Here is a 72,089-nt window from a genome sequence, read left to right as displayed (position 1 = left end):
AATTCATTTCAAGTGGATGCGTCTTGCAAAGCACAATTCGTAAATTGCAATATGTGTCATAAAGTAATTAACGAAGAAGTTAATTAGTGAATTTTTGTTAATTAGTTGAATATGTGTTTCGATTTCTCGTGCTACTAATGTCCGACTCTTGGAATAACTCAGCATATAACGATAAGAATTATGCGTTTGCCTGTATTGTGTTTAATAAACATAAACGAAGGCCGATAATTTGTAGCGATATGCGTTATGCTTTATTTTATACTAGTCTTATCATCCACCGCTCACGGCCGGCTGATGCCGTTGATAACGTGAGCGGACCGTCGCTCTGACCACTGACAAGCGCGAAAAGGCATTAGCATCGGAAAGGCATCGCTACAAAATACCGGCCTAGGTTTAATATTAACACTGAAACTCAGTGGTTCATTGATTATATTAGCGTTCACAAATGTGGACATAGTGAACCAAATAACCAAAAGGAACGTGTCAGACGCGAGGAAAGGGTTAATTCCAGCTCTTTGGAATTTTCTTCTCGCAACTCTGTATATATAGTTGAATAAGAGAGAGAGAAAAAATGAACAATTACTTTAGCACTTGTTTTTATATTGTCTTTTTCGGTGGCCTAGACAGTGCACTGGTTCTGCGTGGTTATAATGGTGAATCTTTCTCGTTCGTCTACTTTCTTGTAGCGCATTAGACAGCCACACAGCGCAACCTTTCAAGAACTGATTTGAACACACACACACACACACACACACACACACACACACACACACACACACACACACACACACACACACACACACACACACACACACACACACACACACACACACACACACACACACACACACACACACACACACACACACACACACACACACACACACACACACACACACACACACACACACACACTTTTCATCTAATTATAATATGAGTAAAGTTGATTGATTATTTAATGGTGACTAATTATGTAATTAGGCGGAATGCAAAAATAATCTGAATATCTCCAAGCGACGCATGTCCCGCTACGTGGCATTTGCATATTTTTAAATCTTGGTGCATGATAGTTGGGACACCCTGTATTGTAACTAGAACTAGAACCCTGTAACTAGAAATGGGCTATCTAGCTGCCACATGCAACCTTTAAAAATGTGTGAAAATGTTCGCTGAAACACCCGGTATACACTGTGCGTGTGTGTGTGTATATACCTATATACATAAAAGAAAACTTGAGGCTATAGGGGAAGAAGGTTCTACTCCCCCCCCCCCCCCCCCCCCCCCTTCTTTGCGCCACTGAAACTCACTGTATAGCTTCTAAAGCATGTTTCTCCTACAAAGCACCCATAAGATATTCCCATAAAGTTACTACAGAGTATCTTATGCTAGTTATAAGTATGTATGCGTCACGGCCTAAGAAATTATTATGAACCATTATTGTTTATGTACCACATCTGAAAGGTTATTTGCTTATGCAATGCCAATTTCAATATCTTCATATAGCCGCTAATAAGTTTCTAATGAATGGGTGCTGTAATGTAAAGCTGTTCCAAACTTTTCTATTCCAATTCTGCAATGAGCCCTTCACGATTGGCCAAAAAATTTTCGGGCCACCCCCAACTTCGCCTGTCTGTCACACGATGTCACGAATACCGCGATAGCTCCCCATCTCACATGACGTGTACACACTGATTGCGCATGATTAAACCAAATAAAAGAAAAATAATTATTCCTGATTGGACGCCTTTCGACATTTGGCCTCTGCTATTGGTCAAAAATTTTCGGGTTGCGCCCACTTCGCCTGTCTGTCACGCGACGTCACAAAACCACGTAAACTCACCGCGTTGCAAAGTGACGTGTACGCGTTAAAGATGCATGAATATGCGGAACAAAACTGGGGCCCGAATGCACAAAACCTTCTTACCCAAGAATTGCTCGGAAGAAAGAATTTCAGCCAATCCGGATGCAAGACATATTTATTAGATAAGGCGGCCGGCCAATGGCAAAAGGCGTTTAGGAAAGAGAAGCTTTGTGAATCTGGCCCCTGATCTTTTTTTTTTTTTTTTTTTTTTTCTGAATAGCCAGGGCCGGTATATTTTAGCGATGCCTTTCCGGTAATAATGCCTTTTCGCGCTTATCGCGCTTTGCCAGTGGTCGGAGCGACGGTCCGCTCGCGTTATCAACGGGATCAGCCGGCCGTTGATAATGCCTCGCTACAAAATCGCGGCCCAGGGCCGCGATTTTGTAGCGATGCTTTATGACTTATTTTAGAATAGTCTTATCATCCACCGCTCACGGCCGGCTGATCCCGTTGATAACGCGAGCAGACCGTCGCTCTGACCACTGGCAAAGCGCGATAAGCGCGAAAAGGCATTATTACTTTAAAGGCATCGCTACAAAATACCGGCCCACACCCTGTTGCGAAAGGAATAGAAGATAGCTGCCCGCAGCTCGTTCAGGCACATCGCTACTCGCGCCTGCCGGTGAGCATGGATTTATTTGCGCATAATAAACCATTTTGCGTGGCAGTAAAACTGGTGAAATGTTATCGAGCCCTTTCGGCACGTTTGCGGCATCGCTCTGCCAACTCTTCCTTGCTGAGGATCCGTTTTAGCGGCATTATTAACCTTCCGTTTCACGCCGCCGCGATTTTCGACCAGCCACTGCAAGCTAAGCTAGGGGAAGCGGACCAATCGGATACGCCGACACCACCTTCTTCATCCGGTTATCTATTTTAACTGCGCTGGCTCGGCCCGATCGAAACCATCTCCACTTGAGCGACAGCTGCGAGACATTGCGCCAATTGCGCCATGTCATCCAATTAGATAACAAAAACCGCTTAGTGCAGTCAATGTTATTCGTTTTGAAAAGGAACAAAGGTGACCTCCTACAAACTAGGAGAGCGTTTGATTGCATGGGCTGTTCAGACAACGCGGCGGGTCACCGCCCGTTGCTTGCGTCGGTGGTTACGTAAATTTGACGTCAGGAGATTGAAATAAAAACAGACTGGAATAGCTTTACGTTATAGGGCCCAATATGTGCAATATGGAACTCATAAAGAGTGTACACACCAGCATTTATGTGGCATTCGTGCTGACAGAACTATATAAGCTCCGTCTTTTTTTATTGATTTTCTGATGTATTCACAAGAACTATCTAAGCGACACACTGAATGAAGCGGTGTGCCCGTCCTTCGCTGCTTATTTTCTGTCGCAACGGTTAAGGAGGTTTAAGCACACGTGACACGTTAAGGCCGAGGGTGGTCTATATTTCGTGACGTCACCGCTGCGCACACGTAAAAATAGTAATATTTGGAGGTGCGGGACAGGAGCACGTTATGCATTCCGCATGGTCATTGTGCGCTGTGGCGTAATACTGCGTAGTGTACTTTTCGTGCGTTCCTGAAAAATAAAGAAATTTGGAATAATGTGCGCTGTGCGAGTGAAAGAGTATCTTTTCCTTTTTTATCACTTCCGGATGAACGGTTCCGCTCTTCGCGTGCATATTTCAGGCAGCAATATTTCTCCCCTGAGAAACCGGCCGTGGCAGCACACTGTCGAGTTCACGCGTGTCCTCCGTGTGGTCAAAATAAACAAAACGGCTAGGTATATAGGCATTCCATCGGAGCTGCACGCACGCACGCACACGCGTGTGCGCTTGGACGCATGCTCAGGAAAGTTAAATAGCATGATTAGTGTTTCTTTGGTTTTAATATTAAGGGCGTGACCGGTAAAGAACCACAGGATAACCAGAAAGAACACGGATAGTCCCTTTTGGAATACGTTGTCAGTTTCTGTTCCTTGTTTGCTGGCTCTTGACTAACTTGAAACGGTATATGGTATAAGCACAGGATAGGCGTTTATTCACGTGGGCATGACTCATTAGCTAGATTTGAAAAAAAAAAAAGGGGGGGGGGGCGGGGGCTACAGGATAAGAGAGAGAGAAAAAAAATTAAATTGTTCCTGTGCAATTCGTGTCTCTTTCCTCATGTTCCCGAGCTCTTGTCGATGCCCAGTTCTCGCTTTTTATACCCAACACATGTCCTTGGAGAATTCTCTAGCAGTGACTGAGAGCGACGGAAGATATACGCATAGATATACGCTTATGCATATGTTAGTGAGCCGTTCTTGTGTGTATGGGTGTTTATATATGCATTCCAGCAGTAAATATAAAGCTTAGTACTACAGTTTCATGTTCACACGTTTGGGAATGTGCATATTTATATGCCACAAATATGCTTGTAGTGATAGGTATTATTTTTGTACAATAAAAAATGTGTTATCATTTCTTGTCGATAGCTGAACTGTCTGCCTTTATGGAATGCATTTTTTTTCTTTGGGGGGGGGGGGGGGACTAGTCAAGCTGTCTATTTCAGCTTTTTTCCCCTTACCTCCCCCATCACGTTGATGGAAAAAATAAGGTTATTATTATTATTATTATTATTATTATTATTATTATTATTATTATTATTATTATTATTATTATATACTTCCAATGAATGCAGGATCGTGGCAGGCCATTTCTATACGTCAGCGCTGTGTGCAATAACATGTATTTGGCCAATTCGCCACTGAGTACGACCTCGGTCGTTGACAATCCCCGTAACCTTTGGCCACATGTCACTCGACGAGACAACCAGATGCATATATAGCGCATTTTTTTTTGGTTTTTTGTTCGAATAATATATCTGCAAATATTTTTTTTCGCATAAGCAAGCAGGAAATGACAGGTGGTATCTGGATACCCGACGATCGTTTATAATATTGTCATGCATTAACCTCGCTGAATAGACTAGCTCGACATTTTTATGCGAGGACGTTGCGTAGTTTATCTGAATGGGTCCCTTGCTGCACATATAAAACAGCCTTTAAGCAGGTATATGCTGTGAGTGCGTGTCTTAATCCTTTAATCTTTTGTCTCTGCGGCGTGGCAAGTACAAGTAGTACGCCGGACGACCTCTCATGCCAGATATCTCGGTTTGAACAACAGGCAGGTGAGTGCAAAAGTATTTAAGTACAACTCTGGGCGCGAAGCCCAGTCGAATCTTTTCTACCTCTACTTTTCTGTTCATCGCAAATATTTCTGGACCGAACAGCTGCTCTTCTATACGCAACTAAAGAGACATGCCATAGAACTGACAGTCACGTCTAGAAAAAGTTGCCTTCAAATAAGCACCGGTACCGATGCGACAAAGCAGGCATTCCTGTTGTCGACTGATGTCGCCACACCTAGAAAACATATCAGTTAGGAAAGTTAATACACTTGCATCTAGAAAGAAATAGAAAAAAAAAAGACGCAAGGCAGAAAGGACTGCAGCACATGTCCTGTCTTCCTTTGAGCCTTCTGCGTCGTTTTCCTCGCGCTTTTTCTTTCAAAATTGGGCTTTAGGGGGCAGGCGCGCACTGCTATGCTTTCTTGTTATTTCACCAGTCCCCTAGGCACTTACACATGTTTTCCCGGTTGCCTTAAATAAACCACAAAATTCAAGGTACAATAGAAAAATTCAGATCCCTTCCCCTGTCGAGGAAATGGGGGTAAGTGAAGCTTGTGGCAAGACGACGCTGTCGCAGGCGTTCCGCTTCGTTTGCCCTAAACACAGGGTCGGCGGCTCCTCGCTGACGTTTGGCCTCAACATCGCGCTCCCGAAACTCGAGGTCCGTGGCTCTTCACTGACGTTTCGCCTGTGCTTCGGAAGCTCTGACGCTAGAATCAGCACGTCGACGACGAGCCTTTTCCCGAGCGAGTTCGCAGCGCCGTTGCTCAAACGCAGCCTGCTTCTCGGCGGAACGAACCACGCGAGGCCTTCCCATCCGGACGCCGAAACTGATCTGAGGCAAGGGAAGCCCGTCGGAGCGCGTGCCAACCCCCTTTCCTTCCCTTTCCCTCCCCGCGACACACCAAACGACCTTGATTGGTCACGCACGTCACGTGATCCGGTGCCGGCGCAGTTTTCCCCGCACATGCTCTTTCTGTCTTCCTCCGTTTCTTTCTTTCTTTCTTCTTTCTTTCTTCTTTCTTTCTTTCTTTATATCTTGTCCCTGGCTCATACTCGCATATCCAATGCGGGTATGTGCCACACGTGACTTTTTGCGTGACTACGCCGCCACCGAAATCTGTAACGCAATACAAGCTTCGCTTGAAAAACATAGCTTATACACAACATGTAGCTCAACTTATGCAATGCTGAGGGAATGTCCAACTATCAGGGCTCGCTGACAGTGCGTCATATGTACGAAGTCCTGCTGTACCTTGTAATTTGTAGAGATCGTCATTATTTTTAATCATTGTTTTAATGCTTTATCATGAAAGGAGCATCCGGTATAGACAAAAATGCCAACATCTCCTAAATATGAGTTTAAAAACTCATACTGACCATGAGTGTCGTTCAATTATTATTTTAAATCTTTCGTTGAAGATTTAAGTACGCGTGGAATCCGCAGAGGATTCTAACTCGACAACACCAAAGAACACACTCCACGCGGAAGACAACTATCAACATGGCGGCTCCCAAACGTAGACAGTCCGAGCCACTTCCCACTCTCAGCCTTTCGCACTGGAATTGCAGATCATATAGACCCCGCTCGGCCAACCTGCAAGAATATCTCAAAACAAACAATCCAGACAGAATTGCTTTACCGGAAACTAACACCGAGAAAACCAAGCTGCCCGTCTACGACACTCTGGCACACATCGCCCACACCGCAATTCTAGTCGAGAAGACACTAACCGCACAGACTGATGAAATTGAAGACACCGATTTCGAACACACCATAGTGGAGGTGATTCCGACTCGTAAGACTCAACAGCGCTTATACCTAGAGAACCTCCACAGCCCTCCGCGGGAGCAGCCACTCCACTACGACCACTTCGTCCGTGAGCTTGGCCTTGGTAAAAGCGTTAACGGCAACTGGCTTGTCATAGTGGGGGACTTTAAAGCCCCACACGCGGCCATGGGGCTAGCCCAACACCACCAAGATAGGGGTACGGGTTCACAACGCCGCAAAGCAACACGGCCTGACGCTATGGAATGATCTGCTCCAACCCACCCGAGTGAACAACAGCGCGTCGAGGGACACCAATCCTGATCTCACGTTCACTCAAGACGTGCGAAAGGTCACGTGGACCTGACTTCTGGACACGCTAGGGAGCGATCACCACATAATTCAAGTCGAGGATGAACAGGCTCACCGCTCACCCAAGACAGGAAAGGCGCGACTCACGGACGGGAACGCGTACAGGAAGGAACTTCACAATGATTCGGTCATCGAAGAGATTGAAGCTTGGCTAAACGGTACCGTATGGTACCGTTTAGCCGTCAGTCCTGGTGTGGCTGACGGTCACGCCAGGACGATACAACTAGACGAGGACCATCCGGCGGCCGATATCACCTTCTCCACTTATGGGAGGCTCGGCGGTCGCTCCTCAAACGATGGCGACGGCAAAAGCTCAACCGCAAGCTCAAGCGCCGAATTACCATATTAACCACGCAGGCACAGGAGTACGCTGAACAGCTAGCGAGCCATAACTGGCGGTCCAAGGGACCCTCATCACAAAGAAAACCTGGCACTTACTTCGAGCCCTGGTCGACGTCACCCGCACCAAAACCCAACAAAGACATCCACCGACTCATCCACACCGACTCATCCACAACTATGGCGGCACAGAGGACTAGCTACATCAAGAACTTCAGACAGAGCTACGCGGCTCAGCTAACCCGCACACTACCGCCACCAACCTTTGACTCCCAGAAATTACCAAGGAGCGCCGAACGAAGAGCTAGATCGGCCTTTCACACAAGCAGAGTTAGAGGCGGCCTACTCTAGGTTAACACGCAATACGAGCCTGGGCAAAGACAGAGACACCAACAAGCACCTTCGAAAGCTACCCCCACGGTCATTGACGGCTCTCCTTCGGTACTATAACTACTGCTGGATTAAGGGGGAGCTACCAACAGCCTGGAAGCACTGAGAGGTGACCATGGTACCCAAGCCAAACAAACCCATCTCCATCCCCGCCCCATCTCCCTTACGTCCTGCGCCGGGAAACTATTTGAACACATGTTCAACGAGCGGCTCACAACACATCTCGTGGAAAACGATCACTATCCGAACAATATGTTCGGCTTCCGCCAGATGCTATCCACAGATGACGTCCTCTTCCAGTTAAAGGAAGATATTCTTGAGCATTTCAGCACACACAGCAAGTCATTCATTCTAGCTCTAGACGACGTAAAGGGTGCGTTCGATAACGTGAGCCATGAGACAATTTTCCGTAACCCAGAACATATCGGCTGCGGCGCCAAAACATACACCTACGTGCGCGCTTTCCTCACCAACCGTACTGACACGGTGGCGATTGACAACCTACGGAGCAATACATTGCACTTACCTAACAGGGGTACGCCGCAAGGTTCGGTGGTCTCGCCTCAACTCTTCAACGTGGCCCTGCTCAAGTTCTTCCGCCTCCTAGACACCGTTCCAGGGATATGCCATGCTCTATATGCAGATTATATCAAACTGTGGGACAGAGACGCGAGCATGGGCGAACAGGAAGAACGTCTTCTGGAGGTGGTCCACATCAGGTATGTCCACATCATGTATAAGAAATAAATAAACTGAATTGAATTGAATCGAACGGTACCGCAACATCTGCGTGCTAAACTGTGCCCCGGAAATATCAGAACTCCTAGTACTCGGGGTGCGCACCCGGGGCAGGCCCCCAAGTTACGACGCACCGGACCCACAAGTCCTTCTGCAGGGCGTCTCGATACCGAAGGTCGACTCGCTTCGAATCCTCGGACTCCATATACACAAGGACGTACGGCTCCTGATCCGCCACACTCCTTAGGCTACAGAACACCGTGACACAGCTTGATCATCTCATACGACGGGTGGCCAACCGCCACAGTGGCATCAAAGAGCACGACACCTTGCGAACGGTACAAGCCCCCCCTTACAGCCGCATTGCATACGGAACTCCATACCTCAACCTGAAGACAGCGGAGAAACAGAAGCTAAACCTCTTAATACAAAAGGCCACGAAGCTCGAAGCTCGCCTTAGGACTGCCACCAACCGCGTCCACTGCGTGATTGCATCGTATGGGTGTTCACAGCTCCTGGGAAGAACTCGCGGAAGCACACCTCATCAACCAGGACGAGGGACTCAATTGAGCTCACAACCACAGGCCGAGCAGTCCTCCGACGCAGAGGATACGCAACCAACTTAGAACCCGATGGCGAACGTAAGGGCAAGATTCCATGTCTACAAGTTGACCGGATCCCTCGGAACATGCATCCTGAACAACACCGAGGCAGGCGGCTCGTCAGGGTAAACGCCCTCAGACACAGCCACCGCAACGACCCGCACGTGCGCTACGCGGACGCAGCCAAGCATGCGGATCGAAACGCCTTCGCCATCCGCGTCACAGATCCCAAGAGGACGACACTGGCGTTGGCGACAATTCTCGCCAAACGCGCGGAAACAGCTGAGGAGGCCGTTATAGCACTCGCCACCCATACGAGCGACGATGCCATAGTGGTCTTCACCGATTCGCGAACAGCGGCACGCAACTACATGAAAGGCAAGATCTCCATGAAAGCGATCAACATACTGACACGCGGCTACACTCCCCCCCCCCCCCCCCTCCCCCTCTACAACCTCATCATGTGGGTTCTGGGACACGAGGGACTCGAGGGGAATGAAGTGGCACACACCTCGGCCCGCGAAAGCGTCAACCGGGCCTCCCCGCACGAGATCCTAGACACGTCTCACCCACCCACATCAGCGGAGGAAACAGAAACTTACTCACCAAGCACTACTACCGCACTCTCGGCTTGGACGCCGGGTATACCCTCCACCACAAACTAACAAGTGACTCAGGCACCGACTACAGGCCACTTCCGAGTAATACCTTGACACATATGTGTCACAGCTGTCCCCGATTTGTCGTCGGCGCGAAGTCGATCGACGGGGTAGACAAGCCGGTTGGTCGTTCCGTACTCGAGCGAACACAGTGAAAAGAGTCAGAGTCGGGAGTCAACAAAAAAACAAGATATTTATCGGCTGATAAATATACACAAATTAATAAAATAAGATACACTAGACAAACTAATACAACTGAACTTAATATAACACAATGATGAAGACAAATAAATACGAGCAATCAACAGTAGATATAAAAATGAAACAGTGCGAGGATCAAATACACAAGAATACACTAAACAGTATTTCACTAAAGCAACGTTCAATAGAAGTCAAAGTTCAAAAGAAAACAAATGGTGTCATACGCATGGCCGGGCAGCAGCAGCAAGTCCATAAACCGTGAAGTCGGTGCACAAAGCTTTCACGAAGAATGCTGGCGGTCCGATCTTGTCGAGGTGGATGCGAATTGCTGAGCTGGGTTTCCCGGGAGTCTAGATTTGACGTCTTCTCTCAAGCAGGTTAAGCTAACTTGAGGTGAACTACCCTGAGCTTCGTTGCAGACGCTGGTTTGACGTCTCGTACGTCAACAAGTTCCTCGGAGTTCCGACGTGGCCAGACGGCCCAGGCGATACTGGACGGCACTAGCCCCCCAACGGCTTCTCAGCAACGCATAGGTTCAGCTTCTAGACTAATCAGCAGGGCCCAAAACCTGCGCTTAAATAGCCTCTCCTTTCCCTAGTTCCCTATGTAGGGAAACTGCCGCTATGTAGAGTTCTCCGAATTCACGGCTCGTAGCTCCCAACAGTCTTGGCCGCGTCCCTTTCACCATGGACGAAGAACCGCAGATTCTCCTCTCTCCCAATGTCAAGGGCCAAGGTCGAACCCGGCATACCACGCAGACGTACACGCACACTTCTGGGTCCGTAATCGGCGTGTCGCGTCTGGAATCGAGATGGCACCCCGAGCGGCCACGACGCTTTTGACGCCCGTAATTCGGCGTATCGATGTCGAGTAAATTATACGCTGCACAGTCAGGAGCCCACGTTTTTGACGCTCGTAATTCGGCGTGTCGTTAATCAGCGTCCAAACCATTCGAAAATATGCTGCTCCGTGACAACCTGGCATCTTATTGCATCATATCCAACCGATGCTATATAGCTACACCTGTCCACATTGCAACGTAGCAGGCACCCTGGCGCACCTCCTACTGCAATGCAATCACACCCGAGCAAGCATCACAGCGACACAACCAGCAGCAGCAGACGCAGACCGAAACCTCTTTACTGAAACGTGGGAGGCTGCGATCTCTAAGGCGGATGTGGTCGACTAGCGCCAACTCATCGGCCGGGCCCGGCGAGCGGTCAAGGGCAGAGGGTTCCTGGAATAAGGGGCCCTCCCACCTCGAGTGACAAGTCACTGTTTCAATAAAGGCTTATTCATCATTGTCATTTTGTTAAAGACGGCTCTTCTTTGCGTTCTATGAGCCAGGTAAAACGAGGGCGGAGAGGTAGAAGCGCATCCTTTTTCTTTTGGCTTCTGTAAACCATAGAGCTCCTCCATAAGAATCTTTAAGCATGTACAGTGATGGAGTAGGACTTTATTGGGACACATCTGCATCAACGGTTGAAAAAAGACATCTTTCATGTATTCACATCAATTGGTGCGGGCTGTCTGCGCAACGTCGCCGATAAGAGACAAAACAACCAATAAAAGTCTTCGTCCTCTACGTGCCCGAAAAAACAATCTTGGGAGAGGAATCCTGTGACTCGAAGCGCTGTTCATTCGCTGTAATTCGCCACCACCATCCCAGATTTAACAATTATACCTTTTAAAGTGCCTTAGCGGCTATGGTGTTGTGCTGCTAAGCACGAGGTCGCGGGATAAAATCCCGGCCGCGGCGGCCGAACTTCGATGGGGGCGAAGTGCAAAAACGCCCGTGTCCTGTGCATTGGGGTCCCGTTAAAGATCCCCTGGTGGTCAAAATTAATCCGCTACAGCGTGCCTCATAATAAAATCTTGGTTTTGGCACGTAAAACCCCAGAATTCAATTCTTTTACAGTACCACACCAGAGCTAGCTTTCAGTAATTATGTCACCTAGAGCGGACACTTTCCAGCATCGTGGTTGGTCAAATTGCGCTTGTGTTGGTAATGTGTAAGAAGCAGTAAGCCAAACAGACATTTTACTATGTCTGCTCTGCCGGGATATTAGTATCTGCACATGCAGCAGTGCTGTCCGGCACTCACGGTGATGATGTACTTCCTTCTGCATGCAGCTTCGCTATTTCGAAGTTCCGAAACATGGCTTCAGGCAGTCGTCGATGGGCACGCATCGCAGATGAGAAACTGCCTAGTTCCTGAGTCACTGTGCTGCGTGTGCTTTAATATTCAAAAAATGAAAAAAAAATTAGTTCACGCTTGTGTGAGGTGTATCCCTCGCATGCTTTGACTCTCTCTGCTCTTAACAGAGTGCGTTCAAACGCATGGGGCATCACACATATGTAGATTGAACCCGAAACATCCGGAACAATTTATTTGAGTGCTACAACTCATTAGTGCCAAATACCTATAGCCACACCGGTGGATCAGTGTCCATGGCGTTCAGACGCTGAACACTAGGTCGCAGGTTCGCAACCCGGTGGCGGCAGAAGCATTCAGGTGGGGCCAGAAAGCTAGAACACTCGTGTGCATCGATCTTTGGGGGCACTATAAAGAACCATACGGGGTCACAATTAATGTGGAGACCCCTCTCCCAGCTAAAGTTTCTCTAATAGATAGTGGCTTTTGGACATGAAACCCCCTAATTTCAACCTAACTTTGTCCGAGATTTCCGAGCAAAGCTTGAAATACAAGGGAACGTCGCAGAAAGAGTTCGCCATTCGGATGAATGTATACCGAGTACACGTTCAGCATCCGAACACGCCTACTAAGTTTTGAGGGAAGTGTGGATAAAAGACGGGGAATGGGATGGAGGCGTCGGTGGGCGCAGCGATCCCAAGCACATTTCGTCAGTAGCAGCGCACTGAGGGCTCTATTTGCGCTCAACTGTTTATTTATTTAAAAAAAAAGGAGGGGGGGGGGGTAAAAGGGAAGCACAACATTCGTTCTTCTGCCGAGTCTTCACATGCGAACCGCGCGAGAAGGCGGTGATGCTAGCCGTAACAGAAGAAGGAAAAGATCGCAACACGTCCAGTAGCGCAATCGAAGCGCTGAATTCCATTTGGCGATAAAACTCAACGAGGGGCCAAACAACCTCGCCTGAGATGTGCGGCGAAAAAGAAAGGGGGAAAAAAAAAGGAAAGGAGGTAGAGGGATGGAGTCCTGTGGCGCCGGCGATTTGTAGTGAAAACGCTTGCTGTCCTAATCCGAGGACCCAGAACCGCGCTCGGTGGGGGATAAACAGCGCGAAATGCCGCGGCAAACAAATCAATCATCTAAGAAGCATTGCCAACCTGCGCCGAGTGGGAGGGCGCATTCAATTTTTCACAGCGACTGTTCGTGAAGTAGAGAGACTGGAAACTTAGTTGTCAGCACTCGTGAACAGGGAAAAAAGAACAAAAAAAAAAAGAAAAAAAAAAAACGCCGTCGCGTCTGAAGGAGGGCGGGGACTGTTTGCGTTCCTTGTGCGCTTGTCACTCGCACCGGGTCCGATTCAGTCGTCCTCGACTGATGGATGCTCCCGATGGGATTTGCGGCCGAGGCGGCCTATAAAGGTGGCGACACCAACAGCTCGGGCCTCCCGAAAAGGAACGTCCTCAGGTCGTGAGAGGACGCATGGAACGACGTCGCTACCCAAAGGTAAGTGGCCCGCGGCTATCGTGCAGAGTGGAAAGGAACGAGCGCACGAGGGGCCACATGACGTCATCGGGTGGCCGTGGTGGCAGCTACTTGTTTCGCCGTAACGCTGAGCAGCCACCAATCAACGACAGTGCTAGGCAATGTGTTGTACAAGGCGATCGCGTTTTAAGCCACTAAGTGCAAATTAGTGGTACAGACTGGACGAGTTTGCTGATCGATTAATGATTGGATTGCAATTAATATTTAGCAGATTATTCGGCCCGAGTCAAGTGAACCAAGCGTGGATTCCTATAATTCGGTGTGAGCTTGCATAAAAGCTGTTTCCGTGCTAAAGGTATGCTCACCTCGTATCGTAGTGCGATCTTATTTACGCTACGTTTACTCGCTGACAGCAGTCCTTAAAAAATGCAGCGATGATAAATGCAAGTCTGAAGTGCTAGCAGTGAAAGGCGAGAGGGTTCTCAGGTTCAAACTCTACCTTCCCTAAAGAATCAATTCTAAATGTGTTGTGTTAATGTGGACATAAAGATGGTGATTATGATGATGCAATAACAACGGCTGTGGGATTTAAAAAAGGTATATTTCGTTCTTTTATTTATTTAGGCGTCATGCATGTAGATCAACAAATCTAATTGTTCAACCAGTCATTCGATTAAGGTTATGATATGTCGTATTAAACAATATAAATCGACTATCAAGACTGAGCTTCATGATGATTATTGGATTGTATTGGCGTAAGGGCATCTGAGGCTAAAGAGCGCCAAGGAGACCCACCTCCAGCCGTTAATAGCGAGAGAGAGAGATAAGCTTTAATGATATGCTGGAGATGTTAGCCTGGCTGATCGCCTGACATGCTATTCCAAGTGCTGGATGAAGATTATGATATACACAGTGCTAAACAATAAACAGCACAAACAGTCACACATACAGATATAAACACTATAGGTATATTTACAAAGTATCGTTAAGGCTTGTGGCCCGCAATAACATCAGCAGCGCTTTCGTGGCGCATAACGCACAGGTTGGCTGAGAATGTGCCACAGTTCCAAGCTCGAGTACCAACGCAGGTGTATAGTGCCGCCTTTAAAGACGGTCTCTCTGACGAGTAGTGGCAGTAGTCACAGAGAACATGTTACATGTCTTCAGGGGCGTCACAGGCAGAACACATTGGCAAGTACGTCATTAGAACCTTGCACCTGAAGTAGTTTGTGAAGGCCCCGTTGAGTCTTATGCGGTGAAGGCATGTTTGGCCTTTCCTATTGGGGACCTGTGGCATATAAAACTCCCAAGATGGATGGATTTCATATAGGGGTCCGTACTGTTGACTTGCATCTGTCTAGAGGGATCGCTGTAAACGCTGATCATGTGTAGATACCAGTGTCGCCGCGTCTTTTCTCGAGAAAGGTATATGGACTACTTCTCTCGAAGTATCGTGTCCAGCTTTGGCAGCGCAATCAGCCTGCACGTTGACTCGTAAACCGCAGTGGGTTGGTAACCATTGCAACACAACTCTATGATTCAGTTCGCAGGCTTTTATGCATAGGCGTCTGATGTCCATGACGAGTTGTTCCTGCTTGCGTGGCGACTTGAGGGACCGCAGGGCCGCTCTTGAGTCCGTGAAGATGACGCAAGACTGAGCACTCTGGTCTATGAGGTAAACAAAAGCTGCCCGCAGTGCAGCTAGTTCAGTGGCTGTAGCTGAAGTGCGGTGACAGAGTAGCAGAGAAGGTAATACTCGCAGACGGAATCCACACACCAATGGCAGATGATGCAGGCGTAACGGAGCCATCAGTGTAAATATGACGGTGAGCCCTGTAGCTGGTGTTAATATGCTATAGAGCAAAATATGTCAGCGCTGGCCCTGGAGTATTTCTCTTGCTCTTGAACACAGACACTGAAATGACAATTAACCACGAAGGAAATTTCCACGGGGGCTCCGTCGGGATAGAAGGGCTTTGATAATTTGCCGGGAGCAAGCTCCGCGCCACAGGACCGCTGCCTGAAGCAAGCGAATGACCCGGCACTCTGGCAGCACATTGCATATGAACTCGAAGAAACTGCTGCTGCAGAAGCACTGGAACCGATAGGTGTCTCATTTCTGCAAGAGTTCCTACGCTTGATGTGTTTTTCGGTAGGCCAAGGCACCCTCAAGGCATTGTGCGCTTTTATGTTGCCTTGGAAAATGCCCTGCAACATAGGAAGCTGTATCGCAGTTGACCTTCACAGAGAGCCGTATACATGCGGAGCAGAGCATTCACGGAGTAGCCGCAAGTGTAGCTGGATAGCATACGGAAGATGCTCGCGTACGATCCAATTTTTTCCTTAAATATTCGAACATGTGGTGTCCACGTTATTAGTCGGTAGATTAATAGCGAGATCAGTCGCATTTGCTCAAATGAAATCGGGAGTAAAGCTATGAGTGAGTTACCTGATGCTTTTTCCCCCTCAGTATCATTTTGCACATTTGAAGCTACACTATTTACTGACCGACTGGAATCGAACTGCAAACAGCCGGCGGCGTCAAGGAATCAGTCGTCAACTAGTCGTTCAGCGAAATGTTGTATCGGTTGCGAGGCGTTAGTCATTTTTGTTTCTGCCTTCATTTATTCGACTCTCACAGGCCATGGTCAAGAAATGCGTTACAAGTCCATTCAGACTGTGCGTGGTGGCACATATAGGCGAATTTTGTGCCCAGATCTCAACCCACTAAGTGAAAGTATCGTATCCGCTTATCAGGACGGTCTGCTATAGTTGTTAGCTCTCAACAAGTGCCCACGGCCTCCGCTGGTGTGGATGATGCCCCTAACCGTCCTCAGTGCTCAGCCGTCAACAGCCGATACACAGGGCTCGGAGAACGCCGGAAACTGTCGTTCGGGCTCCTCTATAGTTCTGTCTGAGTTGAGTGGTTCAACAAGACATTTCTGCGTAGTTTCTGAACTGGCTGAGCCGGGAGAAAGGCGGCTACTGCTTAGAGAAGTGACGCTTGCGCGAAACAGCGACCTAATCACCGGCGTATATACGCTACGCTCCTCGCACGCACGCGTGTTGTCGTTCCACATGCGACGTTGGCTTCAAGGATAAACACGTGGCGATAATTTCTCTTTCTCGAAAATGAAACGGAATCTGCCACAACACCATGTGCACGTGCGAAGAGACGCTCGGTGAAGGATGTTGCACTTCAGACGCACAATTTTCTCCTGATGGATATGGCAGATACATGGTGCAACCGAGTCTGCATTTGCTTCGACTGCGATCCGTTGCGCGAATGGCCGGCAAGCGACCGACGTAAATCGACAGCTCTGCGTTCGGCTTCTTTGTGGAACCATTCGTTTTTGATAACTGGGCTTCATTACGACTGAGGAGTGGCGTAGCCGGTCTGCGAGCAACAGTTTGCAACAAGATAAATTGCATTTTTTTGATGTTACGAGTCGTGCTCACAAATTACGCTGCACGGAGTGCGACATATATCAACATCACCTTTGTGCATATATATATATATATATATATATATATATATATATATATATATATATATATGGTACGACTACCAGCCGGAAAAAGAAGGAGGTATTTGTTTTGAAGTCACACTTTCGCTTTTCGCTTCTGTGAATCACCTATACCTGTCTAAGCATCTGCGCGTGATGAGTTACAACCGCCACGTGGTCGAAGCCATCCATAAGTTAGAGGATCTCACTGTTGCCTTAGTGTGACTTATATATAGTCTTCTCTCAAAGACGCTTCTCAGTAATGCGCACTAAACACGGTAACGGTTATAGAGGTTCACATTTTCGCAATCCGACTTGCAGATCTTGAAAAGAGCACACTTTGAGACAAGGACAAAAGAACGGCAGACACAAGATAGCGGCTAACTTGCAACTAAAGTTTAATTGGAACAGACAACATGCAAATAAGAAACAGGGAAGGTGCGCAGATCGCACGGCGCATTGGCGAAAAGAAATAGTCAATGTAACTTTGCAATAGAGCCTCAGAGCAGTGGTTTTAAGGTGAACCTTTCTTTTTTCTTTTTTTTACAAATATTGCGAGTCTCAGATTTGACCTAAGCAGGAGGGACTATATATAACGAAAGTGCAGGTTTGCCTAACACCATGTCAACAAAATAAATTAATAGAGCCTCTCAATTTAAACAAGTCGAACATATTAAGTCTGTCGTGCAAAAACATCAAAGATAAGGTTACGCTGAAAGCAAACAGATATATCAACATCGGCCAACAACTCGGGCATAGTAAGCAGCCACAAAAAATAAAAAAAGGAAAGAAAAATAATTACTTATTGCACATTGGAAAGACCCACAACATGAGTGTTTCTATTTTTGCCATAAAATTTCCTGAATGAAACGCTTTAGCTGGCAACGAATTTCAATTAGCGACAGTTGTAAGGAAAAAAAAACTGTGCTTAAATCCGTTAGTACGTGCAACTATAGGAGCTAATAAGATTTCATGAAATCGCCTCGTTCTTGTTCTAGCGGCAGGTTTAACACAATAAGCAAATGAACGTTTACCTTCCTGGAAATAATTTTGTGCAGAATGGCTAGGCGGCCAACTTTCCGAGGTACCTCCAATGTGGAAATGTGTTGTTGCATCAGAGAACATGGCTAATCATACCTTATCTACTTAACGTAAATAAATCTTATGACATTCCACTGAACGACTTTGCAATATATTTTTTAGTGTGAGTATCCCAAGTTATAGCAGCGTATTCAACCTTGGACCTAACGTAAGCATCGTAAGCTAACATTTTTGTACTCATAGGATCATTTCAGAGCTTTCGTTTAAGAGTCGACAGTTTCCTGAGCGCTGATGCTCAAATGCTTGAGATATGACTTGACCATGTAAGTTAATCTGTTAAAATGACAGCAATATATTTGTAGTTGTCAACTTGGCAGACTGAATTATTACGAAGAGTATAGGAAAAGCAGTAGGTGTCTTCTTTCTTGTTACACGTAAGGATGCAGTTTTTTTTTTTTCATGTTTAAGTTGCATACCCCACCATTCATCTATTGACTGTAAATTTTCTGAAGCAAAAGTTGGTCGGATCTAGACAATATTTAAACCCTACACGATCGTCCGCAAACAATCTGACACCCACTTCCTTTGGAATTGCTTTCACAAAATCATTATTAAAAAAAAAACAATGGCCCTATAACACAGTCTTGTGGAACACCAGATGTAACCCGCAATACATCAGAGGAGCATCCATGCACCTCAACAAATCGTTCTGTTCCGCAGATATTCTTTAATCCAATGAATTATTCCGCATGAGAGTCCTAGACATTACAATATAAACAAAAGTCTACCGTGGGCAACCGTATCAAACGCCTCGTAAAAATTGAAAAAAATATAATACACCAATTTGACCAGATACATCATGAAGACGAAAGAACTCATGAACAGTAGACAGAAGTTGTGTAACAGTCAACACATACTTTCTAAAACCATACTTGTATGACAACATACTTTCACGTATCAAAAACTCGTAAATGTAGTTGGCAACAATTTGTTACAACAATTTACAGCAAGTGCTGGTAATCAAAACAGGGTGGTAATTTCTTATCGACCAACGATCACCTTTTCTTGTGGATCGGGACAACACGTGCCTTACTCCAGTCGAGCGGTACGTCGCCAGTATTAAGTGACATCTGAAAAATGTGCGTGAGGAAGCCGGACATTTGTTCAGAGTAATGCCTCAAGAACGCGCTTGGAAGGGGTCCAGAAGGTTTTTTTAGGGTTAATATTAAGCAGCATTGCCAGAACTTCCTCACATGATAATAGTTCATCTCGCGGCGACGGAGACCGGGAGTTGGGCGTGTATTCATCACATGCGGAAAAAACGGTCTGAATAAACTTATTAAAATGATTGGCGATCTCCGGTTGCATTTGTCACTGTAATGAAATCCACATTTGCCTTTGACATTTCCTTTTTACTACTGCCTTAATAACGGCAAAATTTGACAAGATCTGATAGGATAAATTATTTTATGTTCTCTTTAAAGAAGCTATGTCTGGCTTTGTCTACGTTTGTTTGCAATTTTCGCTTAAATTCGACAAACCGGGGCGTTGAAGATTCATACTGTTTGCACCGTCTCCTAATTTTACGTTTGGTATGTGTAGTGTCACGATTAATACAAGATTTGTTTGTTTGTACATTTCCTTGAGTGGAACAAAATTTTCAACACAGTGCTAAACAGTACTGTGAAAAAAGTTTCCTTAATGATTCGACATTATTATTTGAGATGGCGAAGATGTGCCTTCAAACAGTCAATTACAGCAACGTCATCTGTTTGACTAAAGTTTCTAACGGCGACTGGTGACGACTCTTGCTTCTGAGCATTATTAGCATTATTATTCCAAACGAAGTAAATTAGTTTAAGATCCGGAATCACGGATTCTATTTGAACCAACAATTTATTAAACTTTTCCTACCTGGCAAGGTTTAGAGCGGCTGGATGGCTAGCTGGCTCACCGGATAGGCTCAGCGGGGGTTTAACATAAGCTGCCACCCAATAATAATAAAAAAAAGATGAAAGAAAAGAAAGACACGTATATGCCTGATTGTGGAATTTGAACCAAGGTTCTACTGTGCAGCAGCCCCATTCAAGGACACTGTAATCTATGGTGTTAATGCGCTGTACTAAAATGTTCATTGCGCAATCATCGTAGTTTGTATTGCTCATCTGAAGCTTTACGATAAAGTAGAAAAAAAAAAATTGCCCGCGACACACGCATGACACGAGACAATAGCAACCGTATGACTCGTTCCCTCCAGCGAGCTAGCGATTTGAGAGGCTCGGCGCGTAAGTCGCGCAGCATTTAGCAGCAATTTACTTAAGAAGAGTGACAGCGCAGCATGACAGACGACGTGTCACTGATACAAGCCTTCTCAGTCCTTTCTTGTACAAAATGCTCCCATTAATTCCTGCGCAAGCGTGTCCCCACTCTTGCCCAGCATTCGAGTACAATGAAGCAAAGGAGCACAGGTGCTGCAGGACCGACAGTGTGCCGGTAAATGCGGCACGGCCGTATTAATCGAAAGCTCAAGTTCTCGCGCTCGAACGTCGATGCAACGGCCTGTTTGTCCGATAATAGGCCCCTTCCGCATGTCAGCGCAATTTCGTACACTCCGCCAACGGCGCCTGTGACGTAACGTCTGCTATGCTTCTTCCCACAAAGGGGCTCTTTTGGGGAACCCTGCCCAGCCAGCTTACGTGGCACTGAGAAAACAGTATAGGAACTTTGAAAAAACGAACTTCATTTGTGCACATAGGGCACCACCTAATGCTTCTTTTTTTTCTGCCGAGCATCAGACAGAGGGAAGGCATTTTTAAGGAGGGCCTCAGGAACAGCTGCTCACATAGATAAGGAGAAACCAGCTGACTGAGGGCGCGCATCCTCATTACTAAAGTTAGTTGAACCAAATGAGGAGAAGACTTCAATAGCGCCGGTTACGAGGCACAGAGAAGCTATTGCCCGTTTCACAGTCTTACTATGCGTAAATTTCACAATTATAGGCCACTGCCGCTCTTTTCCATTAAATAATGGTAACAGCCGTGTTGACTGGGATGTCTTGGTTAGATTTTGTTAGATCTTAATGCGACATCGATGTTATTAAAATTCACGAGTGTAATGTACAGGCTGTCCCAGCTATCACGCAGCACGATTTAAAAAAAAGAAAGAGGAACGGTGTTACGCGAAGCGAACCTAGTGCGTATTGTTTCCAGTACAGTGGAGTAGCCGCCAGTAATTTTTTGTTACTGAGATTTAATTAGGTAATAATTGTAATTAATTATCTAACTCGAGAAGTACTGTCCTAATTATCAAAGTGTAAATGAGAAAATTGTAGAGCAACATGAAAGACTCCCGATACAGCTTTCTGTTGCTCAATACTTGCTATATACATAAAAGTGGTTTTCAGAGCGTGAAAGAAGCCCGCGAATACACGCAAAGTGCCTCGAGCGGCCAGTCGTGCGGCAATTCTGAGTGTATTCGCGGGCTTCTTTCACACTCGGAAAAACACATTTATGTAGCACTTATTGAGCAACAGAAAGCTGTATCGGGATTTTTTCATGTTGCACTACAATTTTCTCATTGACACTTTGATAATTAGGACAGTACTGAGATATTTAATTAATTACAATTACCTAATTAAATCTTAGTAACCAAAACGTTACTGGCACTACCCCACTGTACTGGAAACAATGCGCATTAGGTTTGCTTCGCGTAACGCCGTTCTTCTTTTTTAAAATCGTGCTGCGTGATAGCTAGGACACCCTGTATCTTTACCTTCAGCGCCACGCGCCACGTTATACGTGCTCTAACATGACGCCCGGTACCGCAGTTATTTATTGCTTGTTCCAGTATATTTTACTCCGATTGACGTCAACTTAAGGGTCTGGCAAAAATATTCAGAACATTAAACTTCGTGTGCATTTTACCGTTATTTAAGGTAAGAAGCACAGGCTGCCTTTCAATGGGGGAAATGTGCACCGTGTTAAATGTTACCCTGCTTAGAGTACAGGTTGTACTAACAGTCAATTCGACTTGTCCATTTCAGTCCTTATTTTACCGTTTACTATGTTCCTAATTAAACCGTAGCTACTTTACTTTTTTTGCCATTCTGAGAGTTCTGCATTACTGACAGACCAAAACGAAACGATTGGTGCAGTAGCCGCTTCACCGTGTTGGGCAATCCCCGGGATAACTTCTTCGTACGGTATGACATTGCGAAATGTATGCATGGCTCAAGAACTGCTACTCGATGTGTCAGATCGGTGGCGCACGACCCCGGCTTCAAAGGCCACTTCCAGGGAGTTTTCCAGTTCGGAGTGTGTTCGGCTCGACAGTCGTTCAGTAGAAGTAATTTGATAATAACTTTATGTAGTTGACATTAGCTTCCCACGTCCAACAATTTAGCCACTCACGCTGCAAAACATCTGCCCTTGATGTCTCTGTCCCGCGAGGGGAGTGGACGCTTGAGCTTGTTGGTATTGCATTGCTATATAGAGCGCGAAGAACACAGAGAGATGGAGCTGAAAAAAACAGCGCTGCCGTGTTCAGCTCCGTCTCTTTGTCTTCGTCGATGGTTTTCGCGCACTTAGATTTACCAATGTGTGAGCAGCATTCATCATTGTTTCGCGCGCAGATGACACCGCTGGGTCTCCTCCTGCTGGGCTTGGTGGGCGTGACCAGCGCGTGCTTCATCACAAATTGCCCTCCGGGAGGGAAGCGGTCTTCCGAACCGTCGGCCGTCCGAATGGTGAGTTGGGATGGCTACTTGTAACCGACGGTTGCTTCGTATACCTTCCTAAACCGGAAGGTGGGAAGACTTGATGACACACGGCCTCGCACGGTATGCGCATGCGTGGAGTTTCCTTACTCTCGGAAGACTGTTCTGTGCTTGCGCTGTCATCACAGACTACGAAACTGAGAAGTGCTTTCCTGATTACATTACGGACGAATCACTAGGTACATTATTACTTTTAAATGTGGTGCGATGCATCGACTGACTACATCTAAATCAAGAATAACTGGCGCTGCATACCAAAATTTTCGTCGGCGGTCCTTCGAGTTTACCTGGTCGCTTGATCAATAGATTCTAGCTCATTGAACGCGTAGAATAGAGGAGGTACCGCCAGACTAGATCTATGCTAGTGGTGAAATACGACAGCGCAACCTTGCGAATGAAACTTCGAATAGTCGGGTAGGACACCATCGCCGCAGTTACACGAATAATTGAGATGCAAAAATCTATCTATTTTGCTATAGATAGACTTTTTCGGTCATCAGTCAAAGAAAAACTGTCTTTATCTAGCTGCAGTGATATCAGCGGTATAGCCCAAAGTAGAGAGACCAGCGGGCCATTCAAACAAGCGCGTGTCAGGTAAATCGGCCAGTTCGTTAAGATGAATTCTTCGGTGGCCTGGTACCCATAGTAAATCAGCTAAGCGTAAGTAAGGCGGATCTAATGAATAAAATGTGTTCAAAGGGGCCGAATTTGCGGAAGCGGCATGTGCGCTGCATACAGAACAAGAATAACCCATGCCAGAACGCCGGCTACTGACTCTACGGGGTATTCAAATTCGAATTCAAATTCAAACTTATTCAAAATAGTAAGAGTACACAGAAAATATCGTATAAAACATCTGGATCTCTTGCTCAAGGCTATAACTGGGATCCATGCTAGTTAGTATTCACAATCACAGCGGCAATATACTTCAAAGTACTATATATAAATCATATGTACTATCTACACAAAAGTTTACGGACCACGGGATCTCAGGAAACGCTAAATATCCGAGCAGCCTTTAAAAGTAGCCAGTAAAATCGTCATCACAATATTGTTCGCATATACCAGTAGAGGCTGGAAATGGGAATACCAGGCTGCGTTTTAAGGCTGCGGAGAGAGAGAGAGAGAGACAATAAACTTTAATCGAAAGAGCACGCGAGCGTACGTAGCTCCTCCGCTTTGCAGTGGGTGGTCCCCTCAGTCCAGGAGTCCAGCGGCCTTAGCTGCCTTTCTGGCTCGGTTGACCAGGTTGAGCTGGCCCGTCGAGTCGGAGCTGGACAGCGCTGCCTCCCATTGCCGTGTGGTGGGGTGTGTTATGGGTGTGAGCTGTGGTGTGTTTGAGCAAGCCCATACCATGTGGTAAAGCGTTGCACATTGATCGCAGTGTGGGCATTTATAGGAATACAGCGCAGGGTGAATGGCGTGGTAAAGACTCAAATGTGGATATGTGTTTCTTTGGAGGAGGAGGAAACAACTTCATTTTGCTAATTTGGCTTAGTGAGGGGTGGCTAAAAGGTGATGCCTCACAGCCACCTCCTCGGCTCTTTTGATGGCCCGAAGTTGAACCTCCAGGTTCGGGTTCATAAGTATCGCTTCCCACGCTTCAAGTGAGGGAGCGGCCAGGAGATCTGGTGGAGTTTGGAGTTTTCGCCACATTACGGCTTCCTCTCGCGTCAGAGCATTATGCGGTGGGGGTAGTGTTCTTCGTGAGAGGCGATAGTGTTGTAGGATGTACGCGTAGGTTAATGGTATGGGCTCTGGTTGGAACTGCTCGGCGCGGTCATCTCGCGGTCATCTGCGGAGATATTCAGCTTTTTGTCAGATCCCTTGGTCCGTAAACTTTTTGGGCCGATAGTACATATACATATATGCATTTATAAACAAAATACAGGTTGCTTCTACTAATAGCTACGACAAACATACAGAAAGGAATTTGTACTTGGTAACTAAACACTGGAAGTGTTTGTTATTACTTACTTAGTTTTTATACACTAAGATGGCTAAGATAGTTCAGTGTGCTAACTATTTTGTGAACAGTTCCTCCTGTTACACTTTAATTTAAATTAATGTGCGCAGCTTGCACAAAGATATTGGCAGCCTTTGCTCTCTTCTGTCATTGCATTATTTCCCGTTTGATGTTATTAATACCTCAGAAACATGGCTTTGTACAGACGAATTACAGCATATACCCGGATATTCATTGTTTTAAATAAATTGTTTAATAAATTGTAAATAAATTCATTGTTCAAATAGGGGAGATGGCGTTGCACTGTTTGTGAACTCTTCTATATCATGCTCAGTCATACAGGAGTACTCTTACTCAAACGCGAATGAGTTTGATATCATTGTTGTGAATTGTCAATGCTTTTTGCAGCGGTAATTTATCATGCTCCAAACAAGAACAAATCAACTTTCACGCAACACTTGGAACATTTATTAGTTTACTTCCCGAATTTAAGTAAACGAATAATAATATGTGGAGACAGTAATATTGACTCTATAAAGAAACATAGCAGCGAATATTTTACTGTTATAAAATCATAAGGATTCCATGAAGTCATTAGAATCCCAACAAGTATAACTTCATTGATATCCACACTGATTGACCATAGCTTGCGCAACTTTAACACAAATTCAAGCTGGTGCAATGTTTATGATTCGGCAGTAACGGATAATTCTGCTACCGCCATCTTTTTCCTTCGCTCCACTCATTCTCAGGGCCATTCTCATATTTCTCACCGAGTTAACTATCTAGTATTACGTAAGCGTCTCTGTTCTTTTACTCTAGATCAATAAGCAATGTGACTGTTTCAGAAAAGCGTTGTGTGATGCCTTATCGCAATCGTCAAACATCTTAGAGAGACACTTATGGCTGCTTGCGTGTGGGAATGCGAAAGCATTATACCGTTTGTAGGTCTCGGAACGTCATGAACGCGCTCATTCCGGTGACGTGTTTGTTGCCAAGGTTGCTGATAAATAAATAAATAAATAAATAAATAAATAAATAAATAAATAAATAAATAAATAAATAAATAAATAAATAAATAAATAAATAAATAAATAAGGCTTCTCGAGGTACGAAGTGAAACCAAAGAAAAGAACAAGGAAGAAATCGCAAGCGGCGATTCTATCATAGTTGCGTTACCTATCACTGTCATTGTTTCATACTTTGAGTGAAACTGCCCTGATTTTATTTTTTCTTGACGATCGCGTTGTGTAACTGTTTTGTCTGGACATGCGGTGTGCACGTTGCTTTTCTGTGGTTGACTCCTGAGGATTAACTCGCAGACCGCCTCTAATGCATGCATATCACATCCATACGTAGTATGCGTAATGCATTCCTTTTGATACGCTAAGCTCATGTCTGCATAGAACGACGCTCTCTTGGCCAATATAGTCAATGAAATTAAATTGGCTTTCATATAGTTACGCCTAAGCTTAATGAAAAGAAAATGAGAGTACCATGCCATCTACAGCTCCAAGGCAAAGCTGGTGCAACTTACACATCAGTCAGTCAGTAAACAAACTTTATTCAGGTCCTAAGGAACTACTAAGTCGTAGTTGCGAGCCGTTCCCTCCAACGGGCGGAGGACCACGACCCTCCGCCCGTTCGCGGGCCCTTTGGACAGCCCTTAGTTGGTCCTGGGGATCGCCACTTTTAAGGGCTTCCTCCCAGTCCTCTGCTGCACATCTGGCATTGCAATGTTCAAAAGAGCAACAATGCGTCGTGCTGCTTGATAGCCTAGCCAAATATTCCTCGCGCGCTTCACTAAATAATCACGCGAAAGGACGAAATGGCACGCACAGAATGCACGAACACTTAAGCGCACGAAGGACTCGCATTTGCAACGTTGATGGGAAGCTGGCACAGTCCGCGTGTCCCCAACCGGCTGGGAAGACGCCTGCGCATGCACAATCAGCACGTGGGCTTCGGCAACCGCCGAGAGAGGCCACCGACGACGTGGCTTTCATCCAAGGCCAGACGGTGCCTGAAAATAGCCGCCGCTCTTATCCGGCGCTCATTGATTCCCAAGCAAAGTTTTGCGCGTGTGGCGAGTGCGTTGCTCCTGCAGGTAAAAAGACGCGCAGCCTTAGACGGCAACCGAGATGTGCAGCTGAAACCTGACGTGCCCCCAAAAAAGGTTTCCCAGAGTAAACCGGGGCGCCCCGTTGTCGAATGCGTGCGCCTTTCTTATCTCACCGTAGTATACTTTTAAGACTCTTAAGCGGAACTGCTAACGGCAGTGATCTGCCGAGGACGCACGCGCAGGTCTCCGCTGCTTATCACATTCTGCTTGCAGTATATTGCTGAAGTTAGTATGCTGGTGAGCGAGCGGCCGTAGATTCTCCCAAGGCAGCGTGAAAATTAAGGAATTTATAAGCATTTCCGTGACGTCAAATTGGCTCGTGCTCAGGTCGCTGCAGGCCAGAGGCACTTGAAGTCGCTGACACTTCGTGGCTATGTAGTACTGCGCGTGGACCTCTCTCGACGTATAGCGCGTCTTGTTCGCTGCTGAAGAGATATGGCAAAGAGAGAGAGAGAGAGAGAGAGAGAGAAAGACGCACACGACACAAATGTGCCTTTTCTTTGTGACTGTGCCTTCTGCATTCCCGAAAGTGATTGCGAGGGCCAAACATTTAGCCAAGCACTAGCCTGGTTAGCAGGAAGTTTGTTTTAAGTTTGTCATGTACTCTGTCGTTCACCTGTTTATCTATTCCTACAGCGTAAGGGAGTCCGCACACATATACTTGGCAATAAGCTTTTTCTTTTTTTCTGACTACTTCAACTCGTGGCGCATGCGAATTCATGCGAATGAATATATGTATACTCCCCAGCATCAGAATGAAACAGCGACGGATGCATTGTAAAAGAAAGAAAAGTTAGGCGCGCTAGTGCGTGTACGCAGTGAGACCGCGTATAAACGACCAAGAAATGTTCAACAGATCTTGAAGCGCACCGGCACACTGACAAAAGGTTACAGAAAAGCAGACAGGACAGCGCTTCAGTAAATACATACAGTTCTGCCCGAGCGTTTAGCTGAGATTCAAATTTTATCTATTATTGTATTTCTGTATTTAGGGAAGTGCTGTCCTGGCTATAATTTTACAAGGGGCTCTATATTCTATAGGATGTCATTAACGCTGATGAGAAACAGTAACGGTCCTTGAACAGACATTTGCGACACTTCTGAAAATACTTGCAGCGAAACAGTATAGGTTGTCCTCAACTTTAACAAATTGCTTACGGTACCTCAAATAGGCTTCCAATCCAGTACAACATGCTCCGACTAAGTCCAGCACTGCGAAGTTTCATAATGCACTGTTCATGAGGTAGCTTATCAAAGGCCTTAGCACAATCAATACATATTACATCTGTTTGCCTTTGTGACATCTATGGCAGTCGGATATTCGTTATATGTGTTATATTCGATACATCACTTCTGATCCCATGTTGATGAGAAGTAGCCGTGCCTTTAAAGAAACGCAAACACATGCTTGGATAACCCGCGTTCTAGTATTTTGCAGCATACTGAGGTACTTCAAGCCCGCCGTTAATTATTTATAAACATTCGATGCATACCTTTACACAGTGAAATAACAATAGCAGTGCGCAGATCAGTTGGCGCAGTGTGAGTATGAAGGAATTTTGTAAAACATTATTTGCACGTAAAACGATAGCCACTTGGCATAACATCGTAAGAATTTATTGGCTATTTTGCCAAACCCATTCGCTTTCTTCGGAAGTGTATAGAACACTTCCTGCGGTGTGTGTGTGTGTGTGTGTGTGTGTGTGTGTGTGTGTGTGTGTGTGTGTGTGTGTGTGTGTGTGTGTGTGTGTGTGTGTGTGTGTGTGTGTGTTTGCGCTGTTCCTTTTAAGTGTGTTGCCGACTAGCTGGGATTGAGACCTTCCTATACGGGCGTTATATACTACGCTCCTCATCTGTCTTGCGTCGAATGATTACCCGCGTACACCCTCCTTACAAGTGTCCCCGGTGCGGTCCCGGCGGTCGCGGAGTGTGCTACAGCGCGGACGTGTGCTGCACGAGCAGCGCTTGTGTGATCAACGACCCGCTGCTGGCGCTGCCGTGCCGCGCCGAGAGCCTGCACAGCCACGCCTGCCAGGTGCCCGGAAAGCGCTGCGGAGCCGTCGCACAGGGACGATGCGCTATGCGCGGATTCTGCTGTGGAGCAGGTGGGGCCCACTGTTCTTGCCTTGCCCGCGGCATGCGGTCGCTCCGTGCCGGTGGCGTTCTGCTGCTGAGCACGTGGTCGCAGGTTCGATTCCCACGTGCGGTGGCAGCATTACAATGCGGGAAGAATTAAAAAAAAACAAAAAAACAAAAAACAAAAAAAAACCTCTTGCATCGTGTTTGCGGTGCACGAGAACCCCAGGTTGCCGACACTAATCCGAAGTCCCCAACTACGGCGTCTTTCATAGCCAGTGAGTTGGTTTCTGACGCTTAATGAAATGAAAGATTAAAAATAAATATTGCTGGCCTGCGTGACAGCGTGGGGACGGTGCTCGCTCTGTTGGCCTCGCGTCACAGGCGGTCAGGCCTAATCAATAGAACGGGAGCGGCGACGGTGGCAAAGTACCGAGGTATCAAAGTACCGAAGGGCTTCGTGCGTGCGGGGTTCGCTATTCATATTGTTTCTTGCTTATACTAGTTCAATATGGCTGAGCTCTTACTCGAAGTGGTTGCTCCAGGAATGAAGAAATCAGAGTGCCACCAGTCCACGCGATGACATGTCGTTTTCACTTGAGGCGCGTGGTTAGCAACCTTGGTTACGTTCGTTCATATCGTGATAACTTTTACTAAAGTTGCATATTCCAACATTTACATGCAAAGTTTACCTGGGTTGATGTAGGCACGATAGAATAACCAAAACACAACACACGCTGCTGTGCGATCAGCTGCCTAGCTTTGTTATGTATAGGATATGGAACGAGGGCGCAATGATTGTTTAGCGTTATTCACATAATAAAGGGCAAGAAGCAGGTGGACTGACCTATTATGAAACCCTGCCTTGGGATATATACGGTAATGAAAAGTGAGCGATACGAGGTCTCTCGTTGTCGCATATAGATAGGTACATAAGCGTGTAGTATATTTTTAGCAGCGCACACGCCTGGTATATATGTGCGATGTCGTATGTTACATGGCACACAATGTTTCATTCTCTTGATATGCACAGCAAATGGTCAGTAAAATTCACGCTATCTACGAACGTGGTTATGGTCGAAAAGCGATTACGTTTAATGAAGATTTTTCAATTATTCAAGAGCTGCAAATGCGAGCAACAGCTGTGACCAATGTTGCATGAGCGCTCAATTCGCGTTCGTCGGTATACATGAGCCGACCATGGCGATAGACGAATGCCGGTCACCCGACGCGAAAAGAGTGTGTAGGCATAATCTCATCGCCTACGGCCGTGAACCTTGCCTGCTCTTCGGTTTCTAAATGGCCTAAACTAAAGGACACCGCTACTGTGACCTAATTCAGAGAATTATGTCGGCGATGCGTGGTGGGCAAGGGGAGGCGAGCAGGTCACGTGTTGACTGACTAAGAGGCGTTTATCGAGGCTGATTGCTGTCCCTTGACCCGGAACACAGAGATGACGGCCACGACCAACACTTGCTTTGCTTACCCAAGCCTTTCAAAGGCCTGCCTGTTTCATCGCGAAAAAATAAAAAAAAGAAGAAAGAAACGAAAACAAAATTCGATTTCGCATTGACTCACGGACGAATATAGAGAAACACTTAAGATACACACGACACAAATAGCGCACATGGCAACAAAAACTAATGAGCACCCGGAACTATACCCGGCGTTTCACGAACCAAAGTTTATTTTGCTACGCCTTAGACAAATGAGACCAATGGCATATTGCTTGTGGTTGTCCTGAGTTACGCAGACTACTTTTGGAAGTGTGATTAGTTAGTTAGTTAACTAGTTACGTTTAATTAGGGAAAATTTTAGAAGCTACTTTTAGGGCATACGTCGTATTTTAAAAGTTGCGGTTTGTGATTTTATGATTACTCATTTCTGTGATTTTTGACTGTCATCGTGATCATCTAAGCAACAATCAAAGTCAAATGAACTCTTTATACGTATTCTGCGCAAAATTAAAACCGCAGTAATGGCTGGAGGACCAGAGACAGTTTTCTTTTTGAAGATACAAATTGGACACACTCCTTTAGTGTAAATGTATATAAAGACTCTTTGAACATGCCTGAAAATATGAATACGTGAGTAAGAATTGCTGTTGCCAACACCTTCGCGCGAGCTCGAGTCTCTTTCGCTCATTTTTGTGGCGTGCTACAAAAGAAAAATCAAACAAAACAGTATGAGGTCTGGCACGTTATTTACGAGCTAGCTGTCCGTGCCACTCGGAACAGTTATTGTACTGTTTTGCACTGTAACTGGCGCTTCACAATTTTCCAAGAATGAAGAAAGAGAAGCAAATCGCTAACATCATTTCATTTAATTGTGCTAGTTGACAGACGAAACAAAAAAGATAAGGGAATGAAAAGAAAGATAAATGGAGCAACGAACAGGTTTTGTAAGCTCAACCACGCCACCTGCAGCACAGTAAGCTTGTACGAATTCAACACAAATGTGTGTTATCGGTTATGCCGTTTCCGTTGCAGATGTTTGACAGAAAGTAGTGGAAGAGCTGCTCCGTTTCACCGGTTTCACTGCAAGTCTGCGTCGAGTTCAAAGCTACAGCTTGCGTTTTTGTTCTTGATAGTTTGTTTATTTAGCGAAAGATTGTGGGCCGCGAGGCGGCTGAAACTATTTCGGGGCCAAATGGGGCACGTCCAAGCTGACGAAGAAGCACGACATGTGTCGCATATGTCGGGTCACAAATTGCTCCGTCTAGGTTTAACAATATCAAGTAGGCCAGTCTTGCTGTGAGCAGAGGATTGGTAAGCTAGAAAGGACACCAGAACGAAAACCTGGTGGTGGCGTCACCTTACATTTCCCACACCAGTTTTGTCGTGACGTCACAGATTTTGACAGCATCTGGTGGCAGCTAGTTAACTGTTTGCAAATACAGAAGGATTACGTTACATTCGAAAGAACCAAAGGGACTCTACCTGGCAACCTTTAGGATGTTAACCGGCAGAGAAACATCCTGAAATTCGTGTAAATGCCTTAAAATTCGTGACGTCATAGTGACGTCATCGTTCTGGCGGGAAATTCAAAACGGGATTCATGTTCTGCTAATAGAGTGCTTTAGCTTAGCTTCTCTTATACGGTCTGCTCCGCTTACAGTGAAGTGTGTTGATTTTACTTTTATGATAAGCGCTTCTCGCAGACGCGGGCGGTGCGGGATCGGCTCGGTCGTGAAAGCACAAAGAAGCCGTGTGAACGCATCGCAACGTTCCGCTTTGTCAACGAGGTAGTGGAGCGAAGGTTCCGTATCGCTTGCTGTTTTCGGCATGACCACGTGTAGAGTAGCATTACCACTCAGAGGTTGTGTGCAGCTTGTAAGCGGAGCAGGATCCAAACGCTAAGCTCAATCTTTATACTAATACATCTTTTTTTTTGTTCCTAAATAGCGCTCTACCATCTCTACTTAAATGCAATACTGCCGTAAGATCTGGATAACATCTCTCCTTGGTGTTCCGATTGGCTAATGAAGCCCAATGTATCGAAGAGCAAAATTCAAATTCAAATTCAATTTTATTTTCTTGAGAGGAGGAGCCGGGGCAAAAAACTCCGTTGAGCTTGACAGGGGACCCGACCCCATTTGTGTGACAGCAGTGCAGCATACATACAACAAAAATCATAAAGCCTAAAAGAAATCATACAGACATAAACACAAGCATACATAATTACAAAGATACATAACTACATATATATATATATATATACAGATACATTAGAAGGGAACCAGCTCAGTTCAGCATATTTCTCAACAAACAGATATACCAGGTGTTTCAACGAACACTTCAAACAAATTTTTAATTTGCCTGTGGCAGATAGCACAATTCTAGTTCATAAGCTGGTCTACTCGAAGAGGTGGACATGCACAAAAAAATTGAAATTCATAATCGGCTAATTAAAAAATCACTAATTAAGTTTTTCACTAATTAGCTTATGGCCCATATTGAAATTTACAAATTCTAGCCGTGGAGTTCGCAAGGAGGATCCACTTGGAACGAATTCTCAGGATGGCACCAGTTTCGAGATATTAATTCCCGAACTTTGCGGTGAAATGCATTGGCGTTCCAGGTAATTTTGTGCTTCAATGCATAAACGACGTTTTGTGAAGAAAGTAACTGGAACGCCAATGCATTTTTCCGCGAAGTTCGACAATTAATATCTCGAAACTGGTGTCATCCTGAGAATTCGTTCCAAGTGGATCCGCCTGGCGAAATCCACGGCTAGAATTTGTAAATTGCAATATGGGCCATACTGTAATTAGTTGAAAACTTAATTAGTGAATTTTTGTTAATTATTCGATTATACATTTCAATTTTTTGTGCAAGTAATGTAACTCTTCGAGGAGACCAACTCATGAACTAGAATTGTGCTGTCTGCCACTGGCAACCTCTAAAAAATTTCGAAAGTGTTCGTTGAAACACCCTGTATACATGCTCATATTTACATGCATACCCACACATACATCAATTCTTGTTGGTAATACAGCCTAATTTGGGAGCTTGAGTTGCAAGAGACTTGGAAAACATGCATATCTCGCGTCATTCAACTAATCCTAATCCTATACTATACGTTCTCAATTCTACGCTTCTGAAAAGTGCCTTTCATATCGTTACGCGAATGAAAATTTGGTGTGAAAAAGAAGTGTGTGTTATAAAAGTAGTCGCAGTTCCGCGGTGTGGAAGGATTTTTATGTCAAATATAAAAATTTCAGTGAAAATGAAAAATATTCGGGACCCGCTTTGCGACTGTCCTCATCTGAACATACACAGCTGGCTCATCCACGGCAGTGGCGTCATTGCGCTTTCCCACTAGGCTGCTGCATCGTTCATGTACACGGGGAGAATTTCAAATGGCAGATGTAATTACAGATCAATGCCAGAAATAGGTTCCCTCGACTAGTCTTAAAAACACTTGCTGTACGCGATCTCGCGGTCTTGCTACTTCAATGCACCGTAGTAGGAATACGGATGCAGGAGCTCTGAAAACTCCAGCTCTACTCATTTCATGGATAAAAAGAGGCAAAAAAGACACAATCTGAGACGCTCTTCTTTACTACAATAAAATGAATTAGTTCAGAATTCAATTTGAGTGTGATTTTTATTTTATTATCAGAACGAGACACATCGTTGGGATGACCATACATGGGTCTTAAAATAGGCTCAATTTTCTCACTTAAAATAAAATAATACAACATATTTTTGCTTTACTAGATTTATAACACCTGGGTAGGCATTCTATAAAGTTTTCATAAAAATTGGCCATGATAATTTTTTAAAACGTCTCTAAAATATGTTCCAATTATCGCTATTTCTTGTAATTTTGGAATTTTGGGGATTTTATAAAGAAATAAGTATGTTACGTAGCTGCATACTTCTTTTTTAATTTGCGGGAAATCTTTTGAAGATTTGTCAGAAATATTTTTCAGCTTCATCACCTTAGTTAAAATGGCCCAAGAATACCCCTGATTTCGCAGCCAGTCAGAGGCAGTTGCTGCTCATAAACCAGTTTCGCAATTTAACTTCCCGTGGGCCAATAGTACTAGTTCTTCATATCTGCCGAAAAAATTTTGGTGGGGTACAATGTGTTAATATTAGAGTTATAGGCTTTCGAATTTGTAAAATCTGCCAAGTCGTCAAAACGCTCTTTTCCACGTTTAGCAAAATAATAATTTTTAAAGAAACCCGTGTTAGGTTCCGCAAAGTTCCACCTCATATAAAAATTTCGCTGAGAACTAAAAATAGCCGGGGCCCCCCTTAATCTGTCCTTATCTGAACACACTTACGCTGCTATCACCGAAAGCGCTAACCTTAAGAAAGTGTGTCGCAACTACATCGTTCCATCCCACTCCTCTCTTTAATTACCTATGGGCCAGAGTGCTCGCAATAAATAAATAAATAAATAAATAAATAAATAAATAAATAAATAAATAAATAAATAAATAAATAAATAAATAAATAAATAAATAAATAAATAAATAAATACCAGTTTAATCTGGCCCCGTGTTTCTCTTTAAAGACGAGCTTCGACTTGCCGACCACCGATAGGGATCAATGCAAGCGTAGTTACCGCATTTACGTCATACTTCATGCCAAGTTATGCCAACGCAATCTGGGTCTAATTACGCATCCAGACGGTGATAGAGGCACGTTCCTCTGCTTCCTCTAGTTGTAAAACGAGTAGTCGTGCCTTTCTCTCCTCCCGTCTGTAACACTTTGTAACTGCACAGCGTCTTCCCCCATGCTGTACACCGGCAGTTATACCGAGTCCACATTGTGTTTATGGCTGCGGCATCTATAATTGAGACGTCAAAGTTGGCGTACACTTGGGCACCTTGAACCTGTGGACTCTGCGGCCAGCTGAGGATGATGAAGAAGACGAGAGCATCCCTTTGAAATGCAGTTGTGGCATTGCGCTCGTTATTTTCACCTTTATGGTGGAGCTTAATATATATATATATATATATATATATATATATATATATAAGGCCCCTCACCTGACGCCGTCGGAAATATTGTTATACGCTAGAAATTGTGAAGGGCCCTCCAGGAAACGTTCTACCGCAAGAATTAAAGAAAGAAGAAAAGGAGGGGGGGGGGGGGGGTGTTCAGTAGCGGTCGATATAACGCAAATGAAATGTTGGGAGTTAATTATGCGATGAGGCAGGATATACCTCCCCGCAGCTGACGTTCTCTCCGTTGCCTCAATTAGAACTCACAAGTGAAATTGCTCTCCTACCTTGTCCCGCATTTCTTTCTCTCTCTCTCTCTTTTAACTTTTCTTGCTGCGCGACACATTTCCACAGACAGTTCGGCGCACTCTGCGTGTCAAGAAAATCCCCGAGTTGTTCTTACTGCTGCTGGCTATTTGTGCGCGACACGCCATGCGCATGATGCGGAAGCGCCATCGCGCGTGACCTCATCCATCTCGCAGACGAAGTGGCTCCTTGAGAAGATCGCGCAGGCTTTAGTTAAAATGTTCTAATGTTTTCGCGGTGTACACCACTTTGCAGACATGATTGTCAGCGCGTGATTAACGATGCTCGCTTGTCTGTCATTGCACGTTTTCCCTCGCCATTCTTCCAGCCGTTGTCCTGAAAACCAAAAGTCCTCGGGCCGGCTAACTTAGTCCACAATTATCGCTGGATGGATACCATGACATTCTAACAGAATATGCCAAACAGTTTCTCCACCATTCCCACACGCACGCACGAAGCGGCTTTCGTCAGAAAGTCTTCTCCTCTAATTCCGCGTTCTCAGACTCCCTGATCTTGCCTGGAACATAATTTATGATAGTGATATGAATTTATGATAACTAAATAACCTTTTCCCTTCTGATTTCAATCTTCGCTGTTCGACATAGCTCCATGGCTGCATTCCTCTTCATTGCGCGAATCAATTCTAGTGTTTATGTTTCTCTGGTTGTATGTTTAACACCGTTTTCTCTACCACTGTCCCCCGTGTTAGTATAATGCTTGATGCTTAGTTTGATGGTCCTCTTCCTCCACTGTAAGTCAACGTTTTCCTTCTACAGCCACTTACCTAGCCGCCTATCAATTTTGGTTCATGTTCCTCGTTTTTCTCAGCGGATTTTGCTCTGAGTCTTTCAGTTACAAGGACGCCCAGCCCGTGTCTCTCTGTACTGCTTCAGTTGCGGTTTTTCCATGCACACCCAATGCCAATCTTCCAGCAGTCGTTTGATTAATATCTAGTTCAGACTGCATTTAAAGGTCTGAGCACACCACCGTCTTACCACACGTAATCCTGGGAACTGTTAAGTCTTTCTATACATCTCGTACTAATTCGTCGAAGCACGATAGCCCCCTGTGTTTTAGTATAGTCATATTTCTGTTTCCTTTCACATTGAATGCCTCTTCGCGTTTTTCTATGTACCTATTTCAAATGTTTGATCTATACTCCTAGATATTTGTGCTCATCTACCCTTAGTATCTGATTTCCCTATATTGGGACCAGCTGGTTAGCTACATCATTAAATGCCGTGCATTTCTTTGCACTAAATATAAACCTGAGTGCTTCGGCTTCCTTTGTACGTATCTTCAAGAAAGTGTGTTCGTCACTGACTGTTCGCTAACAAAACAATGCCAACAATGTGCGCTGAACCTGGAAGACGCTGTCCCGACACCACACCATCCTCTATAAGGTAAAATTACAAACTTAGTTCCTTTAACCTTCCTTCCACGTTTATCATGTATATATACAATAAATGGAGCGGTGATAACGGGACATCCTGGCGCAGACCCATCTAGATTTGTACCTAAACTGTGGCGCCAATAGTTCTTCGCTTTCGCATTTTGCACGAACTGTATTATTCAGGCATATTTTCTTGAGTTCATTCTTCTCATGTTACCTGAACTGTAATTTTCCGATGTATTTCCTTGAGTAACATTACAGTGCCTTCCTCGAGGCCTCCGTATCTTGGGCTGCTTGACAAAATCTCTTTGTTTACGCCTTCATGCGCATGGCCTAAATCTAAAGATTAGATATCTAGAAAGGCGATGTTTTGAAAGGCCTGTTTTCTTCCATGGCTATTTCCATTTCCATTCACTGCCTGATAACAAACATGTTATCGTCTATGTGTCTGTCCATTCTAAAACCGTTCTGCAGTTTTCCCAATATCTCCTTTACTGTGCATGCTTGAAACTAAATGAAATTAACTTAATGGCTTACATTTGTTAACCCCCTACACCACCGATGATGTTATATTCCGTCTAATTGATTTATTGTTGTTTTTGCTGAATATTTGTTTTGTAAAATAAGGTTATTCGACTCTGCGTCCAACTTTTTTGGACGTCCTGTATGACTTTTCCCAGTAATTTCAACAATACTTCCTTCTTGGTCGGCCCTGGTTTTTTGAATTAATAGCTTGACTCCACTCGTGTTGCGAAGGTTAAGATTTTCCGACTTTGTCCAGCAGTTGAGATCCTTGAGAGGAGGAGGATCTAATCTTGCCAAAGTTGCCGGAAATGGCTCCACCCGAGCTCCGCCTATCAAGGGGAGTAGGGTCTGAAGCTAGTTGCAATACATCTCGTAACAGAAATCACATGTTTTAATTCTCTCGCATTTTGCTGGAATTTTAAAGCGAAGCTTTGTACCTCTACCAGCCAAGGGTTCTGTCGTGTCCGTCGTTGTAATCAAAAAACGATCCCGACGAACCGCTAACAATTGCAGGTATAGCAGTATAGCTTACTTGAATTCAGGCATTCAGCGTACAACTAAGCACTCGTTTTCGCAAGAAAAACCACAAAAACAAGCTTCAAAGTGATGAGCCAACATGATGGATGATAAGGGCTGCGGGCAAACAACGGAAACAGGCTCGGCGCGGTCCGTAAGATTAGATTGCAGCTGTTGCAAAGCTTATGCAGCTGCTTGAAAGAGGGTTGACGTCATTCGAAACCCTTTCAGCCTAGTAACTGCTTCGGTTCATTTTCTAGACTACCCCACTATGGGTAGACCACGGAAAGAGTTAGCACTCGTGTGCTTCACCAATGCAAAACAACCAACCACCATTCGCGGAACGTGCATTGATGTAATCTTGGCAAAGAATGTAACTACAGTGAAAACGGAAAATTTGAGTGTATATCACACCGATCATAAAACAGTAGTGAACATTGTTGTGAAGTAAATAATAATAAAGGCCGTGGTTAAAGTTACGTTGTAGTTTGTGAAATATCAAGCGCGCCGCAGTCACCGTGAGGGTGGCGTAAAAATCTTCGCTTTCCAACCACCTTCACAGGGTGGATTGGCGGGCAATTTTTAAATTATTGTTTCACGGATCATTCCCTCACAGCTTTTGAATGACTAGGTTACATTTCACAATGTAATTCAGCGCATTTTGTTCCTCCGGACTGTTTCTGTGTGCATCGTGAATATAATGCTTCTTTCTTCCGAGAGGTTCGACGTGGATCAAGAATTGTCTTGGCTCTTGCTTTTTTTTTTCTCTCGCGTGTTCTTCAGTGGCAGTCATTATTAAAACGTTTGATTTTGTTTTGCATTTATAATTGGATTTCCAATTTCTTGTGCCCATATCATCACACATTTTCCGTCTATTTTTTCTGGTAACAGCACTGCCTTTTATTGCTCCTCTTTGTTCTCTGAACGCTTTGTGCCCCTCTCCGATCACGCCCCTCATTTTATTATCTCACCAGACGCGTGACACATATTTATGAGCGGGTCATTTGTCATCTGGAGTAACATGCTAGGCGTATAGCCAGGCAAACATCTCCAACACCAATTAAAGAACGTCTCTCTCTCTCTCTATCTATCTTTCCGCTGCACATTTTGCTTCTATAATTAAATTTTTGCTGTCACAATGCACACAGGTTCACCTGTGTGTATTTTCCCATCAATGCTTGCTGCTATTTTTGCTATTTGTTGGCCGTTTAAGTTTATTGCGGGGCATTCTCCCCAGGTCTGCCTTTCCCTCGGTCACAGGTGACCCACGTGCAATGTAGTGCGCCTATGGTCACTTCTAACTTACAGTTCCTTCTTCATATGTTATCATTTTACCCAATTTATTAAATACTTTTTCGAGCATGACAGTGCAATTTATCGACGGCTGCCTGTTTCCGTATGCCCCCATGGTCTTCCCATCACGTGAAGATTCTTGATGAGCAATCACCGTATTGTACTGGTCACTCAGATCACGAAGAATAGAGAGAGAAGTCAGATGTAAACGGCAGCGAAGTTAGCCAGCAGAGAGGCTTCTGATTTGCTACCCTGCACTGGGGGGAGGGCAAAGGGAGGAAAGAAAGACGGAAACAATAAGAGCAGGAGAAAGCAAACGCGCGAAGAAGAAAGCAGACAAGCACACAATCAGCAGAAAGCAGACAAGAAGTCGCTGAGACGGCTCAATGCGTTTGCGAGCGACCACCAGCTATCAAGCAAGTGTTTCCCGTTATAGTCTCTGTGTGCATCCAGGGCCTCATTGTAGGCATTAATTCACATCTCCTAGCAATATAATTTCCGCATGATCATCGATCTATTTATTATTTCTATGCATAAAATGTACCAACTCTTAGTTTGCTTGTCTGCAATTATTGCCTGTCCACACGTAAGCTATCCCTGGAATTACATTCTTCCCTACGATTGTGCCTGGCGCCCAGATATGCTCACTACAAATGGGTTTTATTCTCCACCAATTCGATTTCTGAGGTATGAGCACGCCCACCCCACCTATTTTTTCCCGCCTTTTGTCGTGTTTAATGAGGCTATGTGGTGTAGCGCGAAGCTGGACGAGGGCCACAGCGAAACGTTTCTCTGTGTCCCTCGTCCTGCTTCGTCCTACACCACATGGCCTCACGGCAAACCAACTAGCCCAAACCTTCACCATTCTAAGTCCTTTTTAAGCCCTCCTAGATGTAACCTCCAATAAGTCGTGGTTCCTCTAAATATCTAGGATTAGTTTCTGCAACAGCATATACATCTCAGCATATATGCATAACAGCATTTACAGCTTATAGGGAACAGCAGCGCGAGTACCGCTGAAATACAGGTATTCCGGCAATAAAATTGGTAACATTTGGGCACGTTTTGTATTGCAATAAGTAGAAGTCTAATAAATAACCAGACACGTTTAACAACGCAATACTGTTCTTCTTTTGGCCGCTCTGATAGAAAACAACTTGTACATGTTGTAACATTGCGTTTTCGATGGCGAATGGCGATGTCCGTTGTGGGCGCAGGAACAATCAAAATAGAAAAAAGAAGAAGAATCGTTGATTACTTTTCTTTCTTATTTGATCAAAGAGGATGCTAAGAGAGAAGGCATGAATCCTGACAATGGTCACAGCCATCTCGACTACTAGTTCAACAAAAGTAATACAGAGTTCGCAAAAGTACACTGCAACGAACACGGAAGTATAAATAGTGTGTACATGTAAGGTTCAGCGCACAGTGACTGTTTAACTATACAAATAAATTTTCATACATAACACTTAGCAGTATGAAAAGCACCGTGAAATAAAAAAAATGGCATTCTATTGATCGAAGTTTGTGGTCTTTCGCAAAGATTTCCTGGCGAAGAAAACGTGAAACGAACGCTTCCATACTCGCTGATGCTATGGCTCTGAGTGCACACGATATTTCTCGACTTTCGGTTTCGGAAATCTGCGAATGCGAATATGCAGTATCGGAAAACTGAAACTGAATTAGCGTATATGATTTCATTTTATATTTGCTAGAAAATGTAACAATGAACTGGGTTACGATGCCGCTGTGAAACTACTGCATGTGCTATAATCGCTGCTAAAAGAGAAACAAGCACTGCAAAGGAATAATAGTAATATAATCTGCATAACTTTGCGCTCCGCAGCCTCAAACACCTAAGCACGCCGCGTAGCTTCCATTCGAGGTTCAAAATACTGTTAAAACGTAGTAGAGGCACAAAACGCTCAGCGCAAAAAAAAAAAAAGAAAAAAAAAACAACACGTAACTTGTGGGGCGTGTTCACTTCTACATGGCGGACATCCAGCTGCAGTCATGCACTTCTCACGTGATCGCATCGTGCTCATTGCAACTCTGCTTTATGGGGAGCCGTCGTTGTCAGCAGAGCCATTCCTCGCTTGCAAAACTTGGCAGCCGTTCCCAGCCCCGCAACAGATGGCAAAACGTATGCAGATGGGGTTGTACATAAAGTGGAGAGGAAAAAGAAGAGAGCCGTGGCTGCAACGGCAAGCACTGCCGCCCACGATCATGACGGAGCGCGGAAACTCTGCCACAAAATTGGTTTCTCTGGCTGCAGCCTTGCTGGAGGCAAAAAATGACATCTACTTGGCTGCATTCTAGCACATCAACGTATTTACTTGCTTAAGAAGTGGTTTAGCACTCTGCAAGGATCTGCTTACAGCAATGCTTTTATGAGACGCCATTATGGTTCCGAAAGCAGATTCGGTTACACCTTTCCGTAAGACCTGGCAGCGTTGGTAGACGCTGTTGCTAATGGCAACGCACCGGGCAATGGGACCTAGCAAATGAGCACTTGCGTTGTCAACGTATTTTGAGCATCTCTCACCATCTTGCCGACACTTGTTGGCAATTCCAGAGAGAGGGATCACCAAAAGTGTCCTTCTTCGGCAGTGGCCACGCAACTTCATGTTACACTGCAGGTGGTAATATGCGATAGAAAGGCATAGCTTTTGCGGAATGTGTACTGCAGACTGAAACATGGAAGGACTGTTGACGGAGCTTAAGGTCTCCCCCCTTCAGTGGAGGGGGGGGGGGGCTCATAGCACACACACACACACACACACACACACACACATATATATATATATATATATATATATATATATACCATACATAAATCATATCATAAGAGAAGTTATGTTCATAAAGAAATTCAGGAAAATCTTCATATATTGCCAAGAAATGAATTTTGGAACTCAGATGTCGAATATCCTCCATGGCTGCTTACTCGTCCAAAAATCGAATTGTCAGTAAATGGCATATTCAGAAAAAGAGACGTGCATTCAAGCTGCTCAACAACTAGCACTTTACCAGATTTATATGCGGTATTCAGGATACATACACGTATATATACAGATGGCTCCAGTGCAGCAACCTCGTCAACTTCAGCATTCTATATACCGCACCTCAATAAACATGAATCATTTTAAGTTATCTCGTGCAACTTCGTCCACAACGGCTGAACTGTTCGCAATCCTATGTGCGGTAAAATTTATAACTTCAGTACGAGATGCGCAAAAATGAGTAATTTTCAGCGATTCACAGGCGGCACTAATATCACTCTGCAGCACAAAAGCAAAAACAATCAGTGATAGTATAATATATGAAACACTTAAAGACCTCACAAAGGCAAGCCAAGCGAAGCATGAAATAAGATTCCAGTGGATACCTGGACATTGTAACATTCCTGGCAACACAACAGCCGATGAAGCAGCACGACAAGCACACCTCAAAGATGATGCGATTTCGCTCCCAATATCAAAAAAATGCATTACGCTGCATTGTAAGGGCAACATCTTTTAAAATGTGTAGAAATACGTCGTTTGACCAGAATTCGAAGAGCTCTGATTTATACCATATTGATCCGCTTATTGAATTCAAATTTTCATTGTCATTAGACAGAAATATGGAAACCCTTATTCATCGATTAAGGCTACGCACTGCCTACACAAAACATTTCTTACATAGAATTGGCCATGCGGAAACCCTCGAATGTGATTGTGGATTTGTAGATGAAGATGTATATCACCTCCTTTTAGATTGCCCACATCACGACACACCAAGACGCCGACTTAAATAAACTCTAATGCCATTAGACCGCAGACGCTTCAGTTTAATGAAACTTTTGGGCCCTTGGTCAACAACGGCCTTGCAAAAGAGCGCTCTAAAAGCGTTAACAACATTTCTCGAAGATAGCGGCATTGTTGGCCGTTATTAACGCTGATAATGTTCCTTTTATTTCAATGTCGCTGTATATGTATATGTGTTTGTGGATTATGTTATATTTATTATTCTGTTCTAACTATATGAGATAATGCATTTACACAATGTGTGCACCACCCGCTGATTCGAGACTGTATTGTAAGGTGGCATTATTATCTGTATTCTTGAGACTTTCTTCTGCAGTGCCGTGGAGTGATTGAACTTCTTCATTGTATGTACCACGTTTTTCTTTTTTTTTTCTTTTTTTTTACGTTGTCGTGTTGCTGTGCAAACGTTGCTTCTATGAGAAGGTTATTTGACATGTATTCTTGTATGTTGACCCCTACATGTTATAGGTCAGACCCATTCAAGAGCTAAGGAGTAGCCGGCGCCTTATTTGTGCGTCAACATCTCCTTATATCCTATCAATAAAAAAAAAGCCAACAAACAATGCCAACCAAGGACAACATAGGGGAAATCACTTGTACTTACTAATTGAATTAAAGAAAATGATAAATTAACAGAAATTGAAGTGGATAAAAAAACAACTGTCCGCAGGTGGGGAACGAACCCACGTCTTCGCATTACGCGTGCGATGCTCTCACCATTGAGCTACCGAGGAGCCGTTTTCCCATCCACTTTCTGGGGTATTTATGTTTTACAACTGGAACTCACCCTGGGAGTGTTAGCCAGTGCCACCACTCACAAACCTAGGGCCGGATGTGGAACATCCTTTCTGCCGCAGGAGTCACGAGCACGTGATCTTTTTGGGTGATGGCAACTGGTCAATAAACCCACATATGCTACCTGAAGGCATCATTTTTGCCGGATTCGAGCCCTTGTTATGTGATGAACGAGAAGAAAGGGAACCAAGGGGCCCGATTTTTATTAATCATATCATAAGAAGCCAACAAACAATGACACCAAGGACAACATAGAGGAAATCACTTGTACTTACTAATTGAATTAAAGAAAATGATAAATTAACAGAAATTGAAGTGGATAAAAAAACAACTGTCCGCAGGTGGGGAACGAACACACGTCTTCGCATTACGCGTGCGATGCTCTCACCATTGAGCTACCGAGGAGCCGTTTTCCCATCCACTTTCTGGGGTATTTATGTTTTACAACTGGAACTCACCCTGGGAGTGTTAGCCAGTGCCACCACTCACAAACCTAGGGCCGGATGTGGAACATCCTTTCTGCCGCAGGAGTCACGAGCACGTGATCTTTTTGGGTGATGGCAACTGGTCAATAAACCCACATATGCTACCTGAAGGCATCATTTTTGCCGGATTCGAGCCCTCGTTATGTGATGAACGAGAAGAAAGGGAACCAAGGGGCCCGATTTTTATTAATCATATCATAAGAAGCTAACAAACAATGACACCAAGGACAACATAGGGGAAATCACTTGTACTTACTAATTGAAGTAAAGAAAATGATAAATTAACAGAAATTGAAGTGGATAAAAAAACAACTGTCCGCAGGTGGGGAACGAACCCACGTCTTCGCATTACGCGTGCGATGCTCTCACCATTGAGCTACCGAGGAGCCGTTTTCCCATCCACTTTCTGGGGTATTTATGTTTTACAACTGGAACTCACCCTGGGAGTGTTAGCCAGTGCCACCACTCACAAACCTAGGGCCGGATGTGGAACATCCTTTCTGCCGCAGGAGTCACGAGCACGTGATCTTTTTGGGTGATGGCAACTGGTCAATAAACTCACATATGCTACCAAGTGATTTCCCCTATGTTGTCCTTGGTGTCATAATTCGTTGGCTTCTTATGATATGATTAATAAAAATCGGGCCCCTCGGTTCCCTTTCTTCTCGTTCAATACATAATGAGGGTCTCGAATCTGGCAACATTGATGCCTTCAAGTAGCATATGTGGGTTTATTGACCGGTTGCCATCACCCAGAAAAAGATCACGTGCTCGTGACGCCTGCGGCAGAAAGGATGTTCCACATCCACCCCTAGGTTTGTGAGTGGTGGCCCCCTTTGACTTTAAGCATTGGTTTACCCCCATCGGAACGCTGCCGCCGCTTTTGGTAATCGAACCTGTAACCTCGTGCTCAGCGCAGAACGTCACAGCCACTGCGCAACCACGGCGGGTAGACTGGGGAAGTGCACCGGTGGCGTTGAGGTGAAGCAGTTTGTTTCACGTAGAATTCACGCAAGTAAGGGAATTCATTAGCAAGTCTTATGCAACGCAGCGACAATAATGCATCACCTTCAATTTCTACTAGCATACACCAATAGCATTCTCTTCAGTGCTGTGCTTCTACGTGTTATTGTGGCCTGGCGATCAGTAGCGTTTCTATTACTTTTATCGAGAGGCCAATACGCTAAGCAGTACGAATGTCGTTAGCGGAATTAAGAGGACCAGACAAATTACTATTTTAACTATAAACACAATGCGTATCGGGCAATGACCAACGAGTCTGCTGGATCAAAATGTTAATAACTTCGTAAGAAAATTCTTAGCGGATACCGTGGCCAATCTTTTGCGATACCAACATACGCAGCTGTGCGTCGCATGCAGAAGAAAATTAATGAAGAGTGTTTGAACTGAATTGTGTGCGTTTCGATTGTATACACAGAACCACTGGTACTTATAACTATATATATATATATATATATATATATATATATATATATATATACCAAATGTTCAGAACTACAGAATAAGCCTCACACTTGTGTGTAAAAGATGGACTGAGGCTAATAATTTATTACGGTGCAATGTTGCACACTCTAAACTATGTAACGTTTCAAACGCACGCAGTCGTATATGTGATGGTTACTGGCGCTTCTTTTCGCACAGGTTTGGATGTTTTTGGGCATTTGTCATTAAGTTTGAAAGCAACGCCGATGTTATTAAAATTTACAGAGGAAATATACACTTAACATCAGCGCCAGCTGTCATATACAGACACTTCGCTGCATGTCCAGAGACATTTCAAGAAGACAGTTCATAGCTCAGACCCTGGACCTGTGCCGCTTATTTGCTTTTCGCAGACGGCTGCAGGAGAGACGAGTCTTGCTCAAATGACGCAAGTACCGACCAGTTCGGAACGAGCGTCGACATGCTGGAGTACGGCGTATCCAAGAGGTAAACAACCGACCCGTGGGTGACCAGAGCCCTCATCACAACATAACACTGCGGACCGAACGAAATGCTCGAAAAATAAAAGTCCTTTTCCCACGTCGTTGCGTTCGCTTGAATGAAAACGAATTGCATGATGCGATTCCACGATGCGAATTGCGAACTGGAGTCACGAGCGGCACGGTTGCGAAATAGCAAAGGCGAACTGGAGTCACTCTTGTGTGCGCCGAATTTGATTCGATGCCACCGCCACTGATGTATACGTAGGACATGCCAGAGTTTACTTCGCAATGACAACGCCCTCCCTGCAGGGAGGGCGCTGTGACAATGCATGTCGTAGGGTGTAGATGCGCTGTCATTGACCAGACAAAGTGACAAAGAGACAAAGCGGCTGAAGGCGCTTATAGCTGCTGTTGAGAACCGGCTTCTGCTGCCTGGTGAAGATGCAGTATGAATCATTTGTAATTATCTTCAAATGCACGCAGGAAAAATAAGACCAGGTTGCGATTTTCTCTCTCTCTGCTTTTTAATGTCCCCCCAAAACTGTGGCGCCACAGTATAGCGTAGTGTTTGTAAGCAGCAGCTTGCCTAAACAATTTTGTAGGATTTGAAAATTTCTACAGCGTAATTTTCTTGTTTGAATTTCTTGCCAGCGTGGCCATTCGGCGTAGCGTGAATAGCGAGCGTGCGACTTGAAGGAGGTCACATCACGGTGCAGACGACAACAGCGTGCAGCTTAACCATCGAACTTGATCACTGGCGGCGAAGCCTCCTCAAGTTTTCTTAAGCAACGACAAGCCCCATAAATAAGGTTACACAGTAAGCTTGCCGGCTCCGCACGTCGCGCGAATATGCTTTAATGATGCAGAGAAGCACACGACGCTGTCAGATAATTTGGAGGTAAGACGTCATGCTTACAGTGACATTCAAATATTTTGCATATTCGCCGTAATATAGAATTCAATCCCTCTAGTCGGTAGTATATGATGGATGTAATCTTTGTTAGCCAACCTGTATTGTGAGACCATGAAAACCTGTGTTTACAGCTTCCTTAGACAATCTGTGCGCGTCGCCCATGACGCGTTGAGCTGTCAGCATTTGTGATAGGGTGACGTCAGAACAATCACCGTGCAACAGGTACAGAGCGTTGAGAACTATTGCCTAAATTTAGAACAAAGCGAATAGGCGTACTTAGTCTGCGTGCGTAACTGCTGGTCTCTATTTCTCTGTCACCTCTCCCACTGTCCTTGCGCCGCTCGCACAGGTGTAGAAACTAAGGCAGTACCCGTTGTAGCGTACAAATGCCAATATACATTTGTCGTTTTATGTTTTCATTGTCATCCCTCTACATACTCATACCTCACATCGCTTACCAGAGGGGTTGTGACAAGAACGGCGAATTTTTAATTTTTTTTCGAGTACCTACGTCGCCTTTATTTAAAGCATAAAAACAGAGGGATTGAGTGCGCTCTGAGACTTGCATCTTACATCTTTTGTACCTCTATCAATAACATTGCTATACGTGCAAACAGCTGCCATCAGGTACAAAATGCTCGCTTACGTCTTCTCGTAGTCCTGTTGGCTGCGCTGTTCGTTCGGTATGTCGAAGCTCGTTTATGTTCTCATGGCTCTGGTGTAGGCCAGGCGGACTGCTGGGCTACAATGTGTACGCGGTGCGCTTAAGTTCCGAATATCTCGCTTCTATAAAGAAAGAAAGCAGAAAGGAAAGAAGGAAAGAAAGAAAGAAAAAGAGTTCGCTGAATGCGGATTGCAGAAGAGGTACAAAGACACAGGCGAATGCTTTACGGACTAAGTCTGCAACGGTGTGCTTCCGTCGATATATAAGTGAAAGATAAATAAACAAGCTATAACTTTTTTTTTAGAACCTGTGAACTTCTGCATGTCGGTAGACTGAGGTAGATTGACAATTCCCTATTAGACAAAGGGGGAAAAAAGGCTGCTTGATTTTACAGCATAATGTAATTAGCTGCAGTCGGATGGGGGGACTAGTACAGCGGAGTGCTAAGAATGAAAATTTCTTACGGTTGCACCCGGAAGGTATGATCCATATTTCCGAATTATATAGTCTCAGAATTATTGCAGAGCCAGCGGGAAGCGCCTCCCATCCATCACCGGTTACCGGTTGCTAAGGTGAAGCCAAAAGAAGATTGCTCTGTGCTGGGAATAAAACCAATAAAGCTCTGCTGAACTCGACCTAATCCGCCTCGCTTTGTTATACTCAAAGCTCCTATGCACCCTACGGCTTCCTTCAGTCAGCTGCCGTTGATTAGCACGCTCGGTTTCCCGATTCCTCTCCGCTGCCTAGCATTTATATTTTATGCTCGAGTTGTGGTGTTCTCTTTGCTTGAGGCTCCCGTCATTGCACCTCCACTCACCGAATCGCTCCCTGCTCTTTTTTTCTAGCGTGCGACAAAGAGAGGGCAACAGCCCGCTAGCAGCCCTTAATTTCCTCTCCTCCTTTGTCAACACTCCAGCGCGTGGCAGCACCCGTGGTGGTGTCATTCTACCTTTTTCTAATTCATAGCGATTGCTTTCACTTAGACCACATCTTAAGCATGCAAAACAAAAACAAAAACATGTGTAATTCCTTGCGGGCAGGGCCATAAAAAATAATTAAAAAATGAAAGAAAAGAAACCGCCCTGATTCGATTTCGTTCTGACCTTTTTCAGCCTGCGATAAATACGATTAAAATGGAAGTGCTAAATGACGGCCTCGCTATTAGACTTCGTCTTCACACCGCGAGGCCTACCCGTAAGTTTCAGTCGTATTCCAGCACCTTCTTTGCCGCGAATAGTAGCACAGCACCTCGTCATGTATGTCCGCCTTTATGCTGGTTGTTGGTGCCGTGCAAAGTGAATGAGTCTACGTCCTAGCTGGTGCGGCCGCAGGTGGTCGTGAACAACGCAAATGCAGACGCGCGTCCAGTGCGCGAATGTTTTCCGAGAGAACGTGGGAGGTTTCTTTATGGTTAAAAAGCACAGCAGCGGATGACTATGTAGATTATAAGACCTTCACTATGCATGATGAAAGTTTAACGGAACATTGCCGGACGAAGCACGGCGGTCGTTTTTATCCATGCGTGTGATAAAGGGGCTCAGGCAGAGCAGCTGGCTTTTTTATGCGGCCGTCATGTAACAGCACTGGGTAACTACGCCGTATTGTGTAAAGCCGTATTGTGTGGTGCCGTATTGTGTAAAGCAGTGTGTGTATATCATCCTGTTAGGCTTCTTTATTCTTCGTTCACTGATTGCTGGGACTACCGAACTGATCGTCATCATGAAATTGCGGGAAGCGACAATAAATAACAATTGGCACGGTTGTACAGGAGAAAGTTTTAATGCCTCGTAAGACCACAAGTTGTGACACCTTGTGCACCTGAGCGGAAGCTAACGAGAGCACTGATGAATGTATAATTATGTAATAAAACCTCACAATTTAAGCTAATTTCTGCTGCGATTTTCTCATTATTGAACATTGAAAGTTTATCTGGCAGCCACGGAAAGCGGGTAACTGATTAGATAAAGTCCCTAGACGAAGAATCTTACGTTCACTCTCGTCGCTGCTTACATTGCTCCTTCAAGTCGCTTCGACTCTAAACGACTGCACGACGTGTTATCCACGACACCCGGCCCTACGATCCTCACTGGAGATTTTAATGCTCACCATCCGCTTTGGGGGAGTTTGAAGATGGACTCTAGGGGAAAGAGGCTTGTATATTTTGCAACACAGCACGACCTTTATTGCCTCAACGATGGTAGTCCAACATATTTACGAGAGATTACATACAGCAGCTGCCTAGATTTGACCCTGATCTCTCGGCGTCTTGAAAGAAAAGTGCAATGGTTCTCAGATATCGAATCACATGGCAGCGACCATATTCCCACGTATCTGAAGATCAAGGGACTATTGAAATACTCCTCCACGACTCTCCAACGAATTGACTGGTCAGCGTTTCGGTCACACATGGAGGAAGTATGTCAGGAAGGAAACCATTCTAGTCTGGAACACGAAATTCAAAAAGCCATGAAAGAGACTACGCGCGGTTTTCAGCCGTTCCCGAAATATGAAGAATTTGAAGCCGAATTGCAGCGATTACGAGCGATTCGCCGGCGGGCTGAAAGAAGGTACAGGAGAACAAAATCCATCCACGATCTCAGAGAGGCAAGGCGAATGCACAAGAAGATTCAGCGGCGCATCGATGCGCTCCAATCTCAAAAATGGAAACGATTCTGAGAGTCGTTGGATCCACGTCAGCGCTTATCTCAGATATGGAGGACCGTGCGTGGACTTCGCGTATCACCGCAACAGCGTGTTCCTTTCAAGTCTCTCGCTTTGCACCAAGGTTGCAGAGAGATTCAGATTGCTGAAGAATTTTGTTCAAGACTTGCTGGCTTGCAGCCCCAATGTGCACTTACACAATGTGTCACTCCTGCGTCCCGGGACTCCCGTATGGATGTCATGTTTTCGATGGAGGAGCTTGATGCGGCCCTGGCGACTTGCAGGCGCTCTTCGTCACCTGGGCCAGACGGCGTTACCTATACGGCGCTCGGCAATCTTGGCCAGAAGGCGCAACTCGTGCTGCTAAACCATTACAACGAGTCTTTGCGCAGTGGTGTGGTTCCACGTGAATGGAAATGCAGCCGCTTGGTACCACTTCTCAAACCAGGTAAATCACCGTTAGATTTGTCATCGTACCGCCCCATCTCTCTGGCCAGCTGCATCGGAAAAATAATGGAAAGAATGGTTTTGACGCGCCTGGAATGGTACCTGGAGAAATACATTGTGTACCCAGATGCTATGGCTGGCTTCCGGCGTGGGCGCTCATCCATAGATAATGTCATCGATTTGGTCACATTTGTTCAACATCAAAAACGTCTGAAACTACTCACTGCGGCATTGTTCCTTGACATAAAAGGCGCCTACGATAACGTAGCACATTATGCCATTATAGAGGCTCTGATTGAAGCCGGAATTGGTGGCCGCACTTTTCAGTGGCTATGCAGCTATTTGACCGACAGACATTTCTTCGTGCTGACCGAGGATGGCGCCACGACTCACCACCAAACATTCCGTTTGGTGGTGAGTCGTGGTGAGTCGAGCCCGACACTATTCAACTTAGTGCTCGTTGGCCTAGTCAGATGCTTGCCCAACACCGTTGGAATATCAATCTATGCTGACGATATCTGCATCTGGGCGTCTGCTGTAACACGACTACAGGTACGAGCAAGGCTACAAAAGACAGCTACGTTAACACCACTGTACTTACGAAAACAGAACTTGGAGCTGTCTTCAGAGAAATGCTGCCTTGTTACATTCACTCGGAAGGCAATGAGGCCTTACTCTGTAAGTGTCAATGGGCAAACAATTGCAAACGCACGGAAACACCGCTTTTTAGGGGTAATTATCGACCGCGACCTTTCATGGAGCCCGCACATTTCATACCTAAAGAAGAGGTTAACGACCATAACACACCTCCTTAAATTCCTCGGTGGAAAATCATGGGGCACATCGGTGCGGTCAATGCTGCAGCTTTATAGTGACTTATTCCTCGGTTTCGCAAGATACAGCCTCCAGGTGCTAGGCAACACCTGCAAAACAAACCTGCGTGTACTCCAGGGACTACAAGCTCAAGCCCTAAGGACGTGTCTCGGTCTTCCGAAGTGTGCGTCTACGGCGGCAACGATTGTCATAGCGCGAGACCACCCAATATCAACGTACTTAGCCACCGACGCCCTCAGGGCGCATATTCGGCACGTTGCCCGACTACCTTCCCACCATCTTGCATCTTTACTTACAGAAAGGCCACGCACAACTTTCAGTCGTATAAGTGCAGCCAATTATACCTCGTTGCCATCGAACTACATGCCTGCAGCAAGACCATCCTCACCGTTATGGTGCCTGCACAAACCTGACATATGCCTCACCATCCCAGGAATCACAAAGAAAGCTCACATGCCGTCATCTGCCCTGAAACAGGCCACGTTAGGACTTTTACATGAGGTTCACAGTGGCCACGTACATGTTTATGTCGATGGCTCAGTCACACCTACAAGTTCAGCTGCCGCAGTGGTGATTCCAGCAAGATCCGTCAAGATGCAGCTAAAGACGTCACATGTCTCATCAACGACAGCTGCTGAACTGGTAGCCCTCCGTGCGGCTCTTCATTTCATTCTGGAGGAACCAGCCCATCCATGGTCAATCTTCCGTGACTCCAAGGCAGCCCTACAGAGTTTACTCTCAGTACTGCGCCATGGATCACATGAGCAGCTCGTCGCAGAGATAAGACAAGTACACCATCGCATAGTTGATGAAGGGCACAATATAATATATCAGTGGTTGCCTAGTCACTGTGGCATACATGGCAATGATCGAGCGGACGCAGCGGCCCGATCTGCCCATGACGGTGTCAACTGCGTTGCCATTCCTCTTTCGAGAGCCGACACAGCGAAAAAACTTTCCGTGCTTGCGCGTGAGCTAACATTGATGCAATGGAATTCCTCCGATTTCACAAGTGCACGCCTTCATGCCCTGGACCCTAATTTACAGCTTCATATTCCATTCGACCTTCCACAACGGGACTGCGCACTTCTAATCCGTCTATGGCTTGGAGTAGCATTTTCAAATGCGTACTCCTTTCGTATCGGAATGGCCAATAGCCCACTTTGTGAATTCTGCGGGTGCAACGAAACAATCGCACACCTTCTTTGTGAGTGCCCTCGTTTCAACCCGCAGAGAGCAGCTCTCTCAGCGACAATAGATGAACTGGACAAACGCCCAATAACAGAAAGGAACATCCTTGGAAACTGGCCTACACAAACAACGGCGCGAGCTGCCCTGAAGGCACTGCTGAGTTACTTGAAAGACACCGGACTCAGTGACAAATTGTGACTCTGCATTGTGTTACTTAGGACGGAACGTTCAGACTATGCAACACGAGAAGGCCTTCGCGGACTTCATGACAGTGCCCACAGAAGCAGTTCTGTTTTGTGTGCGTGTGTGATTTTCTTGTTTCCTTCCTTTTTGTTTATTGTTTATTTTCACTTAATTGTCTCTCTCTCTCCTTTCGCATCCCTTTACCCCTCCCCCGGTACAGGGTAGCCAACCGGAGATAACCTCTGGTTAACCTCCCTGTCTTTCCTTTACCTTTTTCTCTCTCTCTCTCTCTCCCTAAGCCTGTATGAACGGTTACTTACCGGTTTGCCGCTCCACTTATACGCGTCAAAAACGGATAATCTCCAACCAGGCAGCTATTGCAATCTCTGTTTACTCAATCGCCCCCCGTTAAAACATAGAAACAAAATTTTTACGTGTTTGACAGCTGTACAGAAAACGAGTTCGAACTGTGAAAGCAGATACGCAATCTCGTTTCCATCAAACTTTTCCAAAGTTCGACCTAATCGCAAACGATCGCAAATGATGTAGACTAGTCCGAAAACGCACCATCAAGAAAGTGTCACTGGCGCTCGTGCGCAACTAAAGGGCGAGTGATCGTTTCAGAAACGACTTGTAGCTTGCACGATCCGGCTGCGCGTTTGTGTCCGCTAATCCGGCTCTTGGAGCAGACTTCTCTTTGCCATCAGTGGCAGACGCTGTTTGCAGTGTGATCTCTCGCTGCATGAGAGGTTCACTCAACATCACGAATAAATACCATCGCATTTAAAAAGATTACTCCCTAAATTTAGTCTTCTAAACAAAGACAGAGAATGCCAGCTTCCACGTGTCACAAACGATTCCGCAGGGCTCGTGCGCTTTCTGGTGCTGTATACGGCGCACAGTTGTTATGGCTCAACCCAATGACTCATGAAAAAAAAAAAAAAAGAGAACTGGGTAATACAGTTCCACTGCTGCCCTGCTCACGTTCATTCTGCCTTTCGTCGCCCCTGTTGATCGCCGTGAAGCTTTAATATAAGGGAAATGGACTTTCATGGCTCTGTTGACGCAATGACGTTCATTAAGCTTCGGTAATGAAGCGCCTATGCTACTTGTGCAGATGAACGAGCATGAAAGAATGGACGTTTACAGTGGTACGTAGTATATGCAAAGTAGCGTAAAACGGTGTCTTATGCAGGTGCAGGTGCAGGTGTAGGTGTAGCTGTAGCTGTAGTGTCTTATGTAGGTGCAGGTGCAAGCGCACAAAGTTCTTAGTGACTCTCACAAAGGTTCAGCCTGAGAGGATTAGTAAGTGAATTAGTTCGACTTTTTTATTATATGGTATTTAGGAGATGTTGTCGCCTTTAATTGGCGCCGCGGCTACTCATTTTCCCACAGAGATACGAAAAAAAAAAAGAACTAACCTACACGCATTAAAACTAAAACTCGACTCCAAGTCACCATAACACAAAGTCCAGTCCCATAAGCACACTAATGCCACACTAAAACTGAAAGCCAACTCAGAAACACAACAACACAAACTTCAGTCCCATAGGTGCACTAAAGTAAACACAAAGTCCGGTCTCGTAACTGCATTAAAATCACAGCACATAAGAAAGAACGGATTAGATTAAAACAAAGGCACATGAACCCAGGCGTTGAATTCGCCTAAATCAGGTAAAATAAAAAATCCCATAAAGTGAGCTTATTACAGATAAACACTCTTTTCAATAGTGTTCGAGAATATTGCTCGCTTTTAGAAATCTTTGGAGGGCCATTAACGCTCGTCTGTGCAATGAATATGTTGGCCAAGGACCTAAGATCTTCATGAGGCTGAAGGGCCTGCGGTCTAATGCCACTAAATCACGTGGTAAACGTTGTCTGTGTGTGTCTTGTCGCGGGAATTCTAGCAGTAGATGCTGTACATCCTCATCCGCGTGGCCACAAGTGCATTCCGGACTATCAGCTCTTGAAATTTTTTGTAGAAAATGTTGTGTGTACGTGGTACTGAGCCGCAGACGGTTAATGAGCGTTTCAAAGGCTCTGGTTGTATCCAATGTGGACGGGATTTTGAATTGAAGCGCAGGGTCAATCTGAAATAAATCTGAAGACTTCGAGTTCTGATCAAACCATGTTGCTTTGCAACCACGGACTGATATCTGTCTTAGTATGTGCCGCAATTACCCTTGCGTTAGAGGGAGACCATATGTTAGTTATTAATATAACTAACATATAACGTTCCAGCTGCCTTGTCTGCTGCAACGTTCCCAGGTATATTGCAGTGGCCAGGTATCCATTGGAACATTATTGTGCGATTTTTTTCACTTGCCTTTGTGTGTTCCTTTAGTGTCTCATAGACTAACGCCATGTTTTGAGAGTTGCTGATGCCACCACGAAGTGATGACAAAGCTGCCTGCGAGTCACAAAGGATGACCCATTGGTTCACGTTTTGCATTGAATTTATGTACCGTAACAAAGACAATATTGCAAAAAGCTCTGCTGTAGTTGATGATGTCGCGTGAGACAGTTTAAACGTCTGTATTCGGTTCCATTCTGGAATGACAAAAGGCAGCTGTAGAAGAATGTGTTTGACAAGAACCATCTGTATACGCTTATATATAGCCAGGGCATCGAAAGTATATTTGGCATAACGATAGTTGTTGTGCTGCTAGCATAAATATGTCTCGTTTGTGAATAATTCCGACAACCGAAAGTTCATTTTTTGGTGCGACAAGTCGCCATGGAGGGTATGAAATATCTGAGATCCAAAATTTGTGTTGTGGTAGTATAGTTTTGGACACCTGAATCACAGTATTGATGTTCGCCCTGTCTCTCTCAATAAGTGTAATTTCTAGTGGGTGCATTTTGTGTTTCACTGAAACGCGAAAGTAGTGTCGACAGGTTTCAACCGTCCTCATAATAGGGAATGGAGGATGACGTGCCTCTGCAATTACTAAGCAACTTGAGGTTGCTCGGGGAACACCTAAGCATACTCTAAGGCTCCTAGCTATTAATCGTTGAAGTCGCTCTTCTGAGAAATGGGAGATTCCATGTAGAACAGGTGAAGAATAAGCTATCTTTTGCTTCATAAGTGCATTATGCACTTTCAGTAGAGAAGAAACCGACCCTCCCCATGTCGTGCCTGCTACGCGGCAAAGAACATTTATTGTGGAGTTTATTTGTTCTTGGAGGGCTTTAATGAGAGAATTCCAAGAAAGTTGTCTGTCTAGTATAGCTACCAGAAATTTCTGTTGTTGTACTATGTCTAAACGTTGTCCCTCAAGGCACAGCTGAAAGTCTTTTAGATGTGCTCTGGTGAAGGGTAGCACAGCCGCCTTACTGTAAGACAGCTCCATTCTTCTTTCCTTTAAGAATCTGTCCACGATGTTTTGGCCTTCCTGCAAAGTTGATTGAACAATGCTGGCACATGAACCGCAGGCCCAAATACAAACATCATCCGCATAAATAGAGTAGTGTAGTGCAGGTAGAAGTCTCCGCGGTAAATCCGCCATCGCAGAGTTCGACGGTTGGTTAAAGTAACACATACGCGCAGGCTCATACTCCCGCGCGCCGTCAAAGCATCTTCTTCTTTCTGGTGTTTTACGTGCCAAAACCAGTTCTGATTATGAGGCACGCCGTAGTGGAGGGCTCCGGGTTAATTTTGACCATCTGGGGTTCTTTAACGTGCACTACAACGCAAGCACACGGGCGTTTTTGCATTTCGCCTCCATCGAAATGCGGCCGCCGCGGCCGGGATTCGATCCCGCGACCTCGTGCTCAGCCGCGCAACGCCTTAGCTGACTGAGCCACCCCGGCGGGTGCCGTCGAAGCAATCACTACAATTCAAGATAATATGCTGTTCGAGGACGTGAAATGGAAGCGAAGCATTTGAAACCCCAAGGCGAAGCACGGTGTCAAAGTGACGCTAAACCAATAAAGGTGTCTCATCGCAGATAGACTCGGCGTTTCGTTACATTGTTGACATCATGAGAGAGGAGAATAAGAGGTTCCAAAGGGTTCGATTTTTTGTTAGTCACAACCATGCCAAGTGACCGAGGATGAAGCCACAGGAAGTGTAAGGGAAGTTAAGTGTTATGATTTAATTGAAATGTACAAATAGTCAGGTAAAGGGAAATGAAAGTGGACGAAAGGCCCCAGGTGGAGACCGAAACCCCAACATTACGCACGCGGTGCTTCAACCAATTAAGCCCCCGCGACGCAATCTCTCTGGCCACTTTTATGGGTATTCGTGTACCCATTTAGCCCTGTGCGAGTGTTAGCCGGCGCCGCTCACGGCCAAGGCGGCAGACGTGCATGGAACGTCCTTTTAACGGCGTCACGTAGTACGCGAGCTTAGGAACATGGCAGCCGGTCAATAAATCCTCGTATGCTATTATACCTTATGGCATCAATACCGCCAAATTCGAGGCCCTCGCTACGCAATGAGTGAGAAGAATGAGGGCAACCGGTGTCGCTGAGTTCTTAAAGCAGCGCGCTCGTAAAGCTGGGGATGTGGGTTCGGCTCCCACGCGCGGCGAGTCATCTTTTCGTCCACTTTCATTTCTCGTTGCCTGAATATTCATACTTTTCAGTTAAACATAACAATTACCTTTCCCCTATGCCATTCTGTGGCTTCATTCTCGCTCTCTTGATATGATTGTTGACGCCAGTAATTCCTGCAATGGTGCGAAGAACCGCACGACTCTTCATAATGTTGTTTTCAGGTCATGGCCTCGCATCAACTTAAATAAAATAAAATAAACCGAACTTTAATATGATGTTATCAAAATCTTTTCCCCCAATTCATTCTCTAAATATCCCTGACGTTAAAATTTTCTGTAATAGTACCATGGGTACATAGTATTATAGTTAAGCGCCGCTGTCTGCACTATAGCGTGCACACTTTGCAAGTTATGCTCGCACTGAAACCCTTTGCACGCGTGTAGCGCTCGTCTCATTGTGGAGTTCACGCATGTACACGCGTATGGCAGCGCGCATGTGCGCCCATTTCAAACGACGACTCATCGCTCTGTTGCCACCGGCAGCCGGCGAAACTTCATTGCGATGCGCAGCACGCGAGATGCTCAGTGACGCGTCGTCTGGGCTCGTTTTGACGCAGTGCGGTTGAGAGCAGGCGTTTCCTCTGGCTATCCGCAGCTGGTATGCATGAGCTAGTTCCTTAATGAGCGCCTTCAAAATGCACCGCACCTATGTATTCCTCCTGTATCTGAGAAAAGAAGACGAATAAAAAATAAACCCCACGTTTGTTACGGTGCCAAGTTCTCACTCTAATTCTGAAAGCCTTTTAATAAAAGTAAAGCCGCAGCCATCCCCGTGAAAATAAAAGGGGGCCTGCGTCTATTTTGTATGTGCTTCGAGAGTCAGTTGACCATCTCAGGGACGTGCGCGGGTAACCGACTAGAAGTGGACCCTTCTTACACTACTACATACGGGGATTCACAGAGTTGTTTGACTCAATATAATCGATGTGACACGGGGGCACGTCATTTTCTCCTGATTTGGCTAGTTATTAGACCAACAAACGGTGCTAACACTATAGGCCTCATGGAGCGTTTTATAAGCCCTCAGTTTATCTGGTTGACATTAACAAGTCCGGTTACAAAATTTCTAAATTTCGCGGAATGCTTGGCATTCCCTCACAGCACAAATTGATATTATAGGAAGAGTGGCACGATGACCTTTGCAAATGTGCGGACGAGTGGAAAGATACAGCAGGAAAGCACAGTGACCCGCCGTTTTTCAATAGCGGCGCGAAGCTTGGAAACGATTGTTACGCAAGGTACACGGCCAGTCTCGCCGCTGGGCACGATACACTCTCCTCCTGGACGAATCCAGGAGCGATGGCGCTCACCTAAAGGCTGTTTTGACTACACGAAACAGTTGCGTCACTGAGGCAAGTACCAACAGCCTTTTTTGCAGTTTAACAGCGTGAAAGGACAAAGGAGAAGATGAGGAGACGCACACGGGTTTCTTGTCTTGTCCGGCCGATGTGTTCCGTGCTATACTTCTTCGGTGGATAAAGTAACACGGGTGAACGCTACTCTGAGATTGCTTCAGGCCAATTGAACAGAAAGCGTTCATTGCTGCGGAAAACGTCTTTATCAGCCCTGAGGTTAGTTCGAAGTACTATTTAATGACTTTCTGAACTGCGGGGTCACGTTTTAACGCGACAGCGTTAAGGTCCCCGTGTTGCGGAAAATCCGGCGTCGGTGTCGGCGTGGATGTCGGCGTCCGTGGCGGAGAAAATCATTCCAAACCCCCGCGACCGCGCAGGCCCTCCGCGTGGTGCAAGGTGTTAGTGAACAAAAACTGAATTTCTCACAGTGAAATCCGTCAGAAAAATGGCAAAGTATGACTTAACCCCAACTTACAGACTTGGTGGCGTCGGACTGCTATTTCAATGTACGAGAAAACATAATTATGTTACGAGGAAACTCAAACACAAACCCCTTATGCCAGCATTTCTACCATATTAACAGCGGCGCGCTCGGGCATGCTACTTGCGAAAATCTATCCAGATGACACTCGCATCCTCGGCAGGTCAAATTGGGACTTGGCCTGCCTAATGTGTTTTGGACACGCGCGCGCGTCGGGGCAATAGAAAACAATAAAATAATAAAAAAAGGCCTAGAGCCTTCACATTTTAATATAAGACGACTTATATTGCCCCTAGAAAAACGTCTCCCAGCAATTTCGTTTCTGTTTAAAAGTGAAGCCGATTTTAAGGGGATCGATGTAAGCTTGATCTTTGTAAGCTGGCTTTCCCACGTTCTGTGTTGCAGTGAAACCAACTCAAATAAAAATGGGATGCGAACGGGTCCCGATAACGCTATCGCGTTCCACTCTTAAAGGCGAAGCTTAGGCGTCCTCCAATTTTTATTTATGAGCTGTTTGGAGAGGTTGGATGCCCGTGTTGCATCCGATTTCGTTATCTGGCTTCCTAATTAAACCTAATAATCCTGTACCTGATTCCGAGCACTAGCGGGCACGGCAAGTCTAGCCACGGATGCCTGCAAGCAAATAATTAAATAAATTATGGGGTTTTACGTGCCAATTAACCACGATCTGATTATGAGGCACGCCGTAGTGGGGGACACCGGAAATTTGGACCACCTGGTGTTCTTTAACGTGCACCTAAATCTAAGTACACGGGTGTTTTCGCATTTCGCCCCCATCGAAATGCGGCCGCCGTGGCCGGGCCGGATTCGATCCCGCGACCTCGTGCTCAGCAGCCCAACACCATAGCCACTCAGCAACCACGGCGGGTATGCCTGCAAGGAGGTTCACCAAGAAGCAGTGGAGCTGTTTCTTTCTTTTTTTTTTTAAACAGCGAAGCTGTTTAAGCCAGCCGTAAAAAGTGCGCGTTTCACGAAACTATCATCATCAGCATTGGCTCGAGCGTCGTCGTCTTCTTCCGCAGCTGGCTCGTTGGCGCCCCTCGGTTAGCGCTCGTACTCGTGCTCGGCACGCGCTCGTGCCACTGCTCCCGCGTTCGTCATCGTCTTCTTCCACAGCTGACTGCGTGGCCGCTAATCATTCCAGCGTGCAATTTCACTTCTCTTCTGTCGTCGTAATGGGGAGGCAAAGCTTGCACTAGGCCGCGCAAAGCTCGAGACACAACGAAGCTGGCCGATCGATTGCGTCTCCTGGTAGCAGCTAGGTTGAACTTGGCTATGTCGAGGTTGAACTTGGTTGTATCTAGGTTGAACATGGTAGCAGCTGGGTTCGGCCTTGGCTATGCCTGAGTTGAGCTTGGCTATGCCAGGTATCTCTTAGGTTAGGACGCAATCGATCGGCCAGCTTTGCTGCGTTTCGAGCTTCGCGTGGCCTAGTGCAAGCTTTGCAGTTTTTTCCCTGAGTTATCTTCTGTGTTCTTTTCGTATCTGTTAACATTCATCTAATATTACACGTCACTTTTCCCCTAAACGAAATGCGCAAGTTTAGAGAACAAGGCAACAGCGCTTCGGCATCCAGTAGCTCAGCGGCCTCTTCATTGGTGAAAATCAAGAATAATCTCAGCTACAGAGGAGGTGGCCGACTCATTGGCCATTTACTGACCTGAGATGCCGAACTGATGTCTCTACATCATCAATGAACATTGCCGGACAGTATAAGCCTGAAAAAACGTCACTATTTTCGTTGTCGTATCTTCAATATTGCTAACATGACGTATGTGATTATCTAGAGCACATGTCTTCAGCCACTATTAACTTTCATGCTCTTTCGCACACTCATTAACAATACACTACCACCAGCATGACCACTGAATGCGAGATATTCGAAAAATTAAATCTCAGCCATCCAGGTTCTTTTTACCCTTGTTTCATATCACCTGTGTGATTTTCCTTAAGAAAAATCAGTTGAGATTCAGCGCCGTCCCGTCTTTTCGTGTATTCCCCCTTTTGTCGTCGCTGTTTGTCTGTGCTGTTTCACAAGTTAAAATGCACGCAAAGCAGATTTTCGACGAAAAATCGTCCTTAAGAAGGTGTTCGGGGCCATAAAAACGAAGTTTAGACGAATCCGCGTACTCCTAGCTCATCCTTCACATGATGGCTGAACACGCCAACATTATAGCATTACAGCTCATTGTTATGGCATTCTGCTGCTGAGTTCAAGGTTGCGGGTTCGATTCCAAGCCGCGGAAGCCGCATTTAGATGGGGGCTAAATGAAAAAAAAAAAACACAAAAAAAACGCTCGTGTTCTTAAATATATATGTGCACGTTAAAGAAATCCAGGTGGTGCAAATGAATACGGAGCCCTCCGCTATGCGGAGGCCCTCATACCACCCTGTGTAGTTTCGGCACATCAAGGCCCACAATTTAATTTCATTTCCAGTAATCTTGGTATGACAGGCCCTGCCGGTGGGTCTCTGCTTTCACCAGCCACCGCGTGGAACACTTTTAGACTGCAATTACAACGTGGTAGCAACTTTGCATCGGCCAGAGGGCGCTACAACGTTTTCGTTTATCAGAGTAATCACAGGGCTACCCAGACATACGAGGATAAGTGATCACCATCTCTATTCTCGTCTCGCGCCCATTTCGGTAATTCTTGAGGCGCGCAAGCAGTACGCCACACTTGGCAGCCAACCATCACTGCAAGCCATCGACGAAATCTCTCCGATTGACATGACTCATGACAATTCGATCACAATCCCACCGTGGGAAGGCTACCAAATTGTTGACAGCATCCACCGCTCGCCCGCATGGATCTAATACGTCACAATGGGAGGAGACTGCATTTTGCAAAATGGCAGCGACTGACCGACCGACCGACCGACCCCATTGTCACTGACACTGGCCGTAAGGGATGCGAAAAAAATTTAGACGTCTTTGCAAGCGACAACGACTCGCGTCTCATCTCTCGTCTTAGTCTTGCGCACCGAGCTTTGCCTATAACTCAAGCTCACAAATCTTCACGCTTATAATCTCAATTGCAAATACGTCCAGTCATATGCAGAGCTTGCGCACTTCGACATTTTCCCATCTCACTCTTACCTCGCGATAAGTGATCGGGGGTGTTATGGCGTATATTTATCGCATCCCCCATAATTTGTTTCTACCACTCGCTAGTCTCTGTTTTGGCGCTGCTGTGAACTGTGGAATGTATAAGCGCAAGGTGCCCATAACGTATGGACGCGCCAACGCCGGGAGACGACACGCCGAAAATACGCCAAAAGTGCTGTCTGAGGCACGGTTTCCAAGGTAAACATAACTGGTAGCGAAGCTTCCATAGAAGACCATACGTTCAAAACATGGCGGTTCATCGGCGGTTCATTAGCGGTTCATGGAGATTAGCGCCATCTGTGTGAGGAGAGAACACTTCCGGAAGAAAAAATAATGTAACGTCTTATCCGTTAAAAAACATAAGTGATGTCTTTGGTTCTGAAAGGCGCGAAATTTGTTTTGGTGGCCTGACATTCGAGCTGTATATTCAAATACCCCGCCTTTCGATTTGATGGGCGTTTCGAGCTTTCAGCGCGGAAAGCGATGCAGCAAAAAAGGTCAGCCATACGGGTGTCGAAATCGCACCCCTGCACAGAACATACTTTTTTTTTGGCAGCCGACGAAAAGTTTGGGTGCAGAGGGCTGGTCCCATCGTCGGAAGCCAAGCCCGTCGGCCAGCGCAGTCGCACAAAAATACCTAAAGTTAACAATTATCTGGTGGCCGTAACTCACTGCTTTTGACTGGAGAGGTTAAGAAACGATGAAACTACCCGCGCTATAAAATTCATAAAAACGTCGACAAGTAAAACGACACAACTTGTGAGGGGGGCCTATACTGTAACAGGTGAACTTTCCGAGCGCGCCTTTCTGCACACTTCAAGAGCTGCATTGCACTGCAAGTGATAGCGGCGTCAACGCACCATGATGGGCGCTGAAAAAAGGTATTTATTGATAATGATAAAGTAAAACAGAGTTGTATTTTCTTTTCTCGCCACGCGTATACAAAATTGATTAGGAAATCTATTTTTGTTGAATGAATCAAACTGTGTCTCGTTTTAATTAAACCGTTTTTTTTTTCTTTGCCAATGTTTGTTCCCTCCTCACATAGTCACGCTTCAATCGCTGTTTCCATAAGCACCCTTTCCGATGTCGGTGACGATCTGTTCTGAACCGCTTTTCGTCCGAAGCTTCGCGACCTACTTTGGATCGACCTTGCGGTTTCTGCTGACGGAATCTGTGGAAGAAATTGAGCTTACATTGCGCGACATACGGAAGGAAGACCCTGCACAGGGTTGTCAACATATCTGACCTAAAAACGAACGCGAGGAGCCGGTAGCCAAGTTCCGAGCACAAAGAAGGAACTTCCATTTTGTGATACAAACCAAGCCTCGGGCCTAAAGCGCAGCACGCGTGTATAACCTGACCCGCAGCCACAAGACATGCGCGATAATGACGATAACAAGTAGACTTGCCAGGAAAAGAATAAAAAACGGCAGCACATACGGCGTCAGGCACGTGACTGGTGCGATAGCGTTCGTCGCGCCTCACGGTGCTGTGACACGACAAGGTTTAACTTTAATTACGTCGCACTCATATGCTGCATAATATAAATAAATAAATAAATAAATAAATAAATAAATAAATAAATAAATAAATAAATAAATAAATAAATAAATAAATAAATAAATAAACAGAGCGCAGTGCCAGAAATATTGGCCTTCGGCTCCATGCGCTCGCAATCCGCCAGCTCGTGCGCACGGCATGCTCCCCGCTTCGATATAGGATAATTTGCGGCATGCGGCGGCAGGCTTCACTGCCTTTCTCTCTCTTTCACAATAACCCAGACACCTACCCATAGTTCGCGATGAGTGCCCAGAATAAATGTCCACGCGTATAAGTACGGCATCGAGATCCTTCCGCTAATTTGTCTCGCCTATAGAGAGAAAGAACAGGGTTCAGAGCGAAGCTATATAGCTGCCTCCGTTGCCAAACACAAATAACGAGAGGGATGGCATTCCGGAAGTGGCGGTCCAAGAAAAACGACCTCTACTAACTTTTATTGCGTCTCGAGTATGGCAATGAGCGGGCTCCCTGAAGAAAATCGTACGAACCAAGATATGGCGTTGGTCGAGAAAGAGACAATGTTCAATAGAAAAGAAAAACGCAGAGGTTAGCTCATAGCTACCATGTTTTGTGTTAACTGACCTACTCTCCGGAGAAACTATATGCAAGACCGTTCTATAAACCAGCCTGCTTTTGAATTTCCCGCTCAAAATCGAGAATCGAAGTGGAACCTGGATACAATGGCACATTAGAGTAAGGCGTGGTTCTCGGAGGTCATTCTTAGCGCTCTCATAAAGTAGGATTCGCGCGGCACACTAAATCGCCCATTGAATCCGCCTAATCGCGTTAGTTATACTGTGGCCTTTCTTTCTTTCTTTCTTTCTTTCTTTCTTTCTTTCTTTCTTTCTTTCTTTCTTTCTTTCTTTCTTTCTTTCTTTCTTTCTTTCTTTCTTTCTTTCTTTCTTTCTTTCTTTCTTTCTTTCTTTGTTGCCCGCCGAGGCTCCCGGTGAATTTAATCTGTCACGATCGAACCACTGACTGCATTGCCGAGTTAGTCGGCTGGGCGATGTTGGGAAAAAGTATAGGTGTAACTAGTGGCCATATTGAATAGGACGGCTCGCACACATATATCAAGGGGCGTAAGGAGAGGAACGCTTCCACTATAGCCCTCCCCCCTCGCCTCCCCACCTCCCCCCTTGCCTTACCACCTCATTTCCAGCAATCTCCGTAAACCTCCTCCTCATTACGTATTGGATTACACGCCGTGTCTCGCTGCCCGTGTTCTATGCAAAATGGAAGTAGAACGATAAACATAGCGTAGTATTTTGGAACAGCACGACTCGATGTGTATAATTTATAACATAATTTTCTCGCAACGCAAAAGACGAGGACGTAGAAAAGATACACAGGACGAGTTGGTTTTAGAAAGGGAGGCTTCTAAACACAAGCCACGTTTTCACATTTAGTGACCTTTCTAAATTTAGCAGGGATACAAGTGTTGTTCTAATCATAAGCTTTTATCAAGAAAAAGAAGCAACGCTGATACTTGGAGTCCACCGCCAGTTTCTTCGTTCATTTCATTTTGGGAACCAGCGATATATACTCACATGGCCCACGGAGTATTGTTTACTTGATAAGCGTGGAGTTTCTATCATATGTGAAGCCTTAATTTAGATATCAACACTTATATAAGTGCAGAAGTAGTACTTTATATTATCGTTACGTCACTCGAGCGATTGCGTGGCGGCTGCTGCGGGAGCGTTTTATATATACTGTATATGAAGAACGAGAAGAAAGGGAACCGAGGGGCCCGATTATAATTAATCATATCATAAGAAGCCAACTATGATATATATATATATATATATATATATATATATATATATATATAATGCACGCTGGGCAGCTGTTTATAAACAAGTGCCTGCATTTGCTATGAATGAGCTGAAGCTGTTTCCATAAATGCATTTCTCGAGCACACTTTTGCTGGCAAGTGAGCACGAGTAAGACACACATTGTTTAGGAGAAAAAGGTAAACACGATTACCTGAAACCCTTGCAAAAAGTTTTGAAAATTTTGTTAGGCTCTGGCGTAGGGGCGTACGGTGATGAACTTAACATTTGTATTCCTGCGTGCAGCAGCCTTTAGGGATAGATCGTAATGGAGTTTTCGGAATGGAACGCCCGCCGTTAAAGTGCACGAAAGATTCGTCACCGCGTGTAAGACACCATGCCGTTCGTAGTTGCTCTAATTTGTTCTTGCGTATAAGGACATGGTCTCGTGCCTGTAGCTTTGCGTTCCTTGTCACTTCACCGCACATGTTGATCGTATTTGTTTTTGCGAGCATTCATTCTTTCCCGCTTGCTCTCCTACATCTCTCTACGCACATATACCACACAAGTATATGCACGTTTCATAATACCAGAGTGTTATTCTATCCTTCCGGGTAAGAGAGAAATTGGTTGACAAGAAAGTGAAATACCTGTTGAACCACCATGAGCGTCCATCGCACAGCCAGTATCTGGACATCGGTCAGCAGTTATGTGCAAGGAAGGATATGTTTGTGGGGTGGGGAGGCAACGCCGCTCATTTTGGGCCCACGTTTTCTGGCGCGTCGGGCCCAAGCAGTTGAGCATTCCAAGGAAAGGACACAGTGACGAGGCATACATGTGATGAGTATTAGCCGCTTTTTTTTTATTTACGCGGCATAAAAAGCATTTTCATTTCTATCGCGATTCATTAAGCACCTAAAAAACGCGAGATTCCAAAAGGACTTGTGTAAATTTGTAAATAGGAAGTGAACTAAGTAAGAAGCAACCATCTCCAGGTGCGCAGCAGTGTCGAAGCTTCCCCACACCGATTCCTCTTGTAATCTTGTATACGGCGAAAGCGTCCCGGTTGCGAAGCAGGCAGCGTCAGCCCCGCTGCCACAGCGGAATTTGGACCATGGGCGGGTTTGTCGGTGCTAGTTGAAATGCATGTCGACAAAGTGCTGGCGGTCCCTGAATGTGGGGCCCCAGGGGTTCCGCTGGTCATCCTTCCTCTGCTGGTTTCTCTGGTCGTTGCTGCTGTTGTTGTTGGTCTTGAACGACGGCTGAGGATCCTTGCCGAAGACCTTGAAGCCTTTTTGGCTGTCAGAGTCCAGGGTCATCTTCCTGCAGAGATACGAGTGACATTGACGTCAGCGGAGACGAAACGCGCAAGCCCTCACCGGCATCAAGCGACGACCTACACTGCAACGGCGTGGTGATGAGATCGCCTCATTTCCTTTTTAAGCATTCAAATTTTTTGCGGAATTCTTTTTTTTTCAGCGGTCCCTAAATGCAGCCGAAGCCCGAATCACTCATTAGTTCTAACGCGTGTGCTTTTAATAGAATAACAGTTGGCTCGCAGTCTCACTGCATTGGGCCCCTCCTGTTCAATGACTGCTTTCACATCGCAAAAGTAACATCTCTCTGTAGAGATAAAAGCGTCCGTGAACTCTGCATCCGCTTATACCTGGTGTTTTTCTTAAAAGGTCCGAAATTAAAAAAAAATGCCTGTGGCAGATAGCACAATTCTAACCTTTGATCTAGGTTATGCGACGAAGCGGTCATTAGTTCTACAAGAAATCAAAATGATTCATTAAATAATTAACATAATGACCATAACTAACCTTTCATTCATTTATATTACGACACATAATTAAATCTACGAATTACAGTCGGTGAGTTCGCAAGGCGTATCCACTTGGAACCAATTCTCTGGATTGCGCAAGTTTCGAGATATTAATTTTCAAAGTGTCTTACGAAATGCATTGGTGCAAAAGTAACTGGAGCACCAGTGCATTTCGTCGGAGACTGAAAATGAATACTATCTCGGAAACTGGTGCAGTCCAGAGAATTGGTTCCAAATGGATACGCCTTTTGAACTCACCGGCTATAATGCGTAGATTGAAATATGTGTCGTAATATAATGAAATAAAAAGTTAGGATAATTGTGTTAATTATTTCATTAAACATTTTGATTTCTCCTAGAACAAATGGCCGCCTCATCGAGAAATTTAGACTAAGGGTTAGAATTGTTCTATGTACCACGGGTACATATAAACATTTTGGACCTGCTGAAAAAAAAAAAAAAAAAAAACCCCACCCGGTATAAGTGACGTTTTCCCCCAAAGAGCGCTTTCTGAGTGAGCAAGCGTTGCTGGGTGAGCTTGCACTACATATAGCGACGGTTAATTGCTAAGCGAAATCAGTACGTAGGACAGAGATGCACGGCTTCACAGGTCCGTTGTCCCTATCCCCGTCCTGTGCCGTTCACTCTTTCAATGACCCGGTTGCACTCGGGTTCGTCCAAGTGGCGATCAGAGGGGTGACGTACCTGGCAGGGATCGCAACGGTCTCTCCGGGACGCATCTTTCCCTCTGCTCTGGTGTCCGGGCGGGGAAGCTTTCGAGCGCTGTGGCACAGCTGAGGATGGTTGTTCGATAGGGGCCTTCACAGAAGGCAAATTTTCCTAGGCAGCTAGGCGGGGCCAATTCTGCAAAGGCACACAAGGGGAGACAATCTGGTGAGCTGGTAGTCGGTCGCTCGACGGCTCGGCACACAGTGGGTTGAGTCATGCGGAGAAAAGGCAACAGCGTTCAAGACTGTCAGCTCGAACGCGGCGCGCAAACTGCCGCGAGCTGTAAACGCGCGAAACATTTAAGCGGCAGGCAGCAACTGCGCGCGAGGAGCGTGAATCACCGCAGCTGACCCTCCCGGTGAGTTGTCACGCGCTGCCAGCGCACGCCATGACGACGTGCCAGCTGCAACGCAGGCTCATCGGTGAAGGAATTTTCTGGCAACTGTACCGCTTTAGTTTCAGGGCGCACATGCCTTATGGATGACGACCTCTGAAAGTTGTGCATCATGTGCGTAGATGGATAAAACAGAGAAAATTAAAAAAATTTAACATAGAAACGCAGCTATTTTGATGCAGGGGGCGTAGATCAAATGCTGTTTGTGGTATAACCCCCCCCCCCCCCCCCCCTTGATATCGCGTTAATCCTTCCCGAGAACAACCCAGCAAGAAGAAAAGAAAGACAAGCCATGAGCAACCCGCTAGGAACATCCCCTGTACAAAAATATTGGCTGCGAGCCACGTTGACAAAAACTTTTTGCGGATCTGATTGTATTATGGTTTACATACACTACCCAAGCCATCTTTGACCAGTCGGTTAACATATCCCGCGAACAAGAGTGTGGCTACCTTATCGTCGTAAGCCCCCCCCCCCCCCCCCCCCCCAAGTTGATATTTCCTATTATTATTACACCTATTACACGTTTTGTAGTGGGTGACAATTTGAACAAAAACAGAATCCAGAAAAAGTTCAATAACTAATAAACGAAGATAACTAATGTCTCTACAAAAACTATGCTGTAACAATTTCATAACTACGGATAAAGGCTATGAACCTTGTGGCCCAAACGCAACAGATTTTAGAAGAAACTAAAGAAATGGCAAATAAACACGACCAGGAGACAAATCAGGCGCAAACGTGGCCAAGTGTTTGTGCCTGCTGTTGCAGAGGCCGTCACCCACCCCCTTTCCTCCCCCTTCATTATATGTTCGTTTTGGAAGTCCGAGCTGTGTCTTAAGTAATTGCAGGCAAGATCAATGTAGAGTACGCAGCTAACCAAGAACTAGTTTATACGCTTATGAGGTGACCAAGAAAAACTATGCCTAAGCAACAATGTCTATCCGGCATGAGGCAAGAATATATTACTGAGCTCCTAATTGCACAGGAAATATGGCGCTCTATTTAATTAACGAGTCGTGTAAGAAGAAAACGAGATCGCTTTTTTTTTTTTTTCGAATGCCCAAAAAGCGCCTTAGCTCCGTGCCGATTAAATCCCTTCTGCCCGGTTAACTTCAGCTATAGCGCGAGGCGATTCTACAGCGCTGCTACTGCAGCTTCTGCCAGTACAGCAAGGTTGTTTTATTTTCGCAGTACATGTCTTCGTTTTTTGAGTTGGGGTGGAAGACCGGATTTTCGTTCAGGTGTCAGAACGCTATCGCAACCGGCGGAGAGCGGTCTGGTCGTTGCTATACCGCCAGCGTCAGCCAATCGGCACCGGTTTAGCCGCCGATGCGCGCAGCGTAAATAGAACGTGGCAGATAAGTTGAGCCTGTTCCAACGCTTATCACCGCGCGTTGCACCTAGTGGTCTTGGTCAGCTGTCACGCTGCATGCTCGTGGCCTTTTTCTTGTCTCGCTTGCTTGCACCTTATTTTACGATGCACAGCGAACCGGTTATCCTGTGTTTCTAATAATAAACTCCAAGAGAAGTGCTCTCAAACGCCTGGAAACATTCGCGCCCGGCATGTTATATCTGCAGGCTGCTTGGCTGCTGCTGTCAGCTGCCTTTGTTCTGAGCGGCCACGTAAGTTTATTGCGTTCTATTCCCATCTGTCAAAAACACCATGTTAATTGAGCAGAATGCTGCGCGCTACAAATGTGTGTCGCCTACCCACATGACAGCTCTAAAGGAAAAGTTCGCTTCGAGTATTTTGGGCGCGGAGTATCACTTCACAAATTTCCTACGATCAGAGTGTCTCCTTACGCAGGAAACCTCCCACGTATCTCTCTAATGATAGTTTAAACAGCAGAGAAAGTGGCGCCTTGAAGAATCAGCAAACGGCATCACCAAGCGTGTTCTCCCTCCCGCAAATACATCAATCGATCTCCATCACACTGAAGCAGCGATCACTGGCCGCCCAAGATTAGAACTCCAGGGAGTGGCTCACCTCAAGGAACGTGGTGCAACTGTGTGAGAACTTGTAGCTCCAGCACGTTCCCACTGTTCCCCAAACGGCTTCCCCGCCGAGTGAGAATGGTCTCCAGCAGCTGGTCAATGACTGCAAAGACGACGGCCTGGCTGCGCATCCGAACCTCCGTTAGCTCCGTGGGATCAGTCAGCGGCTAACGGCCGGGAACTCAGGAGGATGAACAGGTGGCTCAAGGGGGGGTTACGACGAGGACGGCGGGCGGCCAGGCGGCGCGAGTCGCGGCGCTGATTTCGCGTTCGTCCGGGCTTCAAGAGTCTCTCGTGATGATAATAAGAGCGAGCGTTGAAGGGGACAAGGCTAGCTGGGCAAGTTGCTCTCCGAAACAAACAGCTCAGCGCTCCGTCGGCCCCTTATATGCCGCGCCTGGTCGGGCCGGCGAGAGAGAAGATGACCTTCTGCGCGGCCAGCCAATGGCGGCCGCACGGCGCAACTCCAAGATGGAAGCCCCCATCCGCAGCGAGAGTGGCACCGCCGCTCGGGTGCCGCGGCTGCAACGTGACCCGCGTCACGGACCCCGAACACCGCCGCTCGCTGGACCACCCAAACCCGCTGCTGAAGAAACGAGACACGTCGGCTATCTGCGCGTGGCCTGCAGCGAACGAACGGCCTTCCTCAAACTTTCCACTGTAATGCTCGGTCGCAGAGCT

General features: G+C 45.7%; 1 protein-coding gene across 1 annotated transcript; it reads left to right on the top strand.

Annotated features, from left to right (window-relative positions):
• Positions 1-13,540: 13,540 nt before the first annotated feature.
• LOC119460223 (oxytocin-neurophysin 1) lies at positions 13,541-46,826 on the top strand. The gene is made up of 4 exons (XM_037721404.2): positions 13,541-13,717; positions 22,874-22,987; positions 29,003-29,210; positions 46,620-46,826. The coding sequence occupies exons 1-4, from the start codon at positions 13,694-13,696 to the stop codon at positions 46,715-46,717; spliced, it is 444 nt and encodes a 147-aa protein (XP_037577332.1). The 5' UTR covers positions 13,541-13,693; the 3' UTR covers positions 46,718-46,826.
• The last annotated feature ends 25,263 nt before the right edge of the window (positions 46,827-72,089 follow it).

The sequence above is a fragment of the Dermacentor silvarum genome, chromosome 1 (genome assembly GCF_013339745.2).
Source record: "Dermacentor silvarum isolate Dsil-2018 chromosome 1, BIME_Dsil_1.4, whole genome shotgun sequence".
In the NCBI taxonomy this organism is placed as follows: domain Eukaryota; kingdom Metazoa; phylum Arthropoda; class Arachnida; order Ixodida; family Ixodidae; genus Dermacentor; species Dermacentor silvarum.
Note: the sequence above shows the minus strand (reverse complement) of the source record. Positions and strands in the feature narration are given on the sequence as shown.

Bases quoted from the DNA above. Each gene is read 5' to 3' on its own strand.
- LOC119460223 (XM_037721404.2), top strand. From the start codon at position 13,694: ATGGAACGACGTCGCTACCCAAAG. The intron at 13,718-22,873 runs GTAAGTGGCCCG...TTTCGCGCGCAG, and splicing joins AACGACGTCGCTACCCAAAG to ATGACACCGCTGGGTCTCCT. The intron at 29,211-46,619 runs GTGGGGCCCACT...TGCTTTTCGCAG, and splicing joins CGGATTCTGCTGTGGAGCAG to ACGGCTGCAGGAGAGACGAG.